This window comes from Selaginella moellendorffii, unplaced genomic scaffold (assembly GCF_000143415.4).
Source record: "Selaginella moellendorffii unplaced genomic scaffold, v1.0 SELMOscaffold_41, whole genome shotgun sequence".
Classification (NCBI taxonomy): Eukaryota; Viridiplantae; Streptophyta; class Lycopodiopsida; order Selaginellales; family Selaginellaceae; genus Selaginella; species Selaginella moellendorffii.
This window is the reverse complement of record NW_003314302.1, coordinates 316,787-383,807: the sequence shown is the minus strand read 5'-3', so window position 1 is coordinate 383,807 and position 67,021 is coordinate 316,787. Positions and strand designations below refer to the sequence as shown.

General features: G+C 44.0%; 11 protein-coding genes and 1 pseudogene across 16 annotated transcripts; 8 read left to right on the top strand and 4 right to left on the bottom strand.

Moving 5' to 3' along the window:
* Positions 1-14,853: 14,853 nt before the first annotated feature.
* On the bottom strand, positions 14,854-15,875 carry LOC9634792 (disulfide-bond oxidoreductase YfcG). The gene is made up of 4 exons (XM_002979401.2): positions 15,816-15,875; positions 15,615-15,756; positions 15,400-15,554; positions 14,854-15,227 (listed from the first exon to the last, which is right to left on the bottom strand). Exons 1-4 carry the CDS (start codon positions 15,858-15,860, stop codon positions 14,922-14,924), a joined length of 648 nt encoding a protein of 215 aa, XP_002979447.1. The 5' UTR covers positions 15,861-15,875; the 3' UTR covers positions 14,854-14,921.
* Positions 15,876-15,971: 96 nt separating this feature from the next.
* LOC112349652 (pentatricopeptide repeat-containing protein At4g02750-like) lies at positions 15,972-18,533 on the top strand. The gene is made up of 2 exons (XM_024684446.1): positions 15,972-16,820; positions 16,953-18,533. Exons 1-2 carry the CDS (start codon positions 15,972-15,974, stop codon positions 18,531-18,533), a joined length of 2,430 nt encoding a protein of 809 aa, XP_024540214.1.
* Positions 18,534-24,597: 6,064 nt separating this feature from the next.
* LOC112349651 lies at positions 24,598-27,144 on the bottom strand (annotated as a pseudogene).
* A 74-nt stretch (positions 27,145-27,218) lies between these two features.
* LOC9634790 (disulfide-bond oxidoreductase YfcG) lies at positions 27,219-28,290 on the top strand. Its single transcript, XM_002979509.2, has 4 exons — positions 27,219-27,300; positions 27,360-27,501; positions 27,562-27,716; positions 27,888-28,290. The coding sequence occupies exons 1-4, from the start codon at positions 27,256-27,258 to the stop codon at positions 28,191-28,193; spliced, it is 648 nt and encodes a 215-aa protein (XP_002979555.1). The 5' UTR covers positions 27,219-27,255; the 3' UTR covers positions 28,194-28,290.
* A 9,461-nt stretch (positions 28,291-37,751) lies between these two features.
* On the bottom strand, positions 37,752-40,033 carry LOC9634789 (pentatricopeptide repeat-containing protein At4g02750). The gene is made up of 2 exons (XM_024684433.1): positions 39,996-40,033; positions 37,752-39,942 (listed from the first exon to the last, which is right to left on the bottom strand). The coding sequence occupies exon 2, from the start codon at positions 39,780-39,782 to the stop codon at positions 37,812-37,814; it is 1,971 nt and encodes a 656-aa protein (XP_024540201.1). The 5' UTR covers positions 39,783-39,942; positions 39,996-40,033; the 3' UTR covers positions 37,752-37,811.
* Positions 40,034-40,081: 48 nt separating this feature from the next.
* LOC9634788 (mitochondrial pyruvate carrier 1) lies at positions 40,082-40,774 on the top strand. Its single transcript, XM_002979507.2, has 4 exons — positions 40,082-40,273; positions 40,345-40,399; positions 40,462-40,594; positions 40,666-40,774. Exons 1-4 carry the CDS (start codon positions 40,151-40,153, stop codon positions 40,727-40,729), a joined length of 375 nt encoding a protein of 124 aa, XP_002979553.2. The 5' UTR covers positions 40,082-40,150; the 3' UTR covers positions 40,730-40,774.
* A 77-nt stretch (positions 40,775-40,851) lies between these two features.
* LOC9634454 (calcium-dependent protein kinase 1) lies at positions 40,852-43,355 on the top strand. 2 transcript variants are annotated; one of them, XM_002979506.2, is made up of 8 exons: positions 40,855-41,816; positions 41,977-42,120; positions 42,183-42,335; positions 42,393-42,508; positions 42,563-42,730; positions 42,793-42,920; positions 42,975-43,074; positions 43,128-43,355. In XM_002979506.2, the coding sequence occupies exons 1-8, from the start codon at positions 41,075-41,077 to the stop codon at positions 43,254-43,256; spliced, it is 1,680 nt and encodes a 559-aa protein (XP_002979552.1). In that variant the 5' UTR covers positions 40,855-41,074; the 3' UTR covers positions 43,257-43,355. The 2 variants fall into 2 exon arrangements, with proteins under 2 accessions (XP_024540200.1, XP_002979552.1); XM_024684432.1 differs by having other exon boundaries at positions 40,852-41,816; positions 42,793-43,074.
* LOC9634787 (general transcription factor IIF subunit 2) lies at positions 43,262-44,620 on the bottom strand. The gene is made up of 6 exons (XM_002979398.2): positions 44,375-44,620; positions 44,197-44,293; positions 43,940-44,070; positions 43,811-43,882; positions 43,588-43,746; positions 43,262-43,522 (listed from the first exon to the last, which is right to left on the bottom strand). The coding sequence occupies exons 1-6, from the start codon at positions 44,591-44,593 to the stop codon at positions 43,388-43,390; spliced, it is 813 nt and encodes a 270-aa protein (XP_002979444.1). The 5' UTR covers positions 44,594-44,620; the 3' UTR covers positions 43,262-43,387.
* Positions 44,621-56,612: 11,992 nt separating this feature from the next.
* Positions 56,613-58,435, top strand: LOC9634786 (pentatricopeptide repeat-containing protein At4g02750). Its single transcript, XM_024684445.1, has 3 exons — positions 56,613-58,059; positions 58,116-58,225; positions 58,277-58,435. The coding sequence occupies exons 1-3, from the start codon at positions 56,613-56,615 to the stop codon at positions 58,376-58,378; spliced, it is 1,659 nt and encodes a 552-aa protein (XP_024540213.1). The 3' UTR covers positions 58,379-58,435.
* Positions 58,434-59,547, top strand: LOC9634785 (vacuolar protein sorting-associated protein 2 homolog 1). The gene is made up of 6 exons (XM_002979504.2): positions 58,434-58,475; positions 58,538-58,582; positions 58,634-58,764; positions 58,848-58,952; positions 59,003-59,263; positions 59,324-59,547. Exons 1-6 carry the CDS (start codon positions 58,469-58,471, stop codon positions 59,468-59,470), a joined length of 696 nt encoding a protein of 231 aa, XP_002979550.2. The 5' UTR covers positions 58,434-58,468; the 3' UTR covers positions 59,471-59,547.
* Positions 59,548-59,586: 39 nt separating this feature from the next.
* Positions 59,587-63,702, top strand: LOC112349672. 4 transcript variants are annotated; one of them, XM_024684488.1, is made up of 11 exons: positions 59,587-59,832; positions 59,915-59,954; positions 60,008-60,156; positions 60,218-60,298; positions 60,354-60,515; positions 60,563-60,661; positions 60,725-61,356; positions 61,406-61,638; positions 61,691-61,866; positions 61,924-61,962; positions 62,020-63,702. In XM_024684488.1, the coding sequence occupies exons 1-11, from the start codon at positions 59,686-59,688 to the stop codon at positions 63,631-63,633; spliced, it is 3,372 nt and encodes a 1,123-aa protein (XP_024540256.1). In that variant the 5' UTR covers positions 59,587-59,685; the 3' UTR covers positions 63,634-63,702. The 4 variants fall into 4 exon arrangements, with proteins under 4 accessions (XP_024540256.1, XP_024540255.1, XP_024540254.1 ...); XM_024684487.1 differs by having other exon boundaries at positions 59,894-59,954; positions 61,406-61,626; XM_024684486.1 differs by having other exon boundaries at positions 59,894-59,954; positions 61,406-61,626; positions 61,679-61,866.
* Positions 63,703-63,728: 26 nt separating this feature from the next.
* On the top strand, positions 63,729-65,544 carry LOC9634784 (autophagy-related protein 18b). 2 transcript variants are annotated; one of them, XM_024684489.1, is made up of 11 exons: positions 63,729-63,796; positions 63,854-63,927; positions 63,987-64,060; positions 64,138-64,244; positions 64,293-64,384; positions 64,446-64,558; positions 64,625-64,744; positions 64,796-64,944; positions 65,024-65,143; positions 65,217-65,276; positions 65,331-65,544. In XM_024684489.1, exons 1-11 carry the CDS (start codon positions 63,747-63,749, stop codon positions 65,473-65,475), a joined length of 1,104 nt encoding a protein of 367 aa, XP_024540257.1. In that variant the 5' UTR covers positions 63,729-63,746; the 3' UTR covers positions 65,476-65,544. The 2 variants fall into 2 exon arrangements, with proteins under 2 accessions (XP_024540257.1, XP_024540258.1); XM_024684490.1 differs by having other exon boundaries at positions 65,380-65,465.
* Positions 65,545-67,021: the final 1,477 nt, after the last annotated feature.

Sequence of the window (67,021 nt, the reverse complement as noted above, 5' to 3'; positions counted from 1 at the left end):
AGAGGATTGTGTTCTTGGGCTTTTATAACTTTTTCTATATTAGCATATTAATTCCATCTTTGTTAATATTGTTTGGTTGCATTTAGCTCGTGATGTTGGATTTCATTGAGTCTTGGATGTGGTGATTCACTCCTTAATGAAGTGTTATCTAGAGTTGAGTATGTCCCATCTCATTTCAATCTCAACTCCAATAATATTAATACCATAGCATCATTTCAATATTATCAACACCATAACAAAGCTAACAGAAAGCAAGAGTGAATCACTACTCAAAGCTTTCTTACAATCAAATTAACCAAAAAGTACTATATTTAGTATTTGAGATCATTTCGGTTTGGTTAGTTTCGATAAGGATGATGTTGATGATTTGGCTTGACCTTTATGTTATTGATATTCATGCATTTACTAGTTAGCAACTATATTGACATTTAAATGAGTTGAGTGGCAAGTTAAGTTAGTTGTATTTGAGATAAAATTATTTAGTAAGGGTTGAACTTTGACTTTTTCTTGAAAATCATGGTCTATATTAGCTCTACAAATAGAAGAGTAGGTGGTTAATATTAAATTTGTTGGTTCCTTATTAGCTTTGCATTAAGAATATTGATCATTAATGATTCTTTTTGTGTTTGCTATGGAGTTACATTTTGACATGGAAGATAGATTCATAGAGGATCATTTGTTAAGCATAGTTTCATTATATTTATATTTTAGATTGATGTAGATATACTCTTCATTAGCTTTTGCATTATGAAGCTTAACTTATGAATGTTTAGCTTAATTCTAAATAAATCTAGGTCCCACTTACATATCTGTCTTTGTTCTGCGTTCAACTTAGGTTTAAGCCTAAGCTCTATACCATGCTAGATAATGGAGTACCCATATCCTTGCATTAAGCCACATGTATGCTCAAATAGTGCTAGACTCTACTTGGCTCTGTGTTATGTGCTAGTCCTAGCATTAGGATGTTGGATACTCGATTGTTCCAAGTTATTTTGTGCTCCTGTCCCTTTGCTCATTAGGCTGAATGCTCAAGAGTTGTTTCATGCTTCGGTTCCTTCGCTCCTTGGCTACAACCTTGGGAGTTTCACTCTGTCCCTTTGTTTAGTGGCTTAAGGTCCTGAAATTCAAATTTTACTCCACTGTCCTTAGACATATGGGTAATCATTACAATCACTTACTTACATTATAGTGTTTCAATGCTTTGCAATCACTACACTGCTATGCCAAAAAAAAAAAAGCCAAACAAAGGAAAGCTTACTTCACTTGGAGAAACCCTCATTTGGAGAAACATGCATGAAACAAAACATAAATCGCAACATTCTGATATATTGTGTGCTGAAGTTCAAGTTAAACATGTCTCTTGAGAGCTTGTATCCTCACATGCAAGAACAACACCAATGTTATATAGGGATAGTAAAACACCCTACCAAGAACTCACATAAAAGAAGGAGAGTTAATCAAGTTTGCAATGATAGACACCTCTCCCCAAAGAGCTCTCACTCAAACCTTAATGAACAAAACTACTTATATGCTTTAGATCTTATTTGCTTATGCATAAATGCCTATGTCACACCTACCACTACCTATATGGACCAAAAGGCCTCCATCCAAGACCTTCTGAGTGAGAGCTTGTTTGATCAAGCTCCCACCTACCACAGTTGCCCACATGCAAAAGAAGAGTAGCCAAGACTAGGAAAGCTGTTGTTCTCAGCTAAATAGGAAAAAGTGTAGTATGAAAGAGAAAAACTCTTACTAAATTTTGTGTGACATCATATATACCTATATGGTAGGCTTGCCAGGCATATTCTCTAGCAATCTAACATGTTATATTAATATGGTGTTAAAATTTGATGCTAAAAGACAAAGATCTAGTCTATCTAGATTATATTACACCTCTTCTTGAAGTTCTTCACCGCCCACGCATGCCCGAGCTACCTCAAAATCTCCACTTGTAGTGCATGTAGTTTTCACTCTTTATCCCATAATGATTTATAATAGGATAATTACGAAGTGGATATATGCCACATGTCACATGCTATGTGCCACATACTATGTGTTCTTTTATTTTCTCTATAACAATTATATGAGTTTGAGTACATAGGTTTCACTTCAATGTTTAGAGTGATGTATCAACTCTTCCCACAGTTATACTTGTATTGTGGATTATTGATAGCTAATTGGTGGTGGATGGCAATACATAAGACTTTGAAAGGGGTGATAAAACATGCCTTACATGCTACATATAGTGAGATCTTGATGTTTCAGATCCTTGTGTCCAAGATCCAACTCAATTGCCCTTGCACACTTGCTTTGTGCTTAAGCCTGTGCATAAATTATTGGTAATTGTCTCTAATTTTACAAAGAGTGTGTGATGCATATACCTAGTGCCAACCTACACTGTCCCAAGGATACACTAGCCATATATATTATTATGTAGCACACTCCACATAGAGTTTAGCATTTCCCACATGCATAGGGCATAGTGGCCAAAGTCTTTTTCGAACACTACCTATAGTCGAGTGGTGATGTGTGCTATATTTATGCACTCGTTCCAAACCCTATGGAGCTCATGTGTATCACCACACGCACCCCTTCCAGAAACTTAAAATGCTTCCACAAATCCAGGAGCTTGTACCAAGCAAAATCTTAGGGCTAAAACCATGAATGCAAGCTATCCACATACCTTGCGATCTCTTCCCAGAGATGGGGATGGGAGCCCCTCTGGAAACTCGACTCCATGTCTCCGCGAATCTTGATCAAGGCCCTTGCCTCGTCGCTGGGCCACTCGCCGCTGCCATCCTCACGATGATCCCCCCGATCGCTTTCTTGCCAGCGTTGGGGGTGATCGTGCTGCTGTCCGAGATCGCTAGGAATTCTCGCCATAGCCATGGAGCAAGAAGACAAGAGATGCTTGAAAGAAGAAGACGCCAGCGGGTCGTGAGGAGGAGGATTGGCATGGAGATTGTGAGCCAGATACTGGAGATGCGCGTGATGATCCCTCACGAAATGCTGCTGCTGGTGCTGCGGCTGTGGAGGAGCTTGCACTGGCAGTGGCGGCGACATCGGCTCCCAGGAGATTCCCAAGAAATGACCCACGCCGCTGGCGCTGGAGGAGACCGCTGCCAGATTTCTTGCGGCGAATATAATTCTTTGCTGGCGGCCCAATAGATTGCTATTAAGGTCTTCCCTTATCAAACCACCATTACTACCACATATGGAGCCATGTAATCACCCCTCTTTAGTAAGTGTTAAATGGTTTGACATAAAAGTCTATTTTTCTATTTTAAAACATATAAATATATAATATTGTGAGTGCTTGGAATATGGAAAGGGAATACAGAAATGTGCATATATCCATTAGCCCAAAAAACCCTAGCTTATATACAGGAGCGAGTGGTCCAGATTGAAACCAATCCGACGACTACCAAAATCCCACTACGCTAATATTAGTATATGGCATCGTAACCGTACACTTGGCCCTCACATCATCCCCTCCTCTCGGGATAATGGAAGACCATCAGGGTTCTCTTGAAGATGGGCCGGGATCCAGAGGAATGTCAGGAGGAGGCATCGGTGGATCTGTAGGTGGTATTAACTCCTCCTGATCCCTTTGTACGAAGCGTTTTAGCCGCTGCACATGCACAATCTCTGGAGGATCGGCCTACTGAACGTCATGCCGAACCTCATAAACTTGTGGTCCAATTTGTCGCAACACTCGATACGGTCCTTTCCATTACGCAAGAAGCCCCTTAGATAAACCACATACCGTAAGATGGGGAAAACAGACTAACACCAAATCATCCACTTTGTACTCCGTAGGTAGACGATGATGGGAGTTGTAGCGCCGTTGTTGTCCCACTTATACACGGCCTAAGTGTTCGGCAGACTCTGCTCGGACAAGTGGAAGAATGCTCGTCAAATACTGATTTAGCCCATGATTTAGCATCGGCAGCACATGGCAATTGCGAAGGTAAACCCAGCTCCGTTGGTAATATTGGATCATGACTATATAGGAGTTTATATGGTGAAGCACCAACAGAACTCTGCACCCCTGTAACATATGCATACCGAAGAGACGGCAAATAACCATCCCAATCCGAATGCTGAAAGTTCACATACTTCGCAATCATCCCTTTGAATGTCCGAACAAGCCATTCCACCAAACCATCTGATTGTGGATGATAAGCACTCGTGAAAGTGTGGCATATCCCCAACCGAGACGTCAAAACATGAAAGGCCTCAGCTATAAATGCGGGACCATTATCCGAAAGAATCCGCTCTGGACAAGAATGCTGGAACACCACTCGATTGAGGAGGAAGTATCCAACAGCAGTTGCAGAGGCGCTAGCAAGAGCACCAACTTCCACCCAACGAGTCAAGTAGTCAAAAGCAATAATAATATACTCATTGCCAGCAGTCAACCGTGGAAAAGGTCCCATAATATCAAACGCCACTAACTCAAACGGACGGGAAACTGCAATTGACTACAACCGTCCTTCCGCAGCACGAGGGGGAGTATTACAAGCTTGGCACCAAACGCAACTACGCACATACTGGATAATATCACGTCATATCTCCGGCCAATAGAAAGACCTGCGCAGCTTCTTGGTGACACGATGATGTCCCATATGCCCACCTAGAACAGGAGAATCATGGTAGGCATGGAGAAACTACGGAATAAACACCGAAGGCACCACCAGCCGTAAATGATCATCAGGATCCATCCCCACAAAATAAAGAAGGCCATCGTCAAGGCGATATTGAGAATGTAAATGCCGGAAAGGCAAGTCATCAGCAAGTGATGCAAGATTCTCAAACCCATCTCGAAGCCTCCGAATCCACGGCTCAATCTTTTGAGCCTCACGAACCTCATCAAGAGAAGGTAGATCTTGCTCTGCACCTTGTGGACACTGAACGTCAAGGACAGCAACCGCTGACGGCACAGAATCCTCATCTAGAAAATCTACAGATGCTGGAACAACAGGTTCGTTAGAAACATGAGAAGTGAGTGGAGAAGGAAGAGGAGCTCGAGAAAGGGCATCAGCATCAGCCATAGAACTCCCTGGGCAATGAACAACATCGAAATCATATATCTGAAGCTTCAAAGCCCATCGAGCCGTACAACCAACCAGATTCTTCCGGTTTAATAATGAAGTAACAGCAGCATGGTCACCTTCAAGTAATGTCCGAGAACCATGTAGATAGGCATGAAGTTTCTCAAAACCCCAGACTGCTGCTAAACACTCCTTCTCCGTAGTGGAGTAGTTCATCTCCGCTGGTTGTAATGTACAGCTTATGTATGCAATGGGATGGCGTTGACCCGGCACACTCGAGCTCTCTTGCATCAACACACCTCCGAGACCAATGTCAGAAGCATCCACGCGCAAAATAAAAGGTCGAGTGTAGTCAGGATATGCCAAAACCGGAGGAGTCGTCAATAGTTCTTTGAGGTCCACGAATGCTCGCTCACAATCCGGAGACCAGATGAAAGATGACATTGATGACTTCAACAACGCTCGCAATGGTGTAATGCGATCGGAAAGATGATCCACAAAACGACTGAGATATTGCACCTTACCCAAAAAGAACTGCACATCATTCACACACTTCGGAGTAGGGAACTTTAGAACAGCCACAAGTTTGTCAGGATCAACTTGCAAACCCTCACGAGAAATACGGTACCCAAGATAAATTGTGTCCTTAGACCCAAACATGCACTTTGACCGCTTCAGCTTTAAACCAACGTCGCGTAGCCGATCCAACACTTTACAAACATCACGAACATGCTCCTCCCACGTCCCCTTCGAGTGGATCAAGACATCATCAATAAAGTTAGCAGTCACCTCCGGCATATCGCAAAGAACCTTGTCCATCATCCGCTGGAAAGTTGCTGGAGCATTGTTCAAACCAAACGGCATCACCAAGAACTCATACAAACCAAATGGTGTACGAAAAGCAGTCTTAGGAATATCTTCTTTGGCCATCGGTACTTGCCAATACCCAGAAGCAAGATCTAGCTTGGTGAACCAACGATTTCACCCCAGACGATCCAAGAGATTAGTAGTGTGAGGAAGAGGATACACATCTGGGATCGTCACTTTGTTTAACGGACGATAGTCGATGCAGAAATGAATACTCCCATCATGCTTCGTCACAAGATGAGGTTCACATGCCCAAGGACTCCGCGACTTCCGAATAACACCCTTCTCCAGCATTTCCTTGACGTTTGCACGTAAAATCTTGATCTCCTTAGGTGACCAACGACGAATAGGAACCTTGATTGGACAAGCATCCCCAGTTGGAATCGGATGACGTGTGGCAATCTTGGCCCTAGACGATAAGTCAAATTCAAAGAGATCAGAATACTCCTTCATGAGCCGGTCAACTGCTGCAACACAAAGATCGGCGGAGGGATCGGAAAAGGGAAAAGCAGAACAAGTTGGCAACACAAAAGGAAAGAGTGGGGGAATAAAAGTAATGGAAGCAGAGGTAGAAGTAGAGGGACGAAGAGGTATGGAAGTGAGAGGAATGAATGAAACATAAGGAAGTATAAGACAAGGGGGAGAAGCCTCAAAGTCACACTTGGCATGATTGCGCTGCAACCAATCCATACCAAGAATGAAGTCAAAAGCTTGACTCGGCACCACCCGCAACAGCTACAACTCAAGCTTGAGATCACCCACACGCACAACCAGGTCCACCTCATCCCATGCACATGCATGTGTACGGTCGTTGCCATAAAGAATGAAAACTGGTTCCACCGCACGACGCAAGTGTAAACGACAATGTGTGGCAACAGGTCGAGCAATAGAAGATAAACTCGAACCTGTATCAACCAATACGGAGAGAATAATATGAGACCTCTTGTTATAAAAACGAGCTTGGAAAGTAAACATTGGATGAACCGGTGCCGAGTGAACCCCTTGATGATACTTCTGAAAGAAAGATGGAGAGGTCACTAACTTATTCGCGCAAGGTCCCTTCATTACTCGCGCGACTCCTCGTTTCCCGGATGCATCTCGGTGTCCAGACCTTCCACTGCAGCAACACCCACGGGACGTTGCTGACGCCAAGGTCTCCACCCAGGAAATGGAGGTTGCCAATCCGGAAAATGACGGCAACGCTGATAAGTATGACCAACTTCATCACACGCCCAGCAGCAAACATCACGGCCACGACCACGTCCTCGCGCTTGTCCTTGGACTCGAGCAGTAGCAGCATCAACCTCCATTGGAACAGGACCATCACCCATAGGAAGTGGAGCGGAAGGACGTGTAGCGAGAAGTGGAAGAGGCGACGTCTCATAACATTGTGCCAAGCGAAGAGCATCGTCAAGGGTGGCAGGAGCAAGTGCATGCACAAGTCCGACAAGATCTTGACAAAGTGCTGGCCACAACATTCCTAGCTTGATCCGCTCCGACATATTTGGCTCCGCATGAAGCAAAAGACTTCGAAAACGAATGCCAAATTGCATCACCGACTCAGATGGCCCTTGGCAAAGACGATGCAATTGTTGGAAAGCATCATCACAATCATCGGCATGTCCGAAGGCATGTTTGAAGACGTCCGGTAGAACACTCCAATCCCCACGAGTGGCTGCACTCAAACCATTGTACCACTGCAACGCCGTCCCTTGGAGACACATGGGAAACTCACGCAACCGTCAAGCATCATCCCAAGAATGATATGTGGCAATCACCGTGAAGTGATCAAACCAATGGTATACATCATTCCCAGGATTCCCACGAAAGAACTCCGGCCGAACGCGAGGATTGGCACCAAAAGCAGGAGGAGTTGGACCATGTGCCGTGAATGCCGCCATCAATTGAGTTTGGTTGTTCAATTGCAAGTGCATAGCATCAAGCAATTGGACCAACTGCTGCTCGAGAGTCAAAGGAGGAGATTGCTGATCTGCCATGGAGACAAATGAAAAAGAAAAAGAAGAGAAATGACAAAAAGCTAGAAGAAAATGGTAGATCTAGACAATGCAAAAAGCTAGATCTAAACCAAAATCCTGAAAGGAAAGAACAAAAAGAAGGAAATGGAAAAAGCTAGATTTAGACAATGCAAAAGTTAGATCTAAACCAAAATCCCAAATCCAAGCACTCCTCAAGGACAATCAAAGGTGCCCTTCATCTCCACCAATGTGAGTGCTTGGAATATGGAAAGGGAATACAGAAATGTGCATATATCCATTAACCCAAAAAACCTTAACTTATATATAGGAGCGAGTGGTCCAGATTGAAACCAATCCGACAGCTACCAAAATCCCACTATGCTAATATTAATATATGGCATCGTAACCGTACACTTGGCCCTCACAATATAAAAATAGATATATCATGAACTATTCAGAACTTCACATCCTGCCTGCTTCCAGTTCCAAAAGTAGAAAAATGCAACACTTGAGTCTAGGGCTTTATGTCTGATCATCATACTCCGAGGAACTAGGATGAGAAACATGGGCAATTGAAAGGACTTGATTGATTTAGTTTGCAAGCTATTTGCATTGTGGAATATTATGTTTCTTTTGTGCATTTTTGCTTGCAGCTGCAGATCATTGGATTTAATTGTGCTAAAACATTTGAATAACCAATTTAGTGGGGTTTGGAAGGAAATTGCATAAATTTTTTAGGTGTAATTTTTCTTTTTCTCTCTTTGCTGTGTGGATAAGAAGAGTTTATCTGGGTGAGAAATTGTTACTTTGTGTGACTCGTTGAGAACAAAATACTATTTTATTTTTCTTTTTCACATTTTTTTATGGGCAGCCAGCTTTATTTTGTAATGTGCTTGGAGCTCCATGCTAGATAGGGTATAAGCAGTAAAAAATAAGGGAAGAGCAGAAGATCCCTAGGATTTCCTCCCACGATCTGCTCTGAAGATCATACAAGGGTAAAAACATACCCTCCTTACACTTAATGAACTTAATTATAAGAATTCTTACAACTAAATTCTCTAGCTTAATTGTAATTGGCGAGAAGGGTCCACTAATGGAATTATGCGGGAAGACACATTAGGCAATTAGCCCCATTAAACTACTTTAATTTTAACTTAATGTAGGTCCTATTTCAATTAAATTTGCTTGGAACACAATTCAGTGTCAATTAAAAAGGCTAGAACAAAAGCCGGCGAGGCTTTGTAGCACTTCAATTCTCTACTTAAAGCTTTTGCTTTCTAGGCCTTATTTCATAGTACTTATATCTATATCATGGTTTTTCCCATAAGCAAAGGTGTTTTTCCATGTCATATAAATAAACATTTCCATCATCTTCAGACATCAATACCAACAACCTTCACCTCTTCCATTTGTGTCTGCCACCCACAATACAAAATGAACTTCATAAAAAACCAGATTGCAATCTTTTTGCATAATCAGTTTAAAAATTCCGTTTGGTGATATGATTGTATTACCTTCCATTATGTAATTTCCAAATGCTTGTGATTCTTCAAAAATGGAACTCATAATGCTTGAACTATATACCCAGCAATCAACATCACCATCATATACAAATTGACTCTGTAAGTTCAAAGGAGAAAAAAAGGTTTTATTTTGGATTGATGAAGGAATTCGATATCTTGAACGTGTGGAATATTCCAGTGATACATGTCTAAAAGTTCCGATTACAGTTTCAAAGTTTCTTGTAGAACCATCTTGAATAACAGCAGCTGCAAGACCCATAAGAAGTCCTTTAATTAGATCACCCCGAACATACCCTAGGACACGATAAGCATGACAAACACGACAGTTCCATGGGCATCCTAATGATTGTGAAAAAATTGAAAATGTATATCGTATAGTTGTTAGTGGAACTGTGTTCGACCAACTACCAACACGTTGAGGACCATTTGGTATAGTTTGAATTACAGAATCAATGTGTTGAGGAAATGCTTCAATGCCTTCAACACTGATCCCTAATGGATCTACAACATAATTATTGGTTTGACAATAAACATTCAGAATATTACAAAGGAAAATATTGTGATTATTGTCATTTCAAACAAATTATCAATATAATTAATATCCAGCCTCACCCTCTATGTATATGCAAACGTTGATGACAAGAAAATTCATATGCTGGGAGCATAGTCGATTTCTTAGCCATCAAGAAGTGATGGAGTCTGAGATTTGAGCTTTGTTCAACCTGAAATAAAGGTTCTGATTATTTTTGTCTTGTATTTGTTTCAAATATTTGACTCAGCTAGTCCATCTGATTTGTTTTATACTTTTGTTAAAACCTAAATTATATCAATAAGCTAAATTAATAATGAGAATTAAAGGCACTAACTGCAGCTACAAATGGAACTTGACTTGTTTTGGGAAGAAAACTAGCCTAAACAAACTCGTGTTCGCTGTTGGAACGAGCCCTAATACGTATCTGTCATCGCAGCCCCATTGCAGCTCAAAATCCCATGACCAATCCCTATTCGCTTCTTCTTCCTTGCACAATCCTGCCTGCTGCTTCTGAATTTGAATGCGAAGGAGATGAAGCTAGCAGCAGCTAACAAGTGAGGAGGCACTCATCGCAACGCCCTGCAGTGTGCCTTGGCAAAGTACTTGTTTATGAGTTTCGTTAGTTAAGAGGTTTAGCTAGAGAGATACATTTAGAAACAAAACAAATTACATTCTGCAAAATGTTAATCGATCTCAAAAGTTTGCCACATGGAATATTTCACCGAATCCGGAGCGTTTATCCCCAAAACGGATGTAAAACAATCCACTGTCACCATAGCTCTCACCATGTGAATTTAGCAAAGTCCATAGCCGCTCCTTCCACTTGAAGCCGACAACAAGAAGACAATGCTTGAACTCTTGCTCGTAGTCTCCAACATACACGTAGTTGTTATCCAAACTGTCTCGTCCCCAATCACGGCACTTCACAGCAGTTACTGCAGGCCCACGGTGAGTCAACCAGCTGGCAAACGCAAGGATCGCAGACTCATCAACAAGATTACCAATGTCCACTCCCGTATTGGCCACACTTTTGAGCCGAAACTTCTCATCCTCATACAACCACTTGTCGTAAGCGATCTCCAACCTCGACCGGTTACGTGCCTGATACTGCCGGTAGTTTGCAGCCCTGGGAACTCCAACGTTGGTAAGGAAGTCCAAGCAAGCTCCGGGAGATCCGCCCTCACAAGAAACTGTAAAGCCAATGGAGCCGAGGAACTTAGTCTTCAAGCTGTCTTTAGCCTCAAAGCCAGGCTCACAAAAGTCATTACAAAACTGGATGCTTAACGACTCATTATGCCCTGCGATTTTTAGCAGACTTTCCATCAGGCCAATCGAACAAATCACCCAACAATTGCCACAGTCGAACTGATTGTAGACCCGCAGCCCCAATGTTGTTTTCCAGTTGATGCAACTGCCACGTCAACCGATGAGTCAGCCACCACGTCGCCTGGCGAGTCAGGCGCCACGTCACCTAATGAGTCAGCATCCTAGTCTAAATGTTTTTAGGTTTAGAGCAAAAACTATGCTTTGGAATGCCTAATCCCTAATCCCTAATCCCTAATAGGGCAGTATGGGAGTGTTTTTGTCACGGCCAAAAGTGGGTGTCATACTCCCGGAGAGGGTGAATATCCGCGGCTCTAAGTGGTGCGACGAGGAAGAGTTTCTCTCGCGGGTAAAGCGCCTGGATCAGGTGAGAATTGTCAGTGGTGGCGACTTCATTTCACGTAGCAGCAGGGTCGACTGGAGCGACCTCGTCCAAACTTGCTTTTCGGCCGTCCAGATGAGCAATGTCTCTTGGCTGGACTCAATCTTGCTCTGTGCAGCCATTCAGGCCAAGATTGGTGAAAGATTGCTCGTATCCAAAATATCACCCTCAACAAGCTCAGAGTTAATAGTTTTGGATAAGGAAAGGGCAGCTTTGGAAGGTATGCCGGGATCCATAGTGAGGATCCACAAGGCCAGTGAAGCGTTGCTTTTGGAAATGGTTGCCAAGCATCCGGTGGTGACAAGCATTCGATGCACAGATCGTCGCAGCTTGGTGTGGATGGAAGATGCATCCCTGGCTCGAAAACTGGGATATAATCCACAGCCGCTTTACGGCGGGATGTATGACCTTGATCGCATCCCAAGCTGTGCATTACTGATTGGATATGATAGAACCTTTTGGACTCTGTTTGATCCTGCCTTTAGTTTCTACTTTAAGCTCCGAAGGGAGGAGTCCCGCAACCGAAGAAATGGAGTGGGGGAATTTATACTAGTTCCTCTAGTGCAAGAGATGTGATACAAGGTTTGTGCTGGTTTGTTTTTTGGCTTTAATCTATCTGTATGCTGTTTCGATAGTCTTGCGCTGCTCATATAAAAGCACACAAAACAAATCATTTTGTAAAACGTAAGCTTGAAATCTAAATTACAGCTCCCCCTATTCCCAAATGGATGCCTACTCTTAGGATTGGCTGGCAGATAGTGCACTGCAGCAGTGAAGTTCTGCAGTTCGGCAAAATTCATCACTCGGCAAAGTTCTGCAGTTCGTTTATAAATTCACAAAGCGACTGCCCTAGGTTAAAAAAGTTTTAAAAAACAATATGTATAAGGTTAAGGGGTAGCAAACACAAGGGTAAATAAAAAAAGACTTAAGAAGACCTGTTAGACTAAAAGAAGTAACGCTTGGAAGTAGGGTTTATCGATCAGAAATGGAGGATAGGCCCACGTGCGACGAGAAAAACATTCTTCGGAAAATTAGAAACGGAATCGTCCAGCTTCATACTTGAGTGCCGGTGTTTTTGTACTTCAAAATTATCTCCACTATTATTTTGCACCCAGGCAATAACACGTTGGGGCCCATAATCGTGCCACGTTGGCACTGCCCTCTTGGCCATTCTGAGATGTAAACTAGATGGTTTCATCAGTATGAGATCTGTGGGAACGAGTCTGCAACCCATGGTGATGACCTGGTTGAGCATGCCAGTGATGAGCATCATGATCCCATCTCACCTCTTTCTGAAGATAAGCAAGGTTATTGTTTAAGCAAGGATCTATTAGATCCTAACTCATAGTCTTTGATATCACTAGGGTCCGATAAAATTATATATATACCTAAAATGGAGTGAAAGCGATCCTCTTTTTTTATTTTTCTGATGAATGCATGAAAGTCATCAATAATTATTTATGGATGAAATTGTTAGTAAGATCGTCATGATCTTCAGTTTCTTCTTCCTCGCCGCTCAATCTGTAGTGCTCAATATTAATCATAGGAATAAATCACACTCTTTGTGCAGTAGATTCCCATTCAGGCACAGCAAAGCCGCAAATGGGACTCTGGGAGGAAATCCAGCTCAGTTGTTGTTTTACTGTATAAATAAACTTGATCACATTATTGAGCTCAGATTTCTTTGACCTGCCTGACAAGGAGGATCTCTTACAATTTCCTGGGTTCTCAATTTCAAAGAAGACGCTTAGCTGTGAGCAAATCGCTAGAGTGATGATTAGCATATTCTATTTTTTAAGGGGAACATGCTAATTTAAATGCTTAAATTAGTCTAATTTAACTGATTAATTTATAGTGTCTTCATTACCTGATCACTCGTTAGCTTAAACCTAGGAAACAGTTATGATTTGACTAATGCACTTACTATTAAGTTAAATATAAATTAGATAATTGACTAATGTGTCTTCCCACTGCGATTGTTAAGTTAAGTAAGTAGATTTCACCGGCTTGTAACACATTCCCCGCCTTGATCTTGAACCACAGCAACAATCTCCTGCTGCAATCGCTCACTACCAAGGCAAGCAGAGATGATCTTCCTAGTGACAGGCATTGCTCCAATTTACTTGAAAGAACAGGAAGAAGAGGTCATCTTCTCCCGGAAGCAATACACTGCCCCGCTTGCAGATCCCTTGCCAATCTGCCATGAGGAATCACCGTCAAAAATCTCGGAACTGGAACTGAACTCGCCTTGCGAATCCGTTCTATCCGCTCATAACCGCAAACTGGCTGCAATTCATCACGATTCCCCTGCGTTCTTGACCTAAATCCGCCATAGCCTCCCACTCGTTGCGAGCTGGATCGAGTCTCTTGCAGCTCTTGAGCGCGTTCTTGCTCTCGTCGCAACATAGATCTTCCCGTCCGCCGCAGCCGATATTCAAATCTTTCGCGAATTCGAATCAATAGACGCTCTTCCAGGGGGGATCTAGCATAAGAGCAGAAGATCCCCGGGATTTCCTCCCACGATCTGTTCTGAAGATCATACAATCCTTACACTTAATGAACTTAATTATAAGAATTCTTACAATTAAATTCTCTAGCTTAATTGTAATTGGCGGGAAGAAAATTTCGTTAAATTAGGCTGTTAGATTTAGCCACTCCCAGGACATGAAACGCATATAATCTTTGCAATCAAGAAGACAATCTCATCCCTCGCCTATTACCTGAAATATATGGAGTTGTGACAGGAAAGACACAAATGGCCGTGGAAAAGAAGAAGGCAAGGCCAATGAGTGGAATCGCAGCAACAACGAAGACACCACTAATACAAAAATGATAATCCAACTTACATTTTTGCATCCATCAATCTCATGCTTCCAACTGTGCACCACAAGATTATCAAAACAGCATCTGGACCCGATTTTCCTTTTTCTTTCTTAGCTTTGAGTTGAGATTTTTAATATTTCCTTTTTGATTTAGAGGTGGCACAGTAAACACTTTTATTGCTTGCTTGAGATCCTTTGCTCCAATCGGGATAGGCCAGATTTATTGTTCTTCCTTTTTGTGGATCTCGACAGGAGCTTTTCCTCTGTTATCCAGCTCCATTATTAAAGATGGTAGAACATATGCAAACTAAAAATCACGTAGGGCAATGGCTGGCATGATGATTTTAGCAATATGGGAGTTAGTACTTACTAAATATTATTTAACATACTTTTTAAATTCTTAGTATTAAACAGAACACCTTTAAATTATTCTAGTTACTATTTAGAACTTACACACTTTCATACCTTTGGCAGTGGCCGGGCGTTCCATGCAACGCTCCTTCCAAGCCATGACGTTTGGGAAGTTCTCGAGGCCTATGACCTCCGCCCCCTTGTAGAAAACCTCGATACAGTAGATCCATGGGAAGGTGGCCATGTCCGCGATGGAGTAGCCGCCATCTATCAAAAACTCTCGCCCTTCGAGCCGCTTCTCCAGCACTCCCATCAGGCGCTTCACCTCGGTGGAGTAACGCTCCAGGGGGTATGGATGATCGCACTTATCCTTGGCATAGACGTAGAAGTGCCCAAACTAATGAAAGAAAGAAACAAATGAGAGCTCAAGAACATGAAGAACAAAATCCCAAACAAGATAAACAAGGCCAAGAACACCAAGAACACCAAGATACAAGAACAAAACCCATGCATCAACGAAGAACACAACGATGATCCATGAAATCTAGGAATTCACAAGTTTCTCTAACCTGGCCGGCCATTGGGCCAACGCCTGCCATTTGGAAGAAGACCCACTGGATTGTCTCCCACTTGAGCCTGGGATCTTGCGAGATGAACTTGCCCGTCTTTTCCGCCAGATAGAGAAGAATCGCTCCACTCTCGAAGACATTCATGGGTTTTCCATCTGGATAGCGAATCCAAATTAAAAAGATCGAAAAGACAAGCGATCAAAAGAGCAGCAAACCTGGGCCATTTGGATCGACGATTGCGGGGATTTTGGAGTTGGGATTGATGGCAACGAAGTCCGGGTGGAACTGCTCGTTGTTTCGGATGTTAATTGTGTGCGGCTCGTAATCAAGCCCCATTTCTTCGAGCGCAATGCTCACCTGATCGTTTAGATCAAACTCCGATCAAACAAGAGAAAATCCTTGGCTGTGATCAATACCTTCATGCCATTTGGAGTGGCAAGGCTGTAGAGCTGGATCGCCATAGCCGCAGTGTTGCTCTTCCGCTAGGGTTCATCTTAAATCCTTGATTTTTAGTCCACATCTCACAGTCAAACTGCCACGTGTTAGAGTCAAAGTTTCAACGAATCCTTTGAATGATCCTTGTTCTTGGCTCGAAGAAGAAGCGAAACCCGCAGCAACGATTTCCTTCTCTCGGGATCCATCTCTCTTCCAAGGATCAATCGGTGCCAGATCTCGCAAAGACCCAGCTCCAAAAATCCCTCGACCAGCTCGAGAGCCGCGAGGTCCGAGGAGATTTCACCCTCTACAGCTCGCTCCTAGCTCAATGCAGCGCCGCCAGATGCCTCGCCGCGGCACGGCGGATCCATGCCTTGATCCTACGCGATCGATACAACTCAGAGCTGGTCATCAACAATCTAGTCGTGAGGATGTTTGGCGCTTGCGGTGGATTGGACGAAGCAAGGAGTCTCTTCGCGAGAATTCGTCCCAGGAACGTTTTCTCGTACAACATCATGCTTGGCGCACTTGCCCAAAACCGGCATCTTTACGACGCAAGGAATCTCTTTGATCTGATGCCTGGAAGAACAGATGTGTCGTGGACTGCAATGATTTCCTCTTATGCATCCACCGGGGAAGTCTCGCTAGCGAAAGAAATCTTCGATGAAATTCCCGAAAAGGATAGGATTTCATGGAACGCGATGATCACAGCATATGCCCAAGCTGGGTATTGTTACGAGGCCCTTGAGATGCTCAGAAACATGGATTTGGAGGGCCTCCAGCCCGACAACATAACATTCATCAGCAGCATAAATTGCTGTTCCACTGTCGGCTGCCAGGTGACGGGGCGACAGCTCCATGATGATGTCGTTGATTTGGGCCTCATGGCGCATGTCTCCGTGGCCACTGCCTGCGTTAGCATGTACGGGAAGTTTGGTCGGCTCGAGAAAGCCACTGAGATCTTTGACAAAATGCCGCAAAGGAATGTCGTGTCGTGGACGACAATGGTTGCAGCATATGCCCAGAATGGGCATCTTGAAGAAGCGAGAGAAATATTCGACCGGGCGTCTCAACGAAACGATGTTACGTGGAATGCGATGCTGGCGGCTTTTGTGCAGGGTGGACAGCTCTATAACGCAAGAGTAATGTTTGATTGTATGCCCATGCAGAACGCTTCTACGTGGAACACGCTGATTGCGGCGTTTGGCCAGAGAGGGGATTTGGAGGAAGCCACGGACTTGTTCCATCGAATGCCGCTGCCGAATCTGATATCTTGGAACACCATCATCTTTGCAAATGCCCAAAACGGGCGTGGAGAGAATTCCATCAAGCTGCTGATGAGAATGGATGTCGAGGGACTTCGTCCAAACCGAGTGACACTTCTTGCGGTCATTGATGCCTGTTCTAACATCGGAAACACCGATCTGGGAAGAATGGTCCTCTCAATTGTCGAGGAAATGGAGTTTACACACCAAGTTGCGATTGCTACCGCATTAGTGGCAATGTTTGCGAGGTGCCAGAATCTGGACAGCGCCAAACTTGTGTTTGACAATGCGGATCAACACGATGTCATGCTATGCAACTCTATGCTCTATGCGTATACTCAAAACGGGCATCTTGAGGCAGCCAAGAGGATGTTCTCACAAATGAAGGAAAAAAATACAGTCTCTTTTAACCTGATGATAACCATGAACGTCCAAAACGGGCTCATAGATGACGCCGAGAAGATGCTTTCGACAATGCCAGACCGGGATGTTGTCTCAAACAACACAATGATGCTGGGCTATGCCCAGGTTCTCAAGCTGGAGCAAGCAAAGTGTATCTTTGACAAGATGCAAGAGAAGAACATCGTGTCATGGAACACGATGATTCTCGCATTTGCCCAAAATGGCCACTACAGCGACGCATGGCTGCTTTACAGAACTCTCAACTTGGATGGCTTTCATGCGAATAACTTCACCTTTGTTGGTGCACTGGAAGCCCTCTTAGGGATTTCATCGCTGCGAGAGACGAGAGCTCTCCACGCGATGATCCTCGAGAGTGGATTCCTCTCCGACGTGAGCGTCGCCACTGGGCTTGTGAACGTCTACGGAAAATGTGGCAACATATCCGAGGCTACCAGGATCTTTCATGGCATGCCCACAAAGAGCATGGTATCCTGGAGCGCCATGATAACGGCATATGCCCAGAATGGGCATAACATGTCAGCCTTGACGTGCTTTGGGCTCATGCAGCAGCAGGGTTTCATACCGGATGCCGTGACGTTTGTGGCCGCAATATCAGCTTGCAGCCACGCGGGGCTTGTGGAGGCCGCTCGAGGCTACTTTCTCTCGATGCAAGTGGACTTCATGATTGATCCAATCTGCGAGCATTTTGGGTGCTTGATCGATCTGCTGGGCCGATCTGGGAGGTTGGAAGCTGCACAGGAATTGATCAAGTGCATGCCGTTTTTGCCGGATTCTAGCAGCTGGACGGCACTCTTGAATGCCTGTTGCATACATGGCGATCTCACTAGAGCCTCGAGCATTGGTGATTTGATAATTGAGATGCCGGGATGTGACGAAGCTGGGCCTTATGTGCTACTTTCTAATGTTTACAGCGTCCTAGGAGAGCGAGGGAAAGCTGCAAGAGTCCAAGAGATTCTCTCCAGAAAAATAAGTAAAGGTCTAACGATAGTGGATATACCTAGAATTTCGTAGTATATTTTTATTAGTCAAAATAGTTACACAAGTTTTCTTTTTAGCAAAACTTAAATTCAAACTGAAGAATCGCAATGCGATGCAGCTCAGACCTCTCTGGACGATGTCCTTGACGATGATCTTCCTGTCTGCCAAGCTTGATCTCCCATTCTTGCTCGATCACGCTCCATGCTGCGTCCTTGTCCCGTGCAAACTCCACGAGGAAGTTTCATGTAAGCCAGTGGCAGTGGGAGCTTAAGGTGGTCAAGAGCAACCAAGACGTTGGCGGTAGTCTATGTATCCATAAAAATTCCCCACAACCACCATGGCAGCTAAAGCCCAACACCAGACTTGGAGAGAGACAGGACAAATGCTCCCGTCATCGCCTATCTCCAGGCTGGGAATCAGTACGCCATGGAGCTGCAGGGCCATATCCGCTTGAAAGTGGCAGAGGTGTTTCAATGGAGCTTGATCCGGGTGCTAGAGGAGCCTCTCCAGCAACTGCCTCGAACAGACAGCTTAAACATTAATAAGGGCATCCTCCGCATCAGAAGTTAAAAAGACAATGAAACACTGAATAGAGGGAGTTGACATTGCCGGAATTTATGATGGATCGTCGACCATCTGGGACTTTTTATTATAGGATTTAAATCATAATCACATCACGATCTTGTATAAGAGTTTCATCAAGGAAAACGATGCAATCAGGGCCTCTTTCCCAAAATATTGCAAGAGAAAGACCAACAAGATCATCAAGAACAGTTTTATGAAGAAATTCCATGCAGTCCGGGCTCCTTTCCCCAACATTTGCAAGAGAAACACTGACACGATCGCCAACAACTTCATCAGCTCCAACAGCAACACAAAGAACACCTTCCGGATTTCCAAGACGGCACCCATTTCCATGAAAATCCTTGAGAGTCAGAGGGTTTATATGCAAGAGAACAACCTTTTCGCCACCTTTTTCCATACAAAAACCTTAATGAATCTTCCTGGACAATCCATGTGCATCCAGGTGGCAGTGAAGCTTGAAACCTCAGATCTCACCTAAACGCAAAATCGATCAGTAACCTCCTTGGCAAGAGCCCTTTCAAACGCCTTCTTGATAACTAATGTGTTTAGCATCATAAAGTTTATTTGTTTCATATAAAAGATGGATAGAATTACTAATTCTGTATGTATCTTGCAATAGTTTCCCTGATTGTGAGGCCTAATTACTCCAAATCAAATATTCTGCAACTGACAAGCAACAACGGAGGATCATTTGGATGATGTAAATTAGACCTTATTATTATTTTTGTGAGGGTCTAGAGCTTTTGTTACAAATGTGTGTTTCTATTTAGGCTAATTATGAATGCAAGACCTTATTTATAACATGGCGCGGCACTTCACAATACAGCATCCAGGGAGTGCAATGCTGCGCTTTGAAAACCATAGGTTTAATTGTGCCGTGAAAAATCACTTTGTCTAATGGTGACTGACATGAAACGAAGTACTTCATGCTTGACTGAGCGCATGAATCTATCCACATGTTTATAGGCCTATCTTATCTTCAGTGACCAACGATGAGGACTTTGGGCAAGCACAGTGCGCTCGACCAACGCCAGAGATTACGAGTGAGACTTACAGTCTGGATGTTTAGCCAGGGGTGCAATGGCGCATTTTGAAAGAAAACGAAACAAAATATCAATCCCTCGATTTGTATCGTTACCGCCTTGTTCGGATATTTTATGGCATATTTTTTAACCACCCTTGCTTTTTAAAGGAAGAGCCCTAAAGGCACTTTATTCATTTTAGAAGAAGAGCCCTAAAGGCACTTTATTTCCTTTAACATAAGGATTCATTATTTTAAAGGAAGAACCCTAAAGGCGCTTTCCTTACATTTGTCTCAGGGTTTTGGCTATGGTGCTCCACACCGCGGTGATGCTCCGCCTCGCCCACGTGCCAAGGGCGGCACCGATTCTTTCACACCATTCCTTCCCTAGGATGTGTTGCGCTCGGATCCGCTGACAATGCTTGCTTCGATGCTCCTCCAGCGGGCACACGGCATTCCCTCCGCGGCGATCTCCACCATAGCTCCTGTCCGGATTGGAGATCTAGAGCCGGAATCGCGCGCGGTGGGGCGTGTTCTTCATGGATTTCTGGCCGCGGACGCGCTCATGATCGACGGCAGCGTCCAGGTACTCACAATGCTCGAGGATTCCAGCGGTGAATCGGTGCTGCTCGCGATCAAGCATCCGATGGTGAGCAATGCCTCGGAGGTGGAGGTCCGGGCGAAATTTCCTCGGGGGTCAAGGAGCCGACGCTGGTGCGGCCGCTGGACGATATGGGCGCGATCACGGCGATGGTCTCGGGGTTTCTCGGCGATTCAGGGCTGGATCCAAGGTCCTACTGGTCCATCGCGCTTGACAATCCCGCGAACGTCGAGGTGCTCTCTTTCCTTGGCGAGGATTTCCTCCATGGACTTCAAGGTATGGGCCCCGCGAGGATCAGGATGGAAGGGAACAAGCTCTTCAAAGACGAGAGCTTTGAGGCTGCTGCTCAAGCCTATGGCTAGTGGCGCCGGCCAGGACGATCGCCAGAATCGGGTTCTAGCTCTCTCCAACCAAGCCGAGTGCTACCTCAAGCTGGGGTGATTTGAGGCTTGCGTCAGTGCTGCCAGTGCCGCTCTTGAGATGGATCCCAGCCATCTCAAGAGTGTGTATCGCAAGGCGTTGGTTTTGCTCAAGCTTCATCTCTACGACTGGTTGTGCCAGCTCTTGAGAGATTTCGCTGGGACAGACCAAACCATCGACCAGCTATTCGAAAAGTCCCAGAAACTTGCCAGGCAAAGCCGGGACAGCAGCAGCGTCGCTCAGGAGATTTCCAACTCTTGTCGCCCGTGGAGCGATTCCAACAGCGAGACCAAAGTGCCAGAGCTTGCCGATTACGTTGGCCCGGTGTGAAGATGTGTGAAGACCGGCTTGCGACCGAGACGCTGCTGCTCGGCTGCTTGAGATGGCCATGAAATCTCCACGGGTATACAAGCAGCTTCTCAGCCTCGTTTGCGAGGTGGCGGGCGACGAGCGAGAAGTCCCCGGCATGGAAACCTTCCGGCCGAACTGGACAACTGCCGAGGATTGGCCGATTTGCAGCACTGACAGCAGCGGCAGAGAAGCACTAGAAGGCATTGAAGTGAAGCGAACCTTTGAGATCGTCACCAAGGCATCCTACCATCCGAGCTCTTCGCGCGGCTTCGTCTACCTCGCAACATGGATCCTGCCGACCATTCCTGCGTTCCAAACGTCTGCAAAACGGACCTTGGAAAGGTGACCTGCTAGGTCGCGGCCCGAGATATCGATGCTGGAGAAGAGCTCGTTCTCTGCTACATCAATGGTGGCCATCCTTACAGGCGCAAGAGGCTGGGTTTCGCGTGCGACTGCAAGAAGTGCTACCTGGAGACGCTGCTGGACAAGGATCTCGCGGAGGTGAACGGCTACTACAGGGACTTCGCCGAGGCAAACTTCGAGTTCAGGCTCAAGGGGGAGGCCGACCCGATCGAGATGGCGAAGACGCTGGAGACAGTTCTCGCGAGCAGGCTCAAGGACGAGGAGGAGCGACAGTGCTTGCGAGCGATTCACTGGTCGCTCTCCTTCTATTACCAGAGGCTGCAGAGTGGGGAGGCGGTGGTGGTGCCTGACGTCCCGGCGGCGGAGGTGGTGATGGAGGCCATGGAAAGGTTCACGACGGCCAGCGACGCAAATCTGGCATACATGATTTCTCTGGCGAAGTTTGCACGGGACAAGGACGCGGCAAGGAGCGTGATGGAAAGAGCGTGGGAGAGCAGGCTTGGGAGACAGGAGGATCATCGCATTGTCGAGGCTTTTGTCGAGAGAGGTCTCGAGATTCTTGGAGCTTGGGGGTGGGCTTGAGTTTCCCGTTTCTTCTTTTTCTTAATATGTTTAGGGAGGAGGTGAAAGTTTGGGATTTAAGGGGTTTTATGATGTTGTACCACAAATTTAAAGGCTTTGTGTGTTTAATTGTTTGGGCATATGGGGATTAAAAGAGAATTTAAGAATTTGTGAAGAGTGAATTTGTTATAAATAGCTAAACCTAAATAGGATTAAGCAAGAGTTGTATAAAAAATATGCCATAGAATATCCGAACAAGGCGGTAACGATGGGATTGATATTTTGTTTCGTTTTCTTTCAAAATGCGCCATTGCACCCCTGGCTAAACATCCAGACTGTGAAGGATTAGACGTGTGCCGTCAAGTGTTCAAGGGGAGCGTGAGATTCGCAACATACCACACAGGTCTAAATCCACAAGCTAAAGGTCGTTTCTCCAGTGGAGTGGCACTGGATGCTTGAAGCGGCAGCTCTTGAAAGTACTACAACTCGGCTGTAAGTCTCACTCGTAATCTCTCGCGTTTTTATCACGTTGGAGCGCACTGTGCTTGCCCAACGTCCTCATCGTCAAGAAAGTAACAAGGTGGCGAATGGTCGCTGAAGATAAGATAGGCCTATAAACATGTAACTGCTTTGGGATAGATTTATGCGCTCAATCAAGCATGAAGTACTCTGTTTCATGTCAGTCACCATTATACAAAGTGATTTTTCACGGCACAATTAAACCTATGGTTTTCAAAGCGTAAGAACGTTGTCAGCATTGCACTCCCTGGATGCTGTATTGTGAAGTGCGGCGCCATGTTATTAATACTTTTTCTCAGTGAATCGACAAAGGTCTTGCATCCATAATTAGCCTAAATAGAAACACACATTAACAAAAGCTCTATCACAAAAATAATAATAAGGTCTAATTTACATCATCCAGATGAACAGCATCCTCCTTTGTTGCTTGTCAGTTACAGAATATTTGATTTGGAGTAATTAGGCCTCACAATCAGGGAAACTATTGCAAGATACATATAGAATTAGTAATTCTATCCATCTTTTATATGAAGCAAATCAACTTTATAGAAACGCATTAGAAGCTCCACATGCTAAACACATTAGTTATCAAGAAGGCGTTTGAAAAGGCTCTTGCCAAGGCGAGAGCGGAGCAACTTGCCAGGGATTGCAAATTCATCCAGGTTACTGATCGATTTTGCGTTTAGGTGAGATCTGAGGTTTCAAGCTTCACTGCCACCTGGATGCACATGGATTGTCCAGGAAGATTCATTAAGGTTTTTGTATGGAAAATGGTGGCGAAAAGGTTGTTCTCTTGTATATAAACCCTCTGACTCTCAAGGATTTTCAGGGAAATGGGTGCCGTCTTGGAAATCCGGAAGATGTTCTTTGTGTTCCTGTTGGAGCTGATGAAGTTGTTGGCGATCGTGTCAGTGTTTCTCTTGCAAATGTTGGGGAAAGGAGCCCGGACTGCATGGAATTTCTTCATGAAACTGTTCTTGATGATCGTGTTGGTGTTTCTCTTGCAATATTTTGGGAAAGAGGCCCTGATTGCATCGTTTTCCTTGATGAAACTCTTATACAAGATCCTGATGTGATAATGATTTAAATCCTATAATAAAAAGTCCTAGAGCAATTCTGCATATTCAAGGGAGTAAGTTATATGTTGGCTCGCCATGTCCAGATGTGGTCGAGGATCCATCATAAATGTCAACTCACTCTATTCAGTGTTTCATTGTCTTTTTAACTTCTGATGCGGAAATGTTTAAGCTGTCTGGTTGCTGGAGAAGCTCCTCTAGCACTCGGATCAAGCTCCATTGAAACACCTCTGCAACTTTCAAGCGGATATGACCCTGCAGCTCCGGCATACTGATTCCCAGCCTGGAGATACGCGATGACGGGATCCTCGGAATTTCGCATTTGTCCTGTCTCTCGCTGTTGGGCATGGTGGTTATGGGGAATTTTTATGGATACATAGACTACCGCCAACGTCTTGGTTGCTCTTGACCACCTTAAGCTCCCACTGCCACTGGCTTACATGAAACTTCTAGTGGAGTTTGCACGGGACAAGGACGCAGCATGGAGCGTGATCGAGCAAGAATGGGAGATCAAGCTTGGCAGACAGGAAGATCATCGTCCAGAGAGGTCTGGAAATCATCTCCAGGTGAGCAGGTGCTCATCGCAGGAGCTGCATCGCATTGCGATTCTTCAGTTTGAATTTAAGTTTTGCCAAAAAGAAAACTTGTGTAACTATTTTTGACTAATAAAAATATACTACGAAATTCTACACTATCATTAGACCTTTATTTATTTTTCTGGAGAGAATCTCTTGGACTCTTGCAGCTTTCCCTCGCTCTCCTAGGACGCTGTAAACATTAGAAAGCAGCACATGAGGCCCAGCTTCGTCACATCCCGGCATCTCAATTATCAAATCACCAATGCTCGAGGCTCTAGTGAGATCGCCATGTATGCAACAGGCATTCAAGAGTGCCGTCCAGCTGCTAGAATCCGGCAAAAACGGCATGCACTTGATCAACTCCTGCGCAGATTCCAGCTTCCCAGATCGGCCCAGCAGATCGATCAAGCACCCAAAATGCTCGCAGATTGGATCAATCATGAAGTCCACTTGCATCGAGAGAAAGTAGCCTCGAGCGGCCTCCACAAGCCCCGCGTGGCTGCAAGCTGATATGGCGGCCACAAACGTCACGGCATCCGGTACGAAACCCTGCTGCTGCATGAGCCCAAAGCACGTCAAGGCTGACATGTTATGCCCATTCTGGGCATATGCCGTTATCATGGCGCTCCAGGATACCATGCTCTTTGTGGGCATGCCATGAAAGATCCTGGTAGCCTCGGATATGTTGCCACATTTTCCGTAGACGTTCACAAGCCCAGTGGCGACGCTCACGTCGGAGACTAATCCACTCTCGAGGATCATCGCGTGGAGAGCTCTCGTCTCTCGCAGCGATGAAATCCCTAAGAGGGCTTCCAGTGCACCAACAAAGGTGAAGTTATTCGCATGAAAGCCATCCAAGTTGAGAGTTCTGTAAAGCAGCCATGCGTCGCTGTAGTGGCCATTTTGGGCAAATGCGAGAATCATCGTGTCATGACAAGATGCAAGAGACAACATCCCGGTCTGGCATTGTCGAAAGCATCTTCTCGGCGTCATCTATGAGCCCGTTTTGGACGTTCATGGTTATCATCAGGTTGAAAGAGACTGTATTTTTTTCCTTCATTTGTGAGAACATCCTCTTGGCTGCCTCAAGATGCCCGTTTTGAGTATACGCATAGAGCATAGAGTTGCATAGCATGACATCGTGTTGATCCACATTGTCAAACACAAGTTTGGCGCTGTCCAGATTCTGGCACCTCGCAAACATTGCCACTAATGCGGTAGCAATCGCAACTTGGTGTGTAAACTCCATTTCCTCGACAATTGAGAGGACCATTCTTCCCAGATCGGTGTTTCCGATGTTAGAACAGGCATCAATGACCGCAAGAAGTGTCACTCGGTTTGGACGAAGTCCCTCGACATCCATTCTCATCAGCAGCTTGATGGAATTCTCTCCACGCCCGTTTTGGGCATTTGCAAAGATGATGGTGTTCCAAGATATCAGATTCGGCAGCGGCATTCGATGGAACAAGTCCGTGGCTTCCTCCAAATCCCCTCTCTGGCCAAACGCCGCAATCAGCGTGTTCCACGTAGAAGCGTTCTGCATGGGCATACAATCAAACATTACTCTTGCGTTATAGAGCTGTCCACCCTGCACAAAAGCCGCCAGCATCGCATTCCACGTAACATCGTTTCGTTGAGACGCCCGGTCGAATATTTCTCTCGCTTCGTCAAGATGCCCATTCTGGGCATATGCTGCAACCATTGTCGTCCACGACACGACATTCCTTTGCGGCATTTTGTCAAAGATCTCAGTGGCTTTCTCGACCCGACCAAACTTCCCGTACATGCTAACGCAGGCAGTGGCCACGGAGACATGCGCCATGAGGCCCAAATCAACGACATCATCATGGAGCTGTCGCCCCGTCACCTGGCAGCCGACAGTGGAACAGCAATTTATGCTGCTGATGAATGTGATGTTGTCGGGCTGAAGGCCCTCCAAATCCATGTTTCTGAGCATCTCAAGAGCCTCGTAACAATACCCAGCTTGGGCATATGCTGTGATCATCGCGTTCCATGAAATCCTATCCTTTTCGGGAATTTCATCGAAGATTTCTTTCGCTAGCGAGACTTCCCCGGTGGATGCATAAGAGGAAATCATTGCAGTCCACGACACATCTGTTCTTCCAGGCATCAGATCAAAGAGATTCCTTGCGTCGTAAAGATGCCGGTTTTGGGCAAGTGCGCCAAGCATGATGTTGTACGAGAAAACGTTCCTGGGACGAATTCTCGCGAAGAGACTCCTTGCTTCGTCCAATCCACCGCAAGCGCCAAACATCCTCACGACTAGATTGTTGATGACCAGCTCTGAGTTGTATCGATCGCGTAGGATCAAGGCATGGATCTGCCGTGCCGCGGCGAGGCATCTGGCGGCGCTGCATTGAGCTAGGAGCGAGCTGTAGAGGGTGAAATCTCCTCGGACCTCGCGGCTCTCGAGCTGGTCGAGGGATTTTTGGAGCTGGGTCTTTGCGAGATCTGGCACCGATTGATCCTTGGAAGAGAGATGGATCCCGAGAGAAGGAAATCGTTGCTGCGGGTTTCGCTTCTTCTTCGAGCCAAGAACAAGGATCATTCAAAGGTTCCGTTGAAACTTTGACTCTAACACGTGGCAGTTTGACTGTGAGATGTGGACTAAAAATCAAGGATTTAAGATGAACCCTAGCGGAAGAACAACACCGCGACTATGGCGATCCAGCTCTACAGCCTTGCCACTCCAAATGGCATTAAGGTATTGATCACAGCCAAGGATTTTCTCTTGTTTGATCGGAGTTTGATCTAAACGATCAGGTGAGCATTGCGCTCGAAGAAATGGGGCTTGACTACGAGCCGCACACAATTAACATCCGAAACAACGAGCAGTTCCATCCGGACTTCGTTGCCATCAATCCCAACTCCAAAATCCCCGCAATCGTCGATCCAAATGGCCCAGGTTTGCTGCTCTTTTGATCGCTTGTCTTTTCGATCTTTCTAATTTGGATTCGCTATCCAGATGGAAAACCCATGAATGTCTTCGAGAGTGGAGCGATTCTTCTCTATCTGGCGGAGAAGACGGGCAAGTTCATCTCGCAAGATCCCAGGCTCAAGTGGGAGACAATCCAGTGGGTCTTCTTCCAAATGGCAGGCGTTGGCCCAATGGCCGGCCAGGTTAGAGAAACTTGTGAATTCCTAGATTTCATGGATCATCGTTGTGTTCTTCGTTGATGCATGGGTTTTGTTCTTGGATCTTGGTGTTCTTGGTGTTATTGCCTTGTTTATCTTGTTTGGGATTTTGTTCTTCATGTTCTTGAGCTCTCATTTGTTTCTTTCTTTCGTTAGTTTGGGCACTTCTACGTCTATGCCAAGGATAAGTGCGATCATCCATACCCCCTGGAGCGTTACTCCACCGAGGTGAAGCGCCTGATGGGAGTGCTGGAGAAGCGGCTTGATGGGCGAGAGTTTTTGATAGATGGCGGCTACTCCATCGCGGACATGGCCACTTTCCCATGGATCTACTGTATCGAGGTTTATTACAAGGGGGCGGAGGTTATAGGCCTCGAGAACTTCCCAAACGTCATGGCTTGGAAGGAGCGTTGCATGGAACGCCCGGCCACTGCCAAAGGTATGAAAGTGTGTAAGTTCTAAGTAGTGTGTAAAATATAACTAGAATAATTTAAAGGTGTTCTATGATAAGAATTTAATGACCCAAACCTAAAAGGAAATATAAGAAATCTCAAGCTAAGATCTATATGCTGTTCAAGCTAAGATTTTATCTATCTATATGCTGTTTTGATAGTCTTGTGGTGCCCAACTGGAAGCATGAGACTAATGGATCCAAAAATGCAAGTTGAATTATCATTTTTGCATCAGTGGTGTCCTTGTTGTTGTGGTGATTCTGCTCACTGGCCTTGCCTTCTTCTTTTTTGTGGCCATTCAAGGTCTCTGATTATGGTTGCCTTATACATGTATTTGCCATCACAACTCCATGCATTTCAGGTAATTGGCGAGGGATGAGGTTGTCTCCTTGATTTCGAGGATTATATGTGTTTCCTGTCCTAGTTGATGTCTGGGGCAAGATTTGCACTTTGAGCCCTTACTTTTTACTGCTCACACCCTATTTAGCATGGAGCTCCACTGCATCAAGGATCCCACATTACAAAATAAAGCTGGCTGCCCATAAACAAATGCGAAAAAGAAAAATAAAGTCTAATGGTATTTTGCTTCACACAAAGTAACCCATTTAGCTAAGAGACACAAAAAGGCAAATTACACCTAAAAAATCTATGCAATTTCCCTCTAGTCCCAGCTAAAGTGGTTGCCATTCAAATGTTCTAGCACAATTAAATCTAGTGATCTATCTATAGTGCAAAGAGCTTGCAAACCAAATTGATCAAGACCTTTCAACTTGTCTCAGTTTTCAAATAAGATGATCAGACATAAAGCCCTAGACTCGTGTCCTGTCACATTTTTCTATTTCCCCACATGTCCAATAACAGTTTCAGATTCTCATTAGCAGATTTCTTTTAAAAATAAATAAATAAATATATATATATATATATATATATGAAAATTAAATATAAAATATTAATAGATATTTCTAAACTATTCATAAGCTCTATAGGATTGGCTTGCTCGATGTCATGCCAAACCTCATAAACTTGTGGTCCAACTTGCTGCAACACCCGATACGGTCCTTTCCACTGTGCAAGGAGCCCCTTAAATAAACCATGTACCGTAAGATGGGAAAAATAGACTATCCACTTTATACTCTGTTGGTGGACGATGATAAGAGTTATACCGCCATTGTTGTCCCACTTGTATGCGGCCTAAGTGTTTGGTAAATTCTGCTCGGACAAGTGGAAGAATGCTCATCAAATACTGATCCCCATGATTTAGCATCCACAACTCGTGGCAATTGCGAAGGTAAACCCAGCTCCGTTGGTAATATTGGATCATGACCATATAGGAGTTTATATGGTGAAGCACCAACAGAACTCTGCACCCCTGTGATATATGCATACCGAAGAGACGGCAAATAATCATCCCAATCCGAATGCTGAAAGTTCACATACTTCATAATCATCCCCTTGAATGTTTGAACGAGCCGTTTCACCAAACCGTCTGATTATGGATGATAATCACTCGTGAAAGTGTGGCGTATCCCCAACCGAGACATCAAGACATGAAATGCCTTAGCCATAAATGCGGGACTATTATCCGAAAGAATTCGCTCTGGACAAGAATGCTGAAACACCACTCGATTGAGGAGGAAGTATCCAACAGCAGTTGCAGAGGTGCTAGCAAGAGCACCAACTTCCACCCAACGAGTCAAGTAGTCAGAAGCAATAATAACATACTCATTGCCAGCAGTTGATTGTGGAAAATGTCCCATAAGATCAAACGTCACCAACTCAAATGGACGGGAAACTGCAATTGACTCCAACCGTCCTTCTGCAGCCTGAGGGGGAATATTACGAGTTTAGCACCAAACGCAGCTACGCACATACCAGATAATATCATGTCGCATCTCCGGCCAATAGAAAGACCTGCACAACTTCTCGGTTATACGACAATGTCCCATATGCCCATCTAGAATAGGAGAATCATGGTAGGCATGGAGAAATCGTGGAATAAAGATAGAAGGCACCACCAGCCATAAATGATTATCAGGATTTGTCCACATAAAATAAAGAAAGCCATCTTCAAGGCGATATTGAGAATGTAAATGCCGGAAAGGCAAGTCATTAGCAAGTGATGCAGGATTCTCAAACCCATTTCGAAGCCTTTGAATCCATGGCTCAATCTTTTGAACCTCGCGAGCCTCATCAAGAGAAGGTAGATCTTGCTCTGCACCTTGTGGACACTGAATGTCAAGTACAGCAACCGCCGATAACACAGAATCCTGGTCTAGAAAATCCACAGAGGCTAGAACAACAAGCTCATCAGAAACATGAGAAGAGAATGGAGAAGGAAAAGGAGATTGAGAAAGAGCATCAGCATCAGTCATAGAACTCCCAGGGCGATGAACAACATCAAAATTATATATCTGAAGCTTCAAAGCCCATTGAGCAGTACGACTAACCAAGTTCTTCCACTTCAATAATGAAGTAACAACAGCATGATCACCTTCAAGTAACATTCGAGAACCATGTAGATATGCATGAAGTTTCTCAAAACCCCAAACTGCTGCTAAACGCTCCTTCTCTATCATGGAGTAGTTCATTTCCGTTGGTTGTAATGTACGGTTTATATACGCAATGGGATGGCATTGACCAGGCACACTCGAGCTCCCTTGCATCAACACACCTCCAAGACCAATGTTAGAAGCATCGACGCGCAACATAAAAGGTCGAGTGTAGTCAGGATATGCCAAAACCAGAGGAGTCGTCAACAGGTTTTTGAGATCCCCAAACACCCGCTCACAATCCAGAGACTAGATGAAAGATGATGTTGATGACTTCAGCAATGCTCGCAATGGTGCAGTGCAATTAGAAAAATGATCCACAAAACGACCGAGATATTTCACCTTGCCCAAGAAGTGCTGCACATCATTCACACACTTCGGAGTAGGGAACTTTAGAATAGCCACAAGTTTGTCAAGATCAACTTGCAAACCCTCACAAGAAATATGGTATCCAAGATAAGTTGTATCCTTAGACCCAAACACGCACTTCGACTGCTTCAATTTTAAACCAACGTCGCGTAGCCAATCCAACACTTTACAAACATCACAAACGTGCTCCTCCCACATCCCCTCCGAGTGAATCAAGACATCATCAATGAAGTCAGCAGTCACCTCCGGCATATTGCAAAAAACCTCGTCCATCATCCACTGGAAAGTTGCTGGAGCATTGTTCAAACCAAACGGCATACTAAGAACTTGTATAAACCAAATGGTGTACGAAAAGCAGTCTTAGGAATATCTTCTTCGGCCATCGGTACTTGCCAGTACCCAAAAACAAGATCTAGCTTGGTGAACCAACGACTTCGGCCCAGACGATCTAAGACATCAGCAGTGTGAGGAAGAGGGTACACATCTAGGATCGTCACTTCGTTTAATGGACGATACTCGATGCAGAAACGAATACTCCCATCAAGCTTCGTCACAAGATGAGGTTCACATGCTCAATGACTCTGTGACTTCTGAATAACACCCTTCTCCAACATCTCCTTGGCATTTGCACGTAAAATCTAGATTTCCTTGGGTGACCGACGACGAACAAGAACCTTGATTGGACGAGCATCCCCGGTTGGAATTGGATGACATGTGGCAATCTTGGCTCCAGACGAGAGGTCAAATTCAAAGAGATCAGAATACTCCTTCATGAGCTGGTCCACCATTGCAACACAACGATCGTCGAAGGGATCGGAAATGAGAAGAGCAGAACAAGATGGAAACATAAGAGGAAATAATGGGGGAACAAAAGTAATGGAAGCGGATGTAGAAATAGAGGGACAAAAAGGTACAGAAGTGAGAGGAATGAATAAAACATAAGGAAGTATGAGACAAAGGGGAGAAGCTTCAAAATCACACTTGGCATGATTACGCTACAACCAATCCATACCAAGAATGAGGTCAAAAGTTTGACTCGGCACCATGTGCAATGATTGCAACTCAAGCTCGAGATCGCCCACATGCACAACCAGGTCCACCATGCATGTGTACGGCCGTTGCCATAAAAACTGGTTTGAAAACTAGTTCTGCCGCAGGACGCAAGTGTAAACGGCAACGTGTGGCAACAGGTTGAGCAATAGAAGATAAACTCGAACCTGTATCAACCAAAACGGAGAAAATAATAGGAGACCTCTTATTATAAAAACAAGCTTGGAAAGTAAACATTGGATGAACTGGTGCCGAGTGAACCCCTTGATGATACTCCCGAAAGAAAGATGGAGGGGTCACTGACTTATTCGCGCAAGGTCCCTCCGTTACTCGCACGACTCCTCGTTTCTCAAATGTATCTCGGTGTCCAAACCATCCACTGCAGCAGCGCCAACAGGATGTTGCTGACACCAAGGTCGCCACCTAGGAAATGGAGGTCGCTAATCCGGAAACCGCCGACAACTCCGATAAGTATGACCAACTTCATCACACGCCCAACAGTGAACATCACAGCCATGATCTCGTCCTCGACCTTATCCTTGGACGTGAGCAGCAGCAGCATCAACCTTCATTGGAACAGGACCATCACCCATAGGAAGGGGAGCTGAAGGACAGGCAGCGAGAAGTGGAAGATGCGACGTCTCATAACGTTGTGCCAAGCGAAGAGCGTCGTCAAGGGTGGCGGGAGCAAGTGCATGCACAAGTTCAACAAGATCTTGACAAAGTGTTGGCCACAACATTCCTAGCTTGATCCGTTCCGACATATTTGGCTCCGCACGAAGCAAAAGACTTCGGAAACAAACGCCAAATTGCATCACCGACTCAGACGGCCCTTGGCGAAGACGATGCAATTGTTGGAAGGCATCATCACAGCCGTCAGCATATCCGAAGGCGCGTTTGAAGATGTCTAGAAGAACACTCCAATCCCCACGAGTGGCCGTGCTCAGACCATTGTACCATTGCAATGCCATCCCTTGGAGACACGTGGGAAACTCACGCAAACATCGAGCATCATCCCAAGAATGATATGTGGCAATCACTGTGAAGTGATCGAACCAATGGTACACATCATCCCCAAGATTCCCGCAAAAAAACTCCGGCCGAACGCGAGGATTAGCACCAAGAGCAGGAGGAGTTGTACCACGTGCTGTGAACGCTGCCATCAACTGAGTTTGGTTGTTCAATTGCAAGCGCATAGCATCAAGCAATTGTACCAACTACTGCTCCAGAGTCAAAGGAGGAGATTGCTGATCTACCATAAAGACGGACGAAGAAAGAGCAAAAGAAGAGAAATGACAAAAAGTTAGAAGAAAATGGTAGATCTAGACAATGCAAAAAGTTAAATCTAAACCAAAATCCCAAATCTAAGCACTCCTCAGGGACAATCAAAGGTGCCCCTCACCTCCACTAATGTGAGTGTTTAGAATATGGAAAGGGAATACAGAAATGTGCATATCAATTAACCCAAAAATCCTAGTTTATATACAGGATCGAGTGGTCCAGATTGAAACCAATCCGACGGCTACCAAAATCCCATTACAGTAATATTAGTATACGGCATTGTAGCTGTACACTTGGCCCTCACACCTTTAAATTGATGGAAATTTAGTTTTATATAATGAAAAGAAAAAGGTAGTGTGGTCCATTAATAAATATTGTAAGCATTCATATTGTTTACAAATTACATATTTAACTATACAAGATGATTGTGATATTGTTACATACAATGAAAGGGTACCAAATTATCCTTGGTGGGATTCAAAAATTTATAAACATCCATATTGTATAAATAATTTATAGATTTATTTTAAATTTATAATAATAATAATGATTATGATAGGATTTATTAATATTTAATTTTAAGCTTATAGGGAAGAGACTAATAGGGAAAAAGGGAAAAATAATCTTAGTATCCCTATTGCCAAATCTTATTACCCATTCCTTATATGAGAACCTTAATTGATTATACTATAACTTGTATTCATGCCTCACCTAAAATAAGCAACTTCAAAACTAGTATTGAGGTCAATTAAACATCCTTAGTTGGAATAGGATGATATATTACATTTTTTATGTAATATAAAAAATTGAAATTAAAAAGGTTAATATACTCCTTTCTGAGCTAATTAACAATGATGAACTAGAAGAGTTTATCTACATTAAAAAATGATAAGAAATAGAGTTAAAATAAACATGATAGAGTGAGTCTAGGGCATGATGAGGTTATAAATTGTAATGTATATAATTATAGGATGAGGTTTGGATATACTATCATTGTTGATGTTTAAAACTTTAGGGGATAAATGAGGATAAAATAACCACTAATAGCTTTCTTATTAAATAATTACCCTTTTTCTAGTTAGCTTAAAAGGAAAAAAATATAATGCACTAGAATTTGCTAATTTACTTTGTTTATTCGACCATATTTATTTTAACTTTAATTAAGTTTCATTACCAAAGTTCACATACCTTGCTTTTTAAAAGAAGAACCCTAATGGCACTTTATTCATTTTAAAGGAAAAGCCCTAAAGGCACTTTATTTCTTTTAACATAAGGATTCATTATTTTAAAGGAAAAACCATAAAGGCGCTTTCCTTACATTTGGCGCGCGACCGCAATGGTGCTCCACACCGCGGTGATGCTCTTCCTCGTCCACGTGCCTAGGGCGATTCCTCTGGGCCGCGGCGACACCGATTCTTTCACGCCATTCCTTCCCTAGGACGTGTTGCGCTCGGATCCGCTGACAATGCTTGCTTCGATGCTCCTCCAGCGGGCACAAGGAGATCACGGCATTCCCTCTGCGGCGATCTCCACCCTAGCTCCTGTCCGGATTGGAGATCTAGAGCCGGAATCGCGTGCGACGGGGCGTGTTCTTCATGGATTTCTGGCCGCGGACGCGCTCATGATCGACGGCAGCGTCACGGACGATATGGGCGCGATCACGGCGATGGTCTCGGGGTTTCCGGCGATTCAGGGCTGGATCCCAGGTCCTACTGGTCCATCGCGCTTGACAATCCCGCGAACGTCGAGGTGCTCTCTTTCCTTGGCGAGGATTTCCTCCATGGACTTCAAGGTATGAGCCCCGCGAGGATCAGGATGGAAGGGAACAAGCTCTTCAAAGACGAGAGCTTTGAGGCTGCTGCTCAAGCCTATGGCTAGTGGCGCCGGCCAGGACGATCGCCAGAATCGGGTTCTAGCTCTGTTTGCGTCAACGCTGCCAGTGCCGCTCTTGAAATGGATCCCAGCCTTCTCAAGAGTGTGTATCGCGAGGCGTTGGCTTTGCTCAAGCTCCATCTCTACGACTGGTCGTGCCAGCTCTTGGGAGATTTCGGGCAGATCAATTCATCGACCAGCTATTCGAGAAGTCCCAGAAACTTGCCAGGCAAAGCCGGGACAGCAGCAGCGTTGCTCAGGAGATTTCCAACTCTTTTCGCCCTTGGAGCGATTCCAACAGCGAGATCAAAGCGCCAGAGCTTGCCGATTACGCTGGCCCGGTGGAGGTGAAGATGTGTGAAGACAAGAGCACGAGGCGTGGCCGCGGGCTGTTTGCGACGAGAAAGATCAACCGAGGCGAGGTCGTGCTCGTGAGCAACGCGATCATCTTCGAGCAGGGTGAAAACAAGTCGGCTTGCGACCGAGACGCTGCTGCTCGGCTGCTTGAGATGGCCATGAAATCTTCACGGGTATACAAGCAGCTTCTCAGCCTCGTTTGCGAGGTGGCGGGCGACGAGCGAGAAGTCCCCGGCATGGAAACCTTCCGGCTGACCTGGAAAACTCCCGAGGATTGGCCGATTGACAGCAGCGGCAGAGAAGCACTAGAAGGCATTGAAGTGAAGCGAACCTTTGAGATCGTCACCAAGGCATCCTACCATCCGAGCTCCTCGCGCGGCTTCGTCTACCTGGATCCTGCGGAGCTTCATCAACCATTCCTGCGTTCCAAACGTCTGCAAAACGGATCTTGGAAAGGTGACCTGGTACGTCGCGGCCCGAGATATCGAAGCTGGAGAAGAGCTCGTTCTCTGCTGGCCATCCTTACAGGCGCAAGAGGCTGGGTTTCGCGTGCGACTGCAAGAAGTGCTACCTGGCGACGCTGCTGGACAAGGATCTCGCGGAGGTGAACGGCTACTACAGGGACTTCGCCGAGGCAAACTTCGAGTTCTGGCTCAAGGGGGAGGCCAACCAGATCGAGATGGTGAAGACGCTGGAGACAGTTCTCGCGAGCAGGCTCAAGGACGAGGAGGAGCGACAGTGCTTGCGAGCGATTCACTGGTCGCTCTACTCCTATTACCAGAGGCTGCAGAGTGGGGAGGCGATGGTGGTGCCTGGCGTCCCGGCGGCGGAGGTGGTGATGGAGGCCATGGAAAGGTTCAAGACGGCCAGCGACGCAAATCTGGCATACTTGATTTCTCTGGCGGAGTTTGCACGGGACAAGGACGCGGCAAGGAGCGTGATGTGGCATAGCAAGCTTGGGAGACAGGAGGATCATCGCATCGTCGAGGCTTTTGTCGAGAGAGGTCTGGAGATTCTAGGAGCTTGGGGGTGGGCTTGAGTTTCCCGTTTCTTCTTTTTCTTGATATGTTTTGCTTGATATGTTCGTGTGTGTGCGTCTGTTAGCTCGTGTTTTGTCATTGTCTTAGTGAGTCCTTTTTCACTTTCTTTTCATTTTTGTGTTTGTGTGCTTTTGTCGAGAGATGTCTAACGTTTACTTACAGGCAGAGAAAGTCTTCCAAGCATGTAAGCAAATATTTCTCTTTCGGTTCTTAGAGAACTCTCCTTTCTTTTTTTTTGTCTCAGGTGCTTGATCCGCCGCCACCTTTCTGATACACTCCATGAAGTGGAAGTGTATGTAGAAGGTCAAACGCAGTGTCGTTCTCTTGGAGAAGAATCGCCCCGAGCTCGACTCTATCGCCGGCCGCAACGCCAACAGAATGGCCGTGTCTGCGCTCCGACGTCGGCCGGTTGCCCATTGTTCCTTCCGTGGAACTCGCCTGTAGGCGTTGAAAGCTATCTTAGAGAAGCAGTAGTGGTGAGCTCCTCCGCGACCTGAGGTACTCCGTGAGGATTTCATCAATGGCTTCCATCGAGAGCTCGAAGATGTTTGAGATCTTATGGGCGAGAGCTTGGCGGCGATGATCCTGGATGCGTCCGCAACTTGCTGACTTTGCTGCCTCGAGTCCGGGATGGTGCTGTTCGGCAGCGCGCTCCAGACTTCGCCACCTATTAGTGTTCTCATCGATCGGCTGCTGGTTTTTGCAGTGCAGGAGTTAGAAAGATCTTTGGAGGATTCAAGCTCGACAACATCCAATCGGCTTGTTCGGGACCTCACGTTGACGATGCGGGCGATGGGCGCATGAGCGAGATCAAACTCTCGGTTAGCTTTCGAACTGCGAGGTAGTTCGTGTCATTCACGGCTTCGGAGTTCCCAAGTTTGTAATAACTCCCAAGCCATGCACCCAAGCATAGATGTTGAGGTCATTTGCCCAATATGTCAAAACTGTAAAATTAATTAATGCTTATTCTTGGCCAGGTTCAGTCTCATCTTGCACATAGGTGAAATGCAGTTTTTTAGAATATTCTCTTCTTTTTGCTTAATAGGAGTATTAATTTTTAATAATTATAGAGACATCATTTAAATAAATTAATACAAAGTAATTATACTCTTACCAGTAATCGTTGCAGGAGCAAACACCATCCTCAAAGTGATGGAACCGGTTGCAATCCCTCACCACAATCCTTCTGCCGCAAATCCTCGAGATAAACTTGATGGCGGTGTGGCAGTCCGAGCACACTCTCAAGTTCTTCACCACTCGCAGCTCCGTCCCCGGCCGAGTGGTGACGAGCCCCAGCCCAATCGCCAGCTTCTCGCTGTGGTACGTGAGCAAATTCTCCTTCTCCTCCTCCTCCAGATCGTAGCTCACAAGCCTCGTGTCACGAACGCAGCCAGCTTCCACCATCTTCCTCTGGATTTGCATCAGCTCGTAGAGGATGTCCCGGTGTCTGGGATGCGAGACTTCACCAGCTTTGAATTCGTGAACTCGATCGTGGACTTCGATATAGCTGCACCCGGCTTGCTTCTTGATCCCACGCTCCTCCATTGCCTTCCTCACGATTCTCATCTCGTTCACCCGCTTGGCCTCTGCGTAGATGCTGGAGAGCAGTGCGTAAGGAGCTGAAGTATCCGGATCAGTGGCAAGGAAAGACTTTCCTACCCGAGCTCCTCGCTTGAGATCACCTTGCATCTTGCAAGCGGCCAGCAGCGTCAGCCAGGCAGATCCGTGAGGCTCGTAAGGCATCGTCTCGACGAGTTCTTCAGCGGCACCCAGTCGACCGGAGCGGCAGAGAAGATCCACCAGGCAGACGTAGTGATCCAGTCCTGGAACCAGGGCGTAGTCTCCAACCATGTCTACCAGATGGCCCCTGGCATCGCGAAGAAGTCCAGCGTGAGCACACACTGAGAGAATGCTTACGAAAGTTAGCTCGTCGGGAGTTTGGCCGTCGAGGTTCATCGCCAGGAACGTCTCCAGCGCCTCGGCTCCGTGACCATTGTGAGCGAACGCCGAGATCATGATCGACCACGAGACCGCGTCCCTCTGGAGCATCTCCTGGAAAGCCGAGCTCGACTCCTCAACGCTGCCGCATCGCCCAAACATGTTGACGATCCCGTTCTGCAAGACAACGTCCCACTTTAGAGCGCTATTCATGATGCTCGAGTGGAGAACTCGGCCTTCTCGCAGCGCAGAGAGCTTACCGCACGCGTCGACAACGCTCATGAAAGTAAATCTCGTCGGCTTGTAGCCCTCCACGTCCATCTTCTTGAAGAGCTCCATGGAAGTCCTGTGCTGGTTGCTCTGCGCGTAAGCTCCCACAAGAGTGCTCCACGAGACATCGTCCCGGTCTCTCATCCTGTCGAAGATGGCCTGGACCTGGTGTGGATCGCCGCTTTGGCAGTAGGCTGCCATCAAGACGTTCCAAGTCACGGTGCTCGGCCGTGGAGCGACGTCAAAGAGCTTCTGTGCCTCGTCGAGAAAGCCATTGTGAGCGTAGACCGAGATCATCGTCGTCCAAGTCACGGTGTTCCTCTGGATGGCGCTACTGTTAAAAATCTCTCGGGACTTTGCCACCATACGGCACTTGCCAAAGAAGTTGATGAGCGCCGTCGCCACGGCCGTGTCGGTCTCGCAGTCGTGTTCCAGCACCTCTTCGTGGATCGCCGAGCCCTCTGGCAGAGCTCCCAGATTCCCAGCCGCGTCTAGAGCGCTCACAAAGGTCACCTTGTTCGGCTGGAACCCCTGGAGATCCATGGCCTTGAAGAGCTTGAGTGCCTCTTTGGAGAAGGCGTTCTGTGCATACCCGGCGATCATCGAGTTCCAGGAGACGGTGTTCTTCTCTGGAATCGTGTCGAAGAGCTTCCTGGATTCATAGAGGTCGCCGTGCTGAGCGTAGGCCGCGATCATAGAGTTCCAAGACACCACATTCGTCTCTGGCACTCGCTGGAACACCGATGCGGCCTCAAGCAAATGCCCGTTTTGGGCGTATGCCGCGATCATCACGTTCCCGGAGAAGACATTGCGGCTGTCGATGCGATCGAACGCCTTCTTGGCCCGATCGACGTCGCCGCAGCTGCCATACATGGTGATCAGGGTATTTCCCAGGAATGTGTAGCCATCGAACCTCCTCCTCGCAATCTCCTCGTGGAGGAGCTGCCCGAGATCCAGAGCCCTGGCGCTCGCGCATTGCCGGAGGAGCGATGCGTAGGTCTCGAGATCTGGCTTGCTGCTGGGATCGTCGCCGCTGTTCTTGCAAAGATTGAGAATCGTCGCCTTGAGCAAGCCTGGATCGCCTACCTTGTCGGAAAGCTTGAGAATCTCTGCTGTCCTGCTTGGAATCCTCCACAGCGAAGCGCTCAATCCCGCGAGCTCCACCGCGGGCATGAATGGCACCACATTAGGGTTTATAGCCTAGATAGCGCTATTCTCTCCTTTCTAGCCATAGATCAATCATGGCGGCCGCGAAGACCACCGGGAGATTCTCCGCGCAGCTCAAGAAGATCTGGAACAGCGAGGTCGGCCCCAAGACGACGCATTTCTGGGGTCCCATCGCGAATTGGGGCTTCGTCGCGGCTGTGAGTGGATTTCTTCTCCTAGATTCTCGAGGTTTTTGGGGAATTGCTTCTCAGAGATTGCGCAATCGCAGGGCCTGGCCGATCTAAGCAAGCCGCCGGAGCTCATGTCTGGAAACATGACCTGCGGTGAGTGGATTTCGATGGATTATCTTTGCTTTCGATCGATCTCGAGAGGGAATTTCTTGCAGCGATGTGCATCTACTCGGCATTGTTCATGCGATTCTCCATGGCGATCAAGCCCAAGAACTACTTGCTCTTTGGCTGCCACGCCGCCAATGAGACCGTCCAGCTCTATCATCTCTCGAGAATCTACAAGTACCAGTTAAGCTCTCTCTCTCTCTCTCTCGATTCTCTCGCTCGCGATCTCCTCTCTCACACTGTGTTCTTCCCAGCTCCTCGCGAAAGGAGGAAGAAGAGGCAGCCAAAAGCGTGGAAGAAGAAAAGGTCGTTCGTTAGCGTTAAACATGATTTGGTCATAATCACGGATTATTCCTTTAAAAATGTTTTAGGGTTTTTAGGGCCACGTCATCTACTAGGTTTTACCACGTCACGCATGTCATAGCGTGCTAGGAAAAACGCGTTCTCCACGATTGGGGCGAGAATACGCTCGTCGCGAAGGAATAGAAATGGTCATTCACGATAAGTCCGAGAGGAGGAGGAGATCGAGCTGCCGCCGGACAAGATCCACGCTCAACACCGCGTAATCCTTCTCTCGAGCGCGCCAGGTGAGCGAATCGATCCAATCCAGCTCTAGCGCCGCGCGCTCGAGCAATCGATCGATCGTTATCAGGTCAGGGGAGAATGGGGAATTGCCTGGGACACGGATCCAGGGAAAATATCCACCATCACAGGCGCGATGACAAGAACAACGCCTACGATTTCCCTCCCAAGGCCAACAATGCCGCCACTGTCACGGCCGCCCCGGCGCAGCCATCGCCGCCCTCCAACAAGAACAATCGCGAGCAGCCGACGACCTCTCCGCTGCCACAGCCCAAGCCGAGCAGCCGTCACGCGCCGACGATCCACTCCATCACCGCCAATGTGCTGGGAAAGCCGCTCGAGGACGTGAGAGCCATGTACGTCCTGGGCCGGGAGCTCGGGCGTGGCCAGTTTGGGGTCACACACCTCTGCACGGACAGGGCCTCCGGGAAGACTTACGCTTGCAAGACCATCGCCAAGAGGAAGCTTATCTCCAAGGCCGATGTGGAGGACGTGAAGAGGGAGGTCCAGATCATGCACCACCTTAGAGGCAACGAGAACATCGTGGAGCTTCGAGGGTCGTACGAGGACAAGCACTCGGTCCACTTGGTGATGGAGCTTTGCGAGGGTGGAGAGCTTTTCGACCGGATCATCGCCAGGGGACACTACAGCGAGAGAGCTGCCGCTGCGCTGTGCCGGACGATCGTGAGGGTGGTGTATATATGCCACTCGCTCGGGGTGATGCACCGGGATCTCAAGCCCGAGAACTTTCTCCTGGCGGACAAGAGCGAGAGTGCTCCTCTCAAGGCTACGGATTTTGGACTCTCGGTGTTCTTCAAGCATGGTAAGTGCTGCATTTTTCTCTTTCGATTGCTGGCGATGCGTCTTTGTCTTGTTTTGTTTGTTTTTCTTTCTGGCACTGTCATTCGCTTCGGTTTTGCTTGTTTTGCTGTTTGTTTTCGTGTTGCTTTTGGAGTCTTTGGCTTGAAGTTTTGGTTTTCTAGGTGACAAGTTCACGGATCTGGTTGGAAGCGCTTACTACGTAGCTCCGGAAGTTCTTCGCCGCAACTACGGACCCGAGGCCGACGTGTGGAGCGCTGGAGTGATCTTGTACATTCTTTTGTCCGGAGTACCACCGTTCTGGGCAGGTGAGTGTTCGATGCAGTAATTAATGTCTGAGACTCGGCTGAATTTGCCTATCCAATGGCAGAAAGTGAGCAGGGAATTTTCGATGCTGTCCTTCGCGGCCAAGTGGACTTTGTAAGTGATCCATGGCCGTCGATTTCGTCATCGGCCAAGGATTTGGTGAAGAAAATGTTGACGCAAGATGTGAAGAAAAGGGTCACTGCGGCAGAAGTTCTCAGTAAGTTTGATTATATCGACCCTTGGATGTTTCTTAACTGACTTTGGATATTTCCAGGCCATCCTTGGGTGAGAGAAGATGGTGATGCTCCAGATGCACCACTTGATAATGCGGTATTGTCGAGGATGAAGCAGTTCACCGCAATGAACAAGCTAAAGAAACTGGCGCTCAAGGTAACTTGGCATATTTTTATTGCTCACTTTCGATACTCACACAACTCAAACCAGGTCATTGCAGCAAGCCTCTCGGAAGAAGAGATCACAGGACTCAAGGAAATGTTTAGCAGCATGGACACAGACGGCAGTGGCACCATTACATTCGATGAGCTCAAAGTTGGTCTTGAAAGGCTGGGATCCAACCTCAGGGATGCGGAAATCCGCCAGATCATGAACGCTGTAAGCTATAACACTCTCGTTTCTCTTCAGACCATTCTTACATTTGTCTTTCCTGTTTCAAGGCCGATGTCGATGGAAACGGGACGATTGACTATCTCGAATTCATCACAGCCACAATGCAGATGAACAAGATGCAAAAGGAAGATCACTTATATTCCGCGTTTCAATTCTTTGACAACGACAATAGCGGGTACGCGCTTTCTTTCCTTAAGCTTTTCATGGATGACCGGCTTCTTCGTGACAGCTACATCACGATGGAGGAGCTGGAAGAAGCTCTAGTTAAATACGGTATGGGCGACCATGAAACAATGAAGGAAATTCTTAAAGAAGTGGACACAGACAACGTAAGCATTTACTCTTACAGAGATCTAAATCTGATGCCTGGCCTGCTTAACAGGATGGAAAGATTAACTACGACGAGTTTGTAGCCATGATGACTAAAGGAGCTGCGCCAAGCAGCGAGCAACAAAACAATAGAAGAAAAGGCCAGGAACTTCCCGTGGGAGCTCCAAGGCACAGGAAATAAGTACCTGTGGGAAAAACTTGGGTTCGCTTTTATTTTCTTTTTGCCTTGAGCTTTGGATTTTTGCTAATCAAAATAAGTCGCAGAGAGAAATTACAGTCATCGTACTTGTTACGATCGATCGATCGATCGATTCAAGGTGCTGCTGCGTCGGCAGGCTTTTCCTCTACTGGATTCTTCCTATACTCGGGTTTGAGCTCGTAAGTCCCTTGGTTGGTTCCCCTCTTGTTGTAAGTGCAGAGATCGTTGAGAATCTCCTTCAGGAAGGCCTGAGAAAGAAGAGCTCGTGAAAACGATATCACAGTAACGAAGAGAAGAGTTTGCTTTTACGTACCACAGGCTGGTCGGTTCTCTGGACGAGCTGCTTCAAAGCCCAGTTGGCCTGTTGCTCGAAGAGCTTGAAGACATGGTCTTCCAATTCGCCCCTCTCTCTCCTCGTTCTCTTGCCGTCATTGTTCTTGGCATTGACAGGCGCTTTTCTCTTGGCAGCATCCTTCAAAATAAAAAGTAAAGAGATTGATTTTTGGATAACTTCTCATAGTTTGTGGGTGGATTACCTTGGATGACTGCAACATAATCGTCGGTGGAAGAGCTGGTCTCATCAGGTTTCCACGATCGTCTTTCAAGACCTGGATGGATCAAAGAAACACTGTATTGTATCAGTCTCCACTGCGAGCTTCACTTACCTGTATCGTTCTCGTTTTCATGTTAAACTTTCGATCCCTCTCTCGGCAGAGCTGCCTGTACTCCTCGCGAGCTTTGCTGTTTGGTTTGATATCAAACTTTCGCTCGACTTTACCCTCCACGGCAAGCCTCCCTGCCATGGCAGAAAGAAGAAAAACACGGCGTCAATCAACTCCTTCTCTGCAGATAATAAAACGCAATGCATTCTAATGCACACGAAGGAACGATCAAACAAAACTAAGAGAGAAAATCCGCGCACCCTGTGTGTCGGAAAAGATGTGCGTTGGCACGACATCTTTCTGGAGATTGAGGCTATAAGCTTTGATGTCATCTGGCCCCGAAAGTTCCATTGTGAACTTCAAACAGCAAAGAAGAGAAAAAATTTCAGCAGGGAGAGCAAATTCTCTACGCCGAGCCTACAGGAGCGCAGCGCTCACCTCTAGTGCGGCCTCCGGGTCTGGATTGAGAGGATCGAATGTGCAAGTGACTTTGGCGAGCGTCGGATCCGCTGGCCCCGCGCCAGCGGCAACGCTCTTGCCGCTGGAATCTTGCGCGTTCCACGCGGTGGCAACGATCGCTGGGAGCTTGAGCAGCCATACCTGACCCTCGGCCTGCGCGACATCGAGCGGGACGCTCCCATCGTCTGCTCCAGACATCTCTCCTTCCTTTTATGCCCTAATATGTTTTATGCTAATAAAAAATTAGATTAAACTCTTTTGTAGGTGATAAACGTAGATGCCAAAGTTTAAGTATTTGTCAAGACTCCTCTTCAAAACCCATCTCGGAAATTTAGTGACTTTTAAGAACTGCTTTATTAGCTTTGTGGCTTCTTGAATAATGGCAACAATCACTATAACAGTATATATGCTTTTGCAACTTATTGTATTATTACACCTCTAGAAAAGTACCATGAAATGTTTTTTGAAATGGTAAAAAAAGAAATTGAAATACATGAATATTATGAGTAAGAAAGGTTGCTTACAACTTTGTGTATGAGGCATTGAGATCATCTATCAATACTTCGGATAATCAACTTAATTTACATGAAGATATAGAAAATCATTTATAGAATCTATATATGAAAGATATAATCTTTCTTGCTAGCCAGATACATCACTAGGCTGGGTGACCTCCCAAGAAGTCCAAACTTAGGAGCTTACATTTGGTATTAGAGCGGTCTCAGGTCCGACTCTGTTGGTTGGCTAAGGGAATCACACCACATGTTGATTGATATCTAGCTGGTCTAGTTTGTTGGGCTCGACCCGAGGGGTAGGGTGTCAAGAGAGCGGGGCTCTCAGGAGAGCTGCGGCTCTCAACTTTCATTCACGAGAGTGTGTATTTACAGGGAAGCGTGGTGGATTGTAACCAACCAAAGAGAACGATTCGAGAGATGATCCATGGAGTTTAAATATAGAGGGAAAGGGCTCATGAATAAGAGTGCACCTTCTTTTCCAATTGGTTAAGGGTCTTGGGATATTTAGGGTTAAGTGTCCTTATGTTTGAATAGTACTGGGCTGGGTGACCTCTCGGGAAGTTCAAACTCAGAAGCTTATAGCATGCCTTTATCAATAAATAAATACGCATGCTTTTATCAATAAATAAATATACATGAAGTCCAAACTTAGGAGTTTACAGCATGCCTTTATCAATAAATAAATATACATATAACATTCTTATTAAATGGTGCAATCTAACTAATCCTACATATATCACATCATATCTACTAAAAACGTCTCTATGTATGCAACTAGAGTCAAAGGCTGACAAAAAATCATTGAGATAGTTCCTTTGATACCAAATGTAACATACATGAATTTAGAACCAAGCTCCAAGTTTATTGCGCTACAAAACTGTTAAGAGATGGCTTAGAGCATTGAGTGAGATTCTTTAAAATAGTCTACTGTTAGAATATTCTAGGGGCGTGAGGAGATGTTGTGGTGAAGAGGTATATTCCCCTGTTTATATAAAGAGTATGCATTGGGACCTCAAGTTTCTGAAGTAAAGTTGGGAATTGATGACAAAAAACGCCAAGTGTTGTCATGATTGGAATTGCCATAACCTAGTCGATAATATTGCTTGTGTGACCACTTGACATCAAAGGAGACCCTTTGGCTACTTGCAAGCAGTGAGAACTAGAGGGGAAATGACATCTAAAGCTGGTGTTAATGTGGTGTTCAACTCCTCTATTGTTATCTATGCCTTCCTTTGAGCTCTTATAGCCACCTTTGCTATGAACTTTTTTGCCACATGAATCATATTCATTAGGAATTTGCTGCAATCATTTGTTGGTGGTGCTTCAATGGCACACTAATGGAGCATCTGATGGTACTTTATAAAGGTGTCTAGGGCCATGTTGTCTGAAAATGGTTGGTGTTGGACTTTTTGTTCACGTGGCACCTATCTTTGCAAGTGCAACTCTAGATATAGTCACTAACAATGAGTTGTGTTGTGTGACTAAACCTTGCACTCCTCACACCAACATGATTGTTGTTGAGGGTGGTTCTATGCAGCTATCTTCAGTGCTTAGAGCTCCTCCATGAGCTTGCTCTATTGCTCCTGCTGCCACTGAAGGATCAACTTGTACTCCTTGAACTTGGCCAAGGCAGACTCAACTGTGGTGGGCATCTTCTTGGTGACTGGCTGTAGTGTTGTGACATGAGAAAAGGCATATGGACAAGCTGCTAAGGGTCCCTAAATAAACCCCTCAATGAATGAAACACCAAGCTTGTGAAACATCTTCAACTCAATCTCTAAGTGTGTAGGCGTCATGACATTGCTAGTGGTGGTGTTTGGTGACCTTCTTCTAGATGGAGCTTGGGATTGAGGCCTTGTACAAAGGTTGACACTCCGATGGACTCCTCCTATGTTGCTCTCTTGTTGAGGTAGATATTCCAAAATGCCTTGAATCGTGTTGTATAGTTAAAGACAAATTCATTCATGCCTTGTTGAAACTAGAATAAGTCCTGGACAAGCTGCTGCATGGAAACCTTCTAAAAGAACATACTCCTGAATGTCTAGAGGAGAGTGTCAAAGTCCCACATCTCCTCAACCTCCAGCACAAGTACTCATCATCGTGCATATCTATGTATTGATTGAGTGAACACTTCATGTTTAGTCACATCATCCATGATTTGATTGTTGGCATAATAAGAAAAGAATGTTATAAGGTGATTCTATCCCTGGCTTGAAGAAGGGGAGCTTGAGACCATGCTGTAGTACATAATAGTAATTTTGGAAGTTTGACATAAGTTGAATACACCACCATTTCAATCTTTTTTGAGCTCTTCTAATAAATCTGCTCATGAGTTGGGAGGGTTTGCATGTGAAATTTGAGTCAGTTTGGAGTGATTTGGAGCAATTTTTCTCTTATGCTGTTTATTTTGAGCATGGGGAAAGGTTTTTTTGCTTTTCACCATTTCTTAGGAGGACATATTTTATTTTTTTCTACATGGAGCTATAAAGGAGGTGGAAAACTTTTTTCCAAGCCCAAGAACATGATTTTAAGAGTTTTATGCTTTGAGATTTGATGTGTTTATCTCTTAAGGTAAGTATTTGCTATGATTGAGAGAATTGAGTGAATTTCTTCAAGTTTTTTTTTTTTTTTGTGAATATTACTTCTAGAAAAAGTTTTTAAATAGTCTTGGTCTTTATTGGCATCTAGTTTCATAAATTTTCATGCTCTAAATCAAGAGTTTAAGAATATTTTCTACCAAGATGTTTTCTTACTTGGGTTGTGAGAAAGGATTTCATTCTTGTTTTAAGAGTTCTTGATGCTAAACCATGTATTTTGACAAGGACTACAAGCCCATGATTCCCATTTGTTGAATTAATTCCCCAATGAGCCGCAAAAAGAAGAAAATTGACTTATATTGTCCAAAAATAAAGGAAACTCAAGAAGTCTTTAGTGTCTGAGCACAACACTTAGTAACAGACCCTCATTTTGTTAAGAGGGAAGCCTTTCAATGGTGGGGAGAACACTCTCTCACCTGAAATCTTGCTAAAAAAATCTCTCTTATATGAACGTCCTGCTCTAAAAATGGGGAAGAAAGGGAATATACCTTTGCATTCCAACATCTAATCATGCCCCTAAAATATTTTAACCATAGAATATTTTAAGGAATCTCACTCAAAGCTTTAAGCTATCTCCTAACAAGTGACCACAAAGGAATGCATTAGCTCCATTGCATGTGAAAACCCACAGCCAAAGTGTTTGATGAAGACTCCAAGGTGATGCTCTATGTTGGCTATTGCTGCGAGGAGAAAAGACCAAAGAAAATCAAAGAAAAGAGAAAGAGAAGAAAAATAATATGGAGTTTTGGTGTCAAAGGGAAACCACGTGGGAAAACTTGATAAAAGAACTAAATACTAAAACAAGAAGAGACAAAGTGGAGAAGAGAAAAGTGAAAATAAAATTAAAAAAAAAACAAAGGAAAAATAGAAAAGAGAAGATGAAAACATGAAATTAAGTATGAGAACCACTTACCTAGATTTCAACTTATAGCTTCCACACCTTTGAAAAGTGCCTCAAACATAGCCCATATATTCTCAAAATTTTAAAGGATTGAAATGATGGAAGTAAATGTGTTGCCTAAATATGGTAACTATGAGAATGATAGAACACAACAGCCTAACAGATAAATGATGGAAAATAGTGATGGCCAATTTATATGGAGTGATAGTGGAGAGGATTTGGCAACCTATGAATATGGTCAAAGTGGTTGGTAGCATATGTGCTTGTTGCGGAACAAGAAAAGGTTTGTAGTCTTTGTGGGCATCTATTGAGATCACTATATTTTGCTACTATAGGAATGTGGGATTGGGTAAAATGTCTGCCCATAGTAATGCCTAGTGTTCTATGTGCATTAGATTTAACTGACTCTCAAAAATTAGTTGTTAAGTGTCCTAGATTTACCTATACTCATTGCATCGAGATAGTTTGCATCATATCTTGAGTTTGGTAGACACATGTGGATGGAGAGAGGTAATATGACCCCCATGATCAGAAAAGTGAAGAAATATGAACTAGACAACTGTAATGAGTGATAAATAGTGATGTAATAAGTAGAGAGATGAAGAGATTGTGATAGTGAGTAATAGAGAGTGATGTTGATGATAGTGGGAGTGAAATCAAGTAAAGAAAACCTAAGAACCTTGAGTAGTAAATCATGAAATGGATGAGCTTCCAGACGAGAGGAGTTGATACAGCCTCAAGATGAAAGTCTAGACTTATGCTTGCTCCACCTCAAGTGCACCATCTAAAATAAAGCAAAAAAAGTGAAAGAAAGTAGTATAAAGTTTTTAAAACTCTACTTTATAAGAGCTATGAAAATTAATTTAGTCCAACCCTCAACTAATTTAGAAATTTAATTTGGGTATAAGTGTAGTACATGTGATTATGGGATAAAATTTGGATATACTGTCATCATGGATCTTTGGAACCTTTAATGATAAATAAATGGGGATAAAATAGCCACTAAGGGCTCTTTTATCAAGCAATTGCCCCTTTTTTAGTTGGCTTAAGAGGAGAAAAATAAAATGTGTTACATATGGTATCAAAGTAAATGGCATAAATTTGATTTCCATTGATTAGTGGCTACTTAAAATATAATATACTCTTGAGTAAGGTATATTTTTACCCCTAAAATTTGAAATTGTATATATTAGGCATTCATATATATGTCCTGCCTCTTGTGGGGTATCCATGGATGAAATCCACTGTGGGACTATAGTATGGGTGGATGATTAATTGTCTTACATGGAATAGCTAATCTACACAATAGAAAAATTAATAGATTTCTCTAACCACATTAGTTCCTTTAGAGTCTTCGGTTCTTAAAAATAAAATGCACTACAATAAATCCATTCTGATCCTAAATACTCATTGATGTGTATAATAAGTTTAAAGTTCAAATTCCATAAGTAGAAGTTTGGGGTTTGGTTCTTGCCTTGGCCAATAGTAGTGACTATACTCCTCAGTAAATATAGAGATGGTAAATATGTAACAATTATTTAAAATTTAAAATTTTAAGGGATATTTTTAAAATATTGTAATATTTTGAAAATAACTAACAAATTATTCCTGAATAATTTTGTGTATATGTGTGTGTGATGGCAAAATAGTGTCTAAGTATTAGCATATCATTTTGCATAATATAGAGAGATTACCCTATAATTCATTTAGGTTCTCACAAAGTAATTTATTAAGTGTGTATTGATGAGAATAGTATCACAAACACATATTGCAATTAGTATTGCTAAACTCCCTATCAATCACTACTCAAACTAATTGAGAAACTAGTCATACTATATTAAAAATAAAATCCTAAAATATGTTAAATTTTAATTTCCCATTAGGTCATTTAACCCAGTATTACTTAAATCTAAGGATGTTTAACCCTAAATATCCAACCAATTGAAAAAGGAGATACACTTTTGTATAAATAACTAAAAAAAAATGATTCAAGAGACAATCCATAAAAGTTCAAATATAAAGAAAAAGGGCCCATAAATAAAAATGTACCCCCTTTTTCAATTAATTATGGGTTTTTGATATTTGGCATTAAGCATACTTAGGTTTGAATATATATTGGTCCTATAAATATTTATAATCCATGTGTCACTTAATATTTATATATCTATATCAGTCTGACATATTGCTCACTAAAAATTATAACAATGTAATATTATTACTTCTAGCTAAATCACTATTTTTAACTAATAAAAGTAAGTTAAAGGTGAACTAAGCTATAGTAACTATGTCAGATGAGATTAAAAAAAGAAGAAATGCAATATAAAAGTAATATCTAAGTAAATAAAAAATATTTATTTAACATTCTAGGTATAAGTTTTATTAAGTATTTCAAATGATTACAACACTAAAAATTTTCACTATACTATTTTATTTTTTTATTATAGAATTTGCAACTTCTAATAGACCTGTTATAAGTTCAATTAGGAAACCCTTCTCACTAACTTTACAGCAATTTGGTATATTGATAGTCAAAATGACAAATTTAATAAATAATTTCCAAGGTAATGACATTCCAAATATATCTAAAGAATATATTATTAGAATTGATTCACAAACAGTGATCAAATTTATATTTTCTGTGCTTAGGCCTATACACTTTGAAGACTTTCCAAATTTTCCATTTGTTTCTATATTTTTTACAGCTGACCCTACAAATCCAATAGGATTTAGTGATAATATTTTTAGACAAAGCTTTACAGCAATTCGTAATGAGATAATTTTGAAAGCAGAATCTTCAGAAGAAAGAAAATTTTTTGCTGGAGAAGTACAATGTAATTTTAAGCAATTTGTTATATCCTATCAAACATTTTATGATATGATGCAAGAAAACACCATAAAATTGGATAAGTTTATCTTGACTGATAATAATTATGATTTTGATGAATATTGTTGGCCTTACAGAAATAGTATTATTGGGGGTGGTTATGGGGTAGAGTATGTACATGGAAGCTTTATTATGGAGGGAAATAGTATTATCTCAGCTAAAGAGACTTATAAACTTGAAATGAATGATTGTAGGCTCAAATATATAAAAACTGATGATAAATCTATAGTGTGGTTTACAACAATTGAAGATGACAAAATACATTATGGATGTTATGCACATCTACAAGGTGATGCTCATTTATTGGTCAAAGATCAATTTAATAATAGAGTATGGGGAAATGATGTATTTTGTCATCATTGCAATATTAGAACTAGTTTAGTCCCAAAAGACAATGGTAATCTTATAATATATGTAATGGAAACTGGAGCAGAATGGTGGAAAGCAATCAAATGAAGTAAGAGAAAGATCCTCTATTAAGCAACATTGTATCATACTTGGAGAATAAAATATTAAATATTTCATTTAAGTCAGTAGTCATGATGTTACACTCACTTTTTAATGAACATACTACTTCTCCACTTCAGGTGTTGCTTACTTTATATTCATTGGAAAGCTTATTCAAAGTCACCATAAATATTTATGCTCTATAAAATCATTATATTTACAAATTTTATATACTTTGATTATCTAATTTTAATTAAATTATTATAAAAATTTACATAAAACATAAATTCACATATGGTCATTCCATAACCACACTTTAGCATTCTTAGGATGCCTTAAGATATAAAAAATACCATCCCCTAATATCCCTTCTTTGATCCCTATTAAGTCCCTCTTTGTACATGGCAATACTTGCTAACACCACCATTAGTCTAAGGCTGGAAGTCCCATTAACTTCTAAGACTTCCTCATCATATAACTATATTCTTGGTCATCAAGCAAAAGAACCATTCCTCTTCCTTTTCATAATTTAGAATTTTAGGATGACATTTTAAAACACCATAGCATAACATGAGCTTTGTGGGTACTCCCCCCACCTTTTGCCGCTAAGGTGCCCTAGCTATATAACTAAAGTGAGGTTTTTATAATCCACACAAAATAGTGCCACCCACACTTGGATTAGGAGTATTAACCATTTGATCCCCCAAGAGAGCTAAAATTAACTCTTGAACACTTCACGCTAAATTATCCCATTTATCCATTTATGTCAAGTTTAGCCTTAGACTTTCCAATGTTCATATCATCATCCCTATATGGGTATAACATTCGTTGGTCACATTGGTCTTCATTAGCCACATTGATTCCAATGGGGTCCCTCCCTCTATTATCTTATAGAGATTTACTAAATCCCCTAAGTTTTAGGAGATGATTGTTTTGGGGTTTCACCCTTGGACTCAAACTTGGACTTGAACCCAAACTTGAACTTAGACTTAGACTTGCACTTGGTCTTGATTTCGATTTGGTCTTGGTCTTAGACTCAGACTCCATCTTAGACCCAGTCTTAGCTTTAGCTTCGGACTCCATCTTGGACCTGGTCTAAACTTCCATCTCAAACTCGGTCTTGAACTTGATTTCAAACTTGATCTTAGATTTGGTCCCAATATTTCCATCTATTATAACACATGTTATATATTGGTCTTTCTTGTGTCCCTTTATAGAAACTCATTTATTGATCATTTTGTGCTCATTTCTTGAGTACTTTTTTAAGAGTTTCACTCCCACTCTTGACTTTTTGAGTCAAAACTTTTGGTTCAAATATGATATACTCATTGGAATTCTATTTCAACCATTGCTATATGGCACACTTTTGGCTCCATTTTGAAACTTAAGGACTTATGTCTTAGAGTACCTCTCGATGAAGTTCTTGGCAAAAGGCAGTAGCTTCCACCTAAAAGGAAAAATAAATCAACACAAAAAGCTTTAAAACACTATGATTTGACTGAAATCCTTTGCTAAGAGTCTTGAGAGTCACAATGGTCAGCCATACCTTCTTGCCCTCTACTTCTAGCCATAGACAGTTGATGAGTTGAAAATAAATTAGCAATTCTTGTTCGTTATAGCCAAGAAAGCTAGAAGAGTAGAAAGAAAGGTCTTACTTAAAAGAAAGAAATTTATTTTGATCGAGGATAGGAGAGAACTTGACAAGGTCCTCAAGCATTTTCTCCATAGTGATTGTTGGAGAAGTTGTGCTTTAAGGTAGGGTGTCACAACTCAGCTGGCTTGTGGATAGACAAAAAATAAAAAATAGAAGTGATAAAAAGCGTATGGAATTAAAGGAAAGAAATGAAAAAGAAAGCATTATACCAATCAACCTTGGCTTTCCTTTTTGTTTTTTTTTTTTTCTGGCTTTAGCCTAGTGTAAGCAACTAAAGAGAACGACTTGAGAGACGATCCATGGGGTTCAAATATAGAGGGAAAGGGCCTATGAATAAAAGTGCACCCCCTTTTCCAATCGGTTAAGGGTTTTGGGATACTTGAGGTTAAGTGTCCTTGGGTTTGAATAGTACTGGGCTAGGTGACCTCCTGGGAAGTCCAAACTCAGTAGCTTACACCTAGTTTGTCCTTTGTATATGGCTCTCACTATAGAGGGAGAGGGCATCGTGCTCTACTCAACATTGTTTAACATGTGCTTTGAGGGTCATATTGCAAATTCCAACATTGAAGCAAGCCACCCTATCAAAGATCTATTGAGTGTATAGAAGCAAGGAGAGTGGCCTACCCTCCTCTTATGGCCCTAGATCTTCCTACCATGCTCTAGATCCCAGCCCAAATCTGTGATTGACATTTCAATGTCATGCCTTGCTCCTAAGTGGAGACCCTTACCTTGTGGGAGCTTTGCTAGCGGCTGTTGGTGGCTGTGGTATGAGTGGTGTGGCTGCAGTGTTGTGGACATTGTGTGGCTGTGCTGTGAGAGAACTTGCTTCCAAACCCTAACATTTAAAATAAAATCTTTAGATGTTCCTTTTATAGTATGGCTGAGAAATATTTTTAATTTAAAATCTTCTATTTTCTAAATTAAATATCTAGTATTTATATATATTTATTTAATAGAATGAAAATGATAATAAATATATATGATTTTAGTTTATATACTATATAATATTTTACAAGACATTTTTTATATATAGAATAGAAATTATATTAAAAACTTTTAATTATAAATAAAAATATATTTAAGAAAAATAGTATACAAAATTTAATACCTAATAAAACTATATACATATATAGTTTATCTATAGGATTTCCAGTGTTTGAACACATGCTGATGAGCTTGTAGTAATTAACAATTTTGGAGATAGCCCAAATGACAGTGTAGCTGCATAGCTCCCTCTTTGAAAGGTAAATGAGCAAAATGATCAGAAAATTGTATAAACATTGATTAAGGATGGTGAAAACATTTTTGGCAAACTACAACACCATTGGCAAATTTCAAGGGAGTCTAGATATTATGGAACTTGCAAGTTGCAATGAAAACTCTCTGCTCCAACTAGAGTGACTATTACTTGGCAATTTCATTTGATACCCAGATATAACAGATTGAATACATCCTTGCTCAATTGCATAATCTTATATATGCATGATCTAGTTCTTGAGAGTCACATTTGATCTTGATTAATTATTTAAGATCTGTGAATATGCTATTAATCAAATGGTTAATATTTTAAAACTTCTAATGGGTGGTGACGGAATCTAGAAACTAATTTATGACATTTGGTCTTTAGAAGGGGTGATCATAGGCTCTCTCTCTTTGTGTCTCATTCTAAGAGATCTTTATCTTGCTATTGTATTATGGGGCAAGATCCTGGCACTGATTCACAAGAGGAAAGGGAAGGAATCAAGACATGTGCCAAATGAATTTCTCAAGAGCACTCTTCACTACCATGTAAGTCTCTCACTTAATAAGAGCCTAGCTCTATTCTGTTTATTTATTTGTTCCACAATGACTGTGAAGTAAAAAGAAAATATAGCTTTGCAAGCTTGTCATGGTTTTTATATTAATAATAATTTGCATTATAATTTTATAAAGAAAATTTCCGATTTTTTTTTTATATTACCTAACATAACATCTTCATCTTAAACTAGTGGCTGCTTTTGCCAAACAACAATTCAAAGCATGATTCTTATGTTGAGTGAATAACAATGTCAAAGCACAAGGCTCATGTTGTCTTGGAAAGTACTAGATATAGACTAATGGTGTCTCTAAATCCAAGGAGAAAACTTTATCTCACACTATTCAAGAGACATGATTTTTTATTCGAGCTTCCCTTGTCTTAAATCTTGATTCTTGTGTTCTTAGCCTGCTAATTGAATTTGAGGGCTTGTATAAAGAGTCTAGCTTTTATCCTAAGCTAGTCATGCTAACTTTAACATCACAATCTGCAAAAATAGTGTATGCAGCACTATACCCTTCTATATTTAAGTTGAACTAAAAATTTCAAATGGTACCGGCCACTTACAAAGGTGTCTGGTACATTGTTATATAGTGTACATGATCATCAAATCCAGCTACTATATATTAGAAAAATTTGAGACATTTTAGAATTTTAGAGAAAATAAAAGTGGAAAATAATATCAAGTTCTATAAAATAGGTTTGTTAAAATGATAGCTTATAACTATGTGTTATTAATTAAATTTAAAAGAAGTAAAAAATTAATATAAATAAATATTAACAATTAGCTGATAGAAATTATTAAAAATATTAATAGTAATTTTAAATATGTTAACATTAAACAAATAATATCCTTCAATCTATGAATTAGGCACCATTTTGCTCTAATGGAGAAGCTTCTCCATCTTCTGACTCTTAATTTTGGGGATCTTATTATATTTGATCACCTTGTTTAGACCTCACTTTAGAACATAAAAGACTTTTGTATTGCTTGTTGGATCTATAGAGTTATAAGATTTATAAATAAAAATAGAATAATTTTTTCCTCGTCAAAAACCAGCACCATTTCTTTTTCCATTTTTCCATATCATCTTCTTCTTCAGCTTAGATCCCCTAGTAGGAGGAACTCACCCTCTCAACCCAGCCTGCTTGTGTTGCTTGTAAAACCTTGCCAAATTGGCAATTGCTCAATTCTTTTGATACACAGACAACATGTTTTAACTAATCCCAACCCTAAACATGAACTGTCCTACCTAGGACATTTTTATAATGGTATTTTGATCATCAAATTGAAAAACCAGCTGATACATTATATGTTGGGTGTTTTGGCAATTAATCAAGTACAATTAAACCAGCAATAAATATTTCTACGTTATCAAAGAATATCCTTAAATATATGAATAAGATACCAGTTTGCCCTAAAAATGGGGAAGCTCTTCCTCCCAGTGAAGCGCAATGTGCCCCCGGCCTCGATTTTGGGGATTCTTGAGAGGTTTGGAGATGGATTTATCGTCCAGGAGGAGCTGCGAGATCGGGCGGAGGCCCGGCCACTCGAGCAGCGCCTCCAGCTTCTCAAGGACACGCTCCGGATCAAGAGAACAGTGGCTCTGCTCGAGCGATGGGAGCTTCAAGCGCTGGATCCTCTGCTGTATCGCGCGTTCATGAGGCTGTGCGCCAGATCAAAGGCGCTGGAGGAGGGCCAGCGGATTCACGCGCATCTAGCTTCTCGCGGCTACTCTGGTCACCGATTCCTGGCCAGCGAGCTCGTGATCATGTATGGGAGATGCGAGCGCCTGGATCTTGCGAAGATCGCTTTCGAGAGCATCAAGGATCCCGACACGTGGTCCTACAATTGCTTGCTCGCGGCGCTGACGAGCAACGGGCATCTCCACCCGGCGATCGAGCTGTTCGAGCGCATTCCAGATCGGGATATTGTCTCTTGGAACACCATGCTCCAGGCGTTCGTGAGGCTAGGGTTCTTCCAAGAAGCGCGGGATCTCTTCCTCGAGATGCCGGACCGCAATGCCGTGTCATGGACGATCATGCTCACGGTGTACGCGCGGAACCAGCGGTTTGACGAAGCCATGGAGTTCCTGGATGCGATGCCGGATAGGAATGCCGTGTCTTGGAATGTGATGATCGCGGCTTTCGGCCACAGCGGCGATGGGAATCTCGACATGCCGATTGAGATTTTCAGGATGATGCTGCTCGATGGAGTTCCTCCAATGATCGGTACGTTCGTCACGATTTTCGGTGTTCTTGGATTGCTGATGGATGTGAAGCTTGGCAGCGAGATCCATGGTCTTATTCTTGAGAGGGGCCTCGGCGCCAACCTCCATGTCATGAACGCGGTGCTTAGAATGTACACGGCGTGCCAGAGCTTGGAAGATTGCGAGAGAACGCTGGAATCTATGGAAGCCAGGGACACGGTAACTTGGAGCTTGATGATCACTGCTTACTCCCGCGATGGAGATATTGGCAGAGCTGTGAGAGTGTTCCAGGAGATGGTGTCTAGAGACGAGATTGCAGTGAGCTCCATGGTCGTGGCGTATGCCCAGCACGGGTATCTGGATCAAGCCCGGATTCTCTTTGAGGATTTGCCAGAGAAAGAACACCAAGTGAGCGGTGAGTTGATCAGAGCCTATGGTGCTACTGGTGATCTCGTTGGTGCTGAGGCCTTGTTTGATTCTTTGCAGCATCGCGACGAGCGCTCCTGGAACTCTATGGTTTTTGCGTATGCTCGGTGCGGGCATGCTGGAGATGGCATCACTTTCCTCGCCGCGATGGTGCTCGAAGGATTCCAGCCCAGCGACGAAGCTCTCACTGCGATTTTCCGAGCGTGCTCCAACAGCGCGGAAGGATTCTCTCGAGGTAAACTCGTCTATCGAGAACTTTGCAGAGATTTACTCTCCAGTGCTCCAATCCAGGCAGAAGCTCTCGGGATGTTCTCGGCGCAGGGAAGTCTTGCGGAGACGTGCTGGGTGTTTTCGGAGATGAGTGCTCGAAGCACTGCTGCCTGGAACATTATCATCGCCAGGTACGCTCGCGAAAGGTTGCAAACTTCGATGATCTTCCATCTCATGAACAGGGAGGGATTTTTACCCGACGATTCAACGTTTCTCAGCGTTCTTCCGCGGAAAAGTCCCGAAGAGTGTGGAAAAATCCTTGCCTTGATGGTCGAGAGCTTTAACATCGAGCCAAGGCTGGAACACTACGCTTGTCTTGCGGACTCGCTACGATATGCCGGTGATGCCAAAGATGCCCAAGAGGTTCTACGAAGATGCCAGGTACGTCAGCCCTAATGCCACGATCTCTTAGGTTTTGCTCTTTCCTTTTCCTTCCTCTTTAGGCGCAACGATGAGTTTTCTCTTTGGGAAGAAGAAGACGCCAGCAGGTGGGTGATGGTTTTCTGAGTGGAATTTGAGCTCACGATGTGGCGGCGCAGAGCTGCTGCGCGAGAACAAGCGCATGCTGGATAAATCGATCCGGGAGATCGAGCGGGAGCGGCAGAATCTCCAGACTCAAGAGAAGAAGCTGATTGCCGAGATCAAGAAGACTGCAAAGCAAGGGCAGATGGTATGTGAATTTGCGAGAGTTTTTTCTTGGCGGACGCGTTTTCATTCAAAGTTTCTTTTTTTGTTTGCCGCGTTTGTTTCTAGAGTGCTGTGAAGGTCATGGCGAAGGATTTGATCAGAACCCGGCACCAAATAACAAAGTTTTACGGACTTAAATCGCAGCTTCAAGGCGTGTCTCTCCGAATCCAGGTACTCGCTAAGTCGCACTGTATGTTTTCTAAAAAGGAGGATTTTTACAGACACTGAAATCGACGCAAGCTATGGCGGATGCAATGAAAGGCGTGACAAAGGCGATGTCACAGATGAACAAGCAGCTGAATCTACCGGCTCTCCAGAAGATCATGCGTGAATTCGAGCTCCAGAACGAGAAGATGGAGTTCACATCGGAGCTCATTGACGACGCGTTCGAGGAGGCGTTTGAAGGGGACGAGGAGGAGGAGGAAACCGAAGAACTGGTGAGCCAGGTCCTGGATGAGATTGGCATCGATCTGGATCAACAGGTAACTTACCTCTCGCAGCTCAGAGCAAGTCTCTCATCTTTGGATGAAATTTTCTTGCAGCTTGTTCGTGCTCCTGCGAATTCCACCGCTGCTCCAGTGGAAACTTCGGCTCCAGGAAGAGTAGCCCAGCCCACTGGAGCGTCCGGAGACGATGCTGGAATCGACAGTGATCTCCAAGCTCGCCTGGATAATCTGCGAAGGCTATAAGATCATCTTATATTCTTTGGTGTACATACATATACTTTTACTACGACAATAAAATATTGGTACGGACGAGGTGCGAAGTAGTACGGATCCCGCCACTAGGGTTTCTAGGGTTCTTGTTTGCCCATGGCGCTGGCTAATGCTAGCGCCAGAGGACCGCCGCGGCGCGCTGGGGCTGGATTGGCGATCGCCTGAGCTGCATTGCTACCGTCGTCGACATGGTGATCGCCTTCAAGCTCAACAAGAATGGATCGCGCTACATGCCCAAGCTGGAGAGGAAGGATCCGGCGGCAGCGTCGGCAATTTCGAGAGGCGGAGGCGATGGAGGCAGCAGCAACAATGGAACGAAGCTCAAGCGGGACGAGGTGAGGATTTTGCTTGGAATTTCCCCCCTTTGGTGCCAAGAGCCGGGTCTGATTATGGTAGATGTTGCGTGGGAAAAACCAGGGAAGCACGACGACTTCCGAGGGAGAGGATTCCCATTGTGGTAAGGAAATTTCTCTTTCTCTCTGACTCACTTCTCTTTGTGCTGTTGCTTAGATAATTTTGATCCATCGTTTTCTGTGAATTTATTTCCTGATGGGTTCTCGATTGGAAAGCCCACTGAGGACGGAAAGCCTCCTCCATTTGGATACGAGCTTCCAGAGCTTGTCTATCCATATGATCGCACAAGTGATAGCTTCCTAAGGGTATTTCTGATTTATCTATTTTTCTCTCAAGAGCTTTTCATGGAATTTTTTTGTGTACCAGGCAATTGATTGTGGATGGCTTCCCAGTGAAATGCTGGAAGACATTCCCTGCACATATATGGATGGCTGCGTTGCTTGCGAGGTCAGTCAGTCATCTTGGATTGGTTTTGGTGTTCTACTAACAAAGCATTTTCCAGTTAAGGGATTATCGGGACAGTGTACCCTCGACTTTTGCAAGGCAGGAACTGATAAACTGGAAGCCAAAAGTGCATAAAGTCTTACTTCGTCCATCTACGGAGACAATTGTCAAGGACGTCGTCGCCATGAGCGATGAAACATGGTCTTACAGGGATCTTCTGGTACGCATTTGGTTGTTTGGAACATGATGATCACTTTGATGGTGCAGGAAGTGGAATCAAAAGTACTGAAAGCAGTGAAGCCATCTCTTTGTCTTGATCCTTCACCAGCGGTTGCTGCCAGAGCTCATGTTCATACATACAATCGGGTAGAGTTTTTGTTTCAAAATTGTCCTAGCATCCTCTTTACAAGTTTTGTCATTTTCTTGCAGCTGAAATTCAACATCGGCCTTGGATCTCGCCGTTATAGGACTTCTAAAACTGCACTGATGGATAGGCGTGTTCGTTTGGCCGCTACAAGGTCTTTGCTAAGACACGAAAGCTTTAAAAGCCCCGACAAAGTAGACACGCCTGCAGGGGAGACAAAGTCGGACCACTCTGTGGAAATCATTCAGGATCTGGCCGCCGGTGGCGTGCAATCGAAAATTACAAACGCTTCTCAGCCACCAGCGCCTCCACCTCTATTATACGACGTTCTTGGGAAGAGAGAAAGGGAGCCGGTCGTGAAGCTGGAAGCAAATAAGAAACCGAAACCTGCAGCCTTTGATTTCAAGAATGCCAGGAAAGATGACATGTTCAAGTGGAAGAGTGCAGCTTATCAGAACAAAGCAGCTGCGTCAAAAGCCACTGGAAACATGGCTTCACCAAATGTGAACAGCCCGAGCACTCCAGTGAAAAGTCCAGGACCCGTCAAGATTGAGCAGCCTCATGTTTATCAGCCACAGCCACCTCAGGTTCCTCCAGTTTCGGCATCTGTTCCAGTTTCAGTTCCACCTGTCGCTGCTCCAACTCCGGAAAGGGAGGCTTTGGATAGGCTTTCTCTTTTGGTTTCGTCCATTCAAAGGTGCCTTGCTTTTCCTTGTTTACTTAGTGGCACTAAGCCTGTTTTGCAGACACGGTTTGCATAAGAGGGAAAAGAAGGTTGATCAGCTTCCACAGCCATCGACGAAGACGCCTTCTTGGCAGTTGCTGTCTGTGGCACTGGCGGATACATCGGATGACTACCAAGAGCCTAAAGGGAAGAAAAGTCTGGCTAATTCTCTGGTGGCTGGTAATGTCAACGGAAAGAAAACTCGTTGTCTAATGTTTGAGCGGACGGAACGATTTTACCAAAGTAAGTACCAAAGTAAGTTCATTTCCAGGTTTATGATCACCTGCTGATATAGTTTGTGGAGCAGTGCTGGGAGGTCAAACGTATCCAGTCATTGTACACACTACAAAGCTGAGGCTTCTACTTTGCGGGCGTGCCAAGGACCCCATGGTCGAAGCTGTTGTACAGATAGATGACGGCCAAGAAGATGACGTAAATAATGGCCAACTTCCATATACTGTTCTTCCAACAATACCTAACGCGGTAAGTTGCTATGGTTTCTTGAAATGAGACTGACCTCTACTTTTGTTTACAATGCAGGACATGGCAGACCTTTTTGCCAAGCAATACATAGATACGGTAACTATTTGTTTTACTTTTTGGAGCCAAGTTCTGACTGTTAGATTGAAATATTAGCTCGAAAAGGAAGGTTTTGTACTGATGGACGACAATATACAAGCTCCGTCGGGTCCCCGTGGTTCCGCAACAATGACCGCAGCTATGGCTCGGCCCATGCCCGCTGGAGCGTCAACCTTTGGTCAGCAGCAGCTAGCTTCTCCACGGATGATGATGAGCCAGCAGATGGCTCAGATGCAGCAGCAGATGTCCGCAGGCGGAGCCATGGCAGCAGCTGCGAGAATGCCACCTCCAAACATGGCGGGCAACCGACTTGCATACAACTTGCCTCAGTCAACAGCCGCTAAACCACTGCAGCAAATCGACTCGCAGCTTGTAGCTCAGCAACAGCAGCAAATGCATTTGCAGCAACAGCAACAGTTCCAGCAGAGGCCGCAACTTATGAACCAGATCACGTCGCAGCTGCCAGGATCAATGATGCCGTACCAGCTCATCCGCAACAATCCCGCTCTACAACGGAAAGTTATGCTCCAGAACAGCATGGGGAGTATCGGGCCTGGACAAGCCAACCTCAACATGGTGGGGATGAATCCCATGAACAACGTGCCTGGCATGGGTGCGATTGGCAACATTGGCGCGGCTGGAATATCGGGACTGGGCATGGGACAGGTTCCAAACTTAATGAACCAGCAGCTCCGTCCGGGCAACATGGCTCACGCTCAGTATATGCAGCAAAAGCGCTTCGCGGCCGCGGGGAGAGCTCCTCGGCTCATGGGGAACAGCATGACCGCTGGCCTCGGTACGACGGGGGGATTGAATATGCTGGCAGCACAGCGGGGGAACTTGGGTGTTATGCGAGGTGCTGTGCCGAGTCCTGGCATGGGACCTCCGAAAACGCCAGCTTCCAACATGGCTGCGCAGTATTACATGAACCAACAGCTCCTACAGCACCAGCAGCAGCAGCAACAGCAACAACAAGCCGCCGCACAACAGCAGCAGTTTAATCAGCAGCAGCAGCAGCTCCAACAGCAGACGCCACAACAGCAGCAGCAGCAGCAGCACTTGAATGCTCAGCAACTAAACACGCAGCAGCCACAGCAGCAGCAACAACAACAGCAGCAGCAGCAACAGCAGCAGCAGCAGCAATTGACACAGATGACTTCCCAGCAACAGATGGCAGTGAATTCTCTACAACCAGTCGGACAGCCGCTAAACCATCCCAGTCCACAGCAGCAGCTGGCACAAGCGCAGCTCACGAGCGTTCCACAAGTAACAGGCCTTTCTCAACAGCATCTCATCAACCAGCAGCAGCAGCAGCTACTAAATCCCCAGCAGCAACAGCAACATTCCCAGCAGCAGCAGCAGCAGCAGCAGCAACTAAGTTCGCAAGCACAACTTAGCTCTCAAGCACAGGTTCTCAACGCTCTACTCTCCTCGCAAGTTGGGACGAACAGTGGTGGAGGAGGGGCCGCGTTCTCGGTTGGAACTCCACTGGCTGGAACTCCAGGGATGGTGGGAACTCCAGGCATGGTTGGAACTCCTACTCCTTCGAGCCCGCAAGTGAGCTCACAGACGATTGGATCCGCGGCTGGTGCTAGTGCTACGATCCCGAGCTCGCCGATGGAGATCAACCAAGTTCGAGCTTCTCCATCACCAGCGCAAACGTCGTCCTAGACAAGGAATTTTTTCTCTAACAGTGTTTCTCTACAGATAATTTTTATCGAAAGTTTCCAACGATAGAAATAGACACGTTAAGTAACCCTTTTTTAGGGGCTTAGGGCTTGGCTATGGCGGACGATCGCGCGCTCTTGTGCTGCTCCTTCAACCAGGATCGCAGGTAGGGGGCTCTTGCGGGCGGATTTTCTCGGGATTTAGCTCTTGTCTTGCTTGGCAGCTGCTTCTCGGTTGGAACCAGCGAAGGATACAAGATTTTCAATTGCGACACTTGTAGTTGCGTCTACGAGAAACGTGAGGGAATTTTTTTCTCTTTCGTTTATCTCCTGCTTGATTCTCGCTTGTTCTTCCAGTCGATGGAGCTGTGAATCTCATCGAGATGTTTTTCACGACGAGTCTCTTGGCTTTGGTTGGAGCTGGCAAACAGGCACTGAATAAATTTTTTTTTTTCCTTCTAACTTCTGGCATTAGCATGCGATGATATTTGTTTCTTCTTTCTTGTAGCCTGAGCTATCGCCTCGAAGGCTCTTTATTTTAAACACAGCAACGCAAGTGAAGCGTGCAGTGGATTTCGTTTCATCGGTTCTGGCCGTGCGTTGGAACAAGAAACGGTGAGTAAAAGCATTTGTTCTGTCAAGATCTTCACAGTCCTTGCGCAGGATAGTTATTGTTTTGGATAGGAAGGTCCACATTAACGAGCTTCCTCACTTGAATTGCCTCCAGATCCTTGACACTGCTGAAAACAGGAAAGGTAGTTCCTTGTCTCCTTTCTCAAACTTGTTTTGACTAGTGCCATGAAAAGCTTGTTGCAGGCGTCTGTGCGTTTTCTTCTAACACAGAGAATTGCTACCTTGCATTACCAGCGAGCTCTACAACAGGGACGGTGTTTGTGTATGACACTCTACACTTGAACGCATTGGGCGAAGTAAGTGGCTTTCTATGCATCGTTTTTGTTTGTTATTCTCATGAGAAACATCTGATTTCTGATCAGTTTCAAGCTCACAAATCGCCCCTGGCTGCCATGGCATTCACCCCAGACGGTTTGCTTCTCGCAACAGCATCAGATCATGGGACAGTAATTCGTGTCCATGTTATTCCGCAAGCAAGCAAGGTTTAGTTTCAGTTCTCGCGTTTCTTACTTTCCTTAGTTTTCTCAAAACAGGCATTTACCTTTCGAAGAGGGAGCTACGCAGCTACGATATATTCATTGTCGTTTGGGCCGCAGTCTCTGTCTCCCCAATTGCTGGCTGCCACGAGCTCATCAGGAACGCTACATGTTTTCAGGCTTTGCTCGCCTCCTGCAAGACAAGGGTAATTATGGTAGGCTTACAAAATCGAGCATTTCCTTCTCTTTTGTGTTACTCACCTTTTGTTTTTCTACTTTTGCTAGAACGAATAAGAGGGTCTCGGATCTTCTGGCGGCAGTGATCCCAGAAACTGTAAGCGACATTGTGGAACCGGATCTTCATTTTGCCACTGTAAGGCACGGCTTCAGTCCAGGAGTTAAAAGGTAAACTTTACCAACACTTTGTCATAATACATCACTAAGTTCGTGCTTTTCTTTCATTTTTTACTTGATACAGTATTTGTGCAATAGCAGCACCACTAGAGGAAGAGTTACCATCTTCTTCATCAGCAGACAGGTAGCAATTTAGAACTTATGGATGTTTAAGCTTTTATGATATTTAATTTTGCAGGGCACGAATCTTTGTGGTTACTTTGAATGGGTTTTTCAATGAATATCAGGTAAGTGGCACCCCAAATGGAGGAGTGTGTTCCTTGGAGCGTGAGTGTAGCCTCATGACAACTGGCTCTGATCAGATATCTGCACGCTTTGTCTGAATGTGAGAACGTTCTATTCTTTACAATGTACAATGTTATGCCCATTAAATTAGTTTTATTACTTCAGTTTTTTTAGCTAATTAAAAATTGTTAATTTATACATTAACTAAAGCCATTAAAAGTTTGTGTGACGTCCTTATGACTTTACTTTATTTAATTGCTTTCCACCATTCCTTTCCACTTTGCAATTCATATATTATAATATTGCCATTGTCTTTTGGGATTAAACTTGTTCTGATATTGCAAGGTTGATGACAAAAAATATTATTTCCCCATACTCTGTTATGAAATTGATTTTTGACCAAAAAATGACCATCACTTTGTAGATGTGCATAACATTCATAATGTACTTTGCCATCTTCAATTGTTGTAAGCCATACTATAGATTTATCAACAGTTTTAATATATTTAAGTATACAATCATTCATTTCAAGTTTATAACTCCCTTTGGCTGAGATAATACTATTCCCTTCCATTATATAGCTTCCGTATATGTATTGGGCTCCATAACCACCACCAATAATGCTATTTCTATAAGGCCAACAATATGTATCAGTATCATAATTAGTAACATGTAATTTATAACTGTTTGTGTTGATCTTATTATTTTGAAGTACCATATTATCAAAAATGACCATTTCATATTTAATATCAAACTCTAAATAGTTACACTCTACCTTTCCTGCAAAAAATTTATTTGGTTCTGATGCTGCATTTAGGATTATATGATTACGAATTCCTGTAAAAGCTTGTCTATAAATATTATCATCAAACCCATGTGGAATTGTAGGATCAGTTGTACAAAATATATGAAAAATTGGAAGATTTATATATTGTAAAGAAAGAATCGGCTAAGGACAGTAAATGCATTGTTTGTTTATCAATTTCAACATAAAACTCCTTCAATGGTTGTGGAAAATCATTGAAAGTATTTATATATCCTGTGATTTTAGCAATTAATATACCAAATTGCTTAAGAGTCAATGAAAAAGGTCTACCAATCGCGGTCTTTCTCCTGGAGTTGCAAATGCTATAATAAGAAATGTAAATATTAAATTAAAGCTTAAATTTAAAATCATTTTAAAATAAGATATATAAACTATTTTATATTTAATTATCAAGAAAATCAAATTGAGAAATTTAATACTGATTGCAAATTAAAAAAGTTTTTGAGAATGAGGGTGATGTCTTATTATATTTCCATTATATAGTTGGTGCTACAAGAAATAAAAATTTATATTATTATTCTTAAAGAATAGCTTTATTAGTAGCATTTTCCATACTTGTAGTAAAATCTAAACAACATTTGGCAGTCTTATAAGAAATTAAGAAAATGAAGGATAAGTATTTAATTTGTAATAATATAAATTTTTTGAAAATAATATAATAAAATTTAAATTTATTTATATTAATATTTACCTAATAAATTTTTGTATTAACTCTTTGGCCAGTTTTCTCTTTTATTATTGTAGCCTATTAATATTATTTTAACATTAAGCTTTGCATCTGATGTTTATAACAATATAACTAGCTAAAGAATATATGA

Coding starts and splice junctions, on each gene's coding strand:
- LOC9634792 (XM_002979401.2), bottom strand. CDS start 15,860: ATGGCGATCCAGCTCTACAGCCTTGCCACTCCAAATGGCATGAAG. Junction 15,757..15,815: donor CCACTCCAAATGGCATGAAG/GTATTGATCACA, acceptor CTAAACGATCAG/GTGAGCATTGCGCTCGAAGA. Junction 15,555..15,614: donor CGTCGATCCAAATGGCCCAG/GTTTGCTGCTCT, acceptor TTCGCTATCCAG/ATGGAAAACCCATGAATGTC.
- LOC112349652 (XM_024684446.1), top strand. CDS start 15,972: ATGATCCTTGTTCTTGGCTCGAAGAAGAAGCGAAACCCGCAGCAACGA. Junction 16,821..16,952: donor ACAAAATGCCGCAAAGGAAT/GTCGTGTCGTGG, acceptor GCTTTTGTGCAG/GGTGGACAGCTCTATAACGC.
- LOC9634790 (XM_002979509.2), top strand. CDS start 27,256: ATGGCGATCCAGCTCTACAGCCTTGCCACTCCAAATGGCATTAAG. Junction 27,301..27,359: donor CCACTCCAAATGGCATTAAG/GTATTGATCACA, acceptor CTAAACGATCAG/GTGAGCATTGCGCTCGAAGA. Junction 27,502..27,561: donor CGTCGATCCAAATGGCCCAG/GTTTGCTGCTCT, acceptor TTCGCTATCCAG/ATGGAAAACCCATGAATGTC.
- LOC9634789 (XM_024684433.1), bottom strand. CDS start 39,782: ATGTATGGCAGCTGCGGCGACGTCGATCGGGCCAAGAAGGCGTTCGAT.
- LOC9634788 (XM_002979507.2), top strand. CDS start 40,151: ATGGCGGCCGCGAAGACCACCGGGAGATTCTCCGCGCAGCTCAAGAAG. Junction 40,274..40,344: donor ATTGGGGCTTCGTCGCGGCT/GTGAGTGGATTT, acceptor GCGCAATCGCAG/GGCCTGGCCGATCTAAGCAA. Junction 40,595..40,665: donor TCGAGAATCTACAAGTACCA/GTTAAGCTCTCT, acceptor TGTTCTTCCCAG/CTCCTCGCGAAAGGAGGAAG.
- LOC9634454 (XM_024684432.1), top strand. CDS start 41,075: ATGGGGAATTGCCTGGGACACGGATCCAGGGAAAATATCCACCATCAC. Junction 42,509..42,562: donor TAAAGAAACTGGCGCTCAAG/GTAACTTGGCAT, acceptor AACTCAAACCAG/GTCATTGCAGCAAGCCTCTC. Junction 42,731..42,792: donor TCCGCCAGATCATGAACGCT/GTAAGCTATAAC, acceptor TCCTGTTTCAAG/GCCGATGTCGATGGAAACGG.
- LOC9634787 (XM_002979398.2), bottom strand. CDS start 44,593: ATGTCTGGAGCAGACGATGGGAGCGTCCCGCTCGATGTCGCGCAGGCC. Junction 43,747..43,810: donor TTATGTTGCAGTCATCCAAG/GTAATCCACCCA, acceptor TTTATTTTGAAG/GATGCTGCCAAGAGAAAAGC. Junction 43,523..43,587: donor AGAGAACCGACCAGCCTGTG/GTACGTAAAAGC, acceptor CTTCTTTCTCAG/GCCTTCCTGAAGGAGATTCT.
- LOC9634786 (XM_024684445.1), top strand. CDS start 56,613: ATGGGGAAGCTCTTCCTCCCAGTGAAGCGCAATGTGCCCCCGGCCTCG. Junction 58,060..58,115: donor CGCGGAAGGATTCTCTCGAG/GTAAACTCGTCT, acceptor GCTCCAATCCAG/GCAGAAGCTCTCGGGATGTT. Junction 58,226..58,276: donor TGGAACATTATCATCGCCAG/GTACGCTCGCGA, acceptor TCTCATGAACAG/GGAGGGATTTTTACCCGACG.
- LOC9634785 (XM_002979504.2), top strand. Junction 58,765..58,847: donor CTGCAAAGCAAGGGCAGATG/GTATGTGAATTT, acceptor GTTTGTTTCTAG/AGTGCTGTGAAGGTCATGGC. Junction 58,953..59,002: donor GCGTGTCTCTCCGAATCCAG/GTACTCGCTAAG, acceptor GGATTTTTACAG/ACACTGAAATCGACGCAAGC.
- LOC112349672 (XM_024684486.1), top strand. CDS start 59,686: ATGGTGATCGCCTTCAAGCTCAACAAGAATGGATCGCGCTACATGCCC. Junction 59,833..59,893: donor CGAAGCTCAAGCGGGACGAG/GTGAGGATTTTG, acceptor TGATTATGGTAG/ATGTTGCGTGGGAAAAACCA. Junction 59,955..60,007: donor GGGAGAGGATTCCCATTGTG/GTAAGGAAATTT, acceptor GCTGTTGCTTAG/ATAATTTTGATCCATCGTTT.
- LOC9634784 (XM_024684489.1), top strand. CDS start 63,747: ATGGCGGACGATCGCGCGCTCTTGTGCTGCTCCTTCAACCAGGATCGC. Junction 63,928..63,986: donor TAGTTGCGTCTACGAGAAAC/GTGAGGGAATTT, acceptor TTGTTCTTCCAG/TCGATGGAGCTGTGAATCTC. Junction 64,559..64,624: donor ACTTGAACGCATTGGGCGAA/GTAAGTGGCTTT, acceptor ATTTCTGATCAG/TTTCAAGCTCACAAATCGCC.